Source organism: Schistocerca piceifrons, chromosome 1 (assembly GCF_021461385.2).
Source record: "Schistocerca piceifrons isolate TAMUIC-IGC-003096 chromosome 1, iqSchPice1.1, whole genome shotgun sequence".
NCBI lineage: Eukaryota > Metazoa > Arthropoda > Insecta > Orthoptera > Acrididae > Schistocerca > Schistocerca piceifrons.
In genome coordinates, this window is record NC_060138.1 from 321,605,406 (window position 1) to 321,677,494 (window position 72,089).

Sequence of the window (72,089 nt, forward strand, 5' to 3'; positions counted from 1 at the left end):
TTCACTACCACATCGGAAACAGTGGACCTAGGGATGTTTACGAGTGTGGAAATCTCGCGTACAGACGTATGGCACAAGTAACACCCAATAACATGACAATGTTCGAAGTCCGTGATTTCCGCGGAACGCTCCCAATTCTGCTTTCTTATGATGAGGGCTCTTATAGGTGGCGCCACAATGATCCTAATATGAAAAACGTATGTTTTTGGGGGTGTCCGGATGCTTTTGATCGCATATTGTAGGTGTCCACCGTAGTGTATAAACGTGAGAATCGTTTGAGTGTTTTGGATGCAGCTTTGGCTCCGAAGTAGCGGGAGAACATCAGTAAGGAACAAAAAAAGTAAAAAAGAAATACCGATATAGTTATAAGGGTAGTATGCGTGCGTTTTCTATACTCGCAGCGGCGCAGGGATCCATCTATACTTCTAAAGACCCCTACAAAATATCGGACAATTTGTCAGCTTTGTAATTTATTATGGCAGTGTTCGGATTTCTTTTCACTTGCCTCTCAAACACAAAACGTATCTGAGAGAAATTTTGGTTGACGATCAGTTCAACAAGATAGCAGACTTTGTCTGTGTTGATGTTTCTCCACGCATGTTTAGTGAGAAAGAGGTTTCTTTAGCAATGTGTCTCACTGTACCTCGAGTTTCCGTAGCTGTGGAAACTACGGTCAAGGGTCAAAACAACACAGTAGTTGCAATTATCGAAGTAGTAAATGTGTCGCGTCTTTCCCAATCACATATTACGAAGGAAGAGGTTAACAAGAAAATGAATATTCTACGCACCCCATACAAGCGAGACCGCAATAAAATAAAGATATCGAAGCTCTGTTTCTTCTATGGAGGATGTGTACACTACGTTCCCACGCTGTGATGTTTTAATGAAAATTGTTTAGATTTTCGTTGGTACTGTATATCTTATCTCACAAATCCAACCATTCACTGGATCAGCGTCTTGTTATCTGTCTTCTTTATACATAGTGCAAAAGTCAGTGCAAGAAACGCTTTGTCTGCATTGGTAGCCATTCCCAATAGTGTCACTGTACTTCACTAGAACGACAGCTGATCAACAATGAGGTTAAATTTGACGAACTTTACAGGTAGGTCTGTGCGTTTGTCGACAAAACCATGTCTAGGAAACAGCGTATTTGACAAACAAGTTTGATAGTTACCAGGGGCCTTAATTAAATTTCAAATGTTCGAGGAACTCGCCAAGTAGTTCCGAAGAATGGAAAGTCGTGTGTGTTGATGGCCAGTAATCTGAACAAATGTGGAACGAAGTTTTTGTGTGGTGTCATTATAACTAATGTAGCTAAAAGCTTGCATACGTATCACTCATCTGAAAGGGCGCACGTCACGGTGACAGGCAGGGTAATCCCGGAGGCGGCCGTGACCGCCGCGGAGGCGCCCCTGATACGGCAGAGGCGGATCTGCCCTCAGGGCGGTGACGGTTAGGGGGGGGGGGGGGGGGAGGGCTGACCCAGAAAGCTGCGGCCGCGGCCGCTCACCCGCGCCGCCACGGCACTCCTCCGGAGACAGCACAACGGCGCCGCGCACCGCTGACGTCTTCCACGGATGTGACTGAGCAGCTGCGCCACCCCGCCTCCTGTCACCGGTACTGTGCGCGCCGCTGCTCGGGAGTACAGTTACGACGTCAAAGAGCGCCGCATCTCCTTCCAGTTTGGAGCGACCGCCACAACTCGCCTGCTGTGTGGCCGTTAGCTGCGACTTACTCCACCATACAGAAGTAAGGTAATGACGGCTTTTTAGGAATATACGCGAAGAGCTTGCTAATTTTCAGAGTGAATTTTTCAGTCTGCAGAGGAATGTGAGCTAATATGAAACTTACTGGCAAGATCAAAATTATGTTGTCGTACTGCCAATATACTTGTGTTTTGGATAAATTGCAGCATCGGTGGTGAACATTGAAATATTTAATGTTACAGATCGATTCCGGTCACTGTGCGACCATCTTCAGTACTAAAATTACAATAGATTTCTAGCACTGAAGATGGACGCACAGTGACCGAAATCGATCTGTAAAATAAACGATTTTAAACTTTACGACCGATGCTGCCATTTATCCAATATATATTGTCAAAGTTATGTGGCGGACCAGGACTCCAACATGGGACATTTGCTTTTCGCGTGTGAGTGCTCTATGAACTGAGCTACCGAAGCACATCGCACAGCGGTGCTTCGACCAGTACCTTACCTCCTACTCTCTATATTTCTCAGAGGTTCTCTTGCGAAACTTGCAACATTAGCACGCCTGGAGGGAAGGATATTGTGAAGACAAGTTGCTAGTCCCGTTAATTTCGCAGGAGAACTTCTGTGACCTTCGGAAGGTAGGAAAGAGGTAGTGCCGGAAGTTAAGCTGTGAGGACGGACCATGGATCCATGGATCGAGGGTAGCTCAGTTGGTAGAGCACTTAACCAAGAAAGATAAAGGCCACTGGTTCTAATCCGGGTCCGGCACATGCTTTTAATCTGCCAGGACATATGACCTTGCTAATTGTCGACATGTGCTATTCCTCTTATCGGTATTGCTGGTATTTTCAGCGAGGCGAAAGGATAAAAGAACAGATTCGTTCTCTTTTATCTCTGTTTGAAGCGACGGAAACCTGTCTGCTACTTTTGGTTGATTTTTCATTAGTATTGCAGTATATTTTAAGACATAGTGAAGACAGGTTTGTATATTATTGCTCGATATGACTTTAACAGACTTTTTCTCGTCATTGTCGTTATTGTTGTGGACTTTAGTCTGAAGACTGGTTTTACTTAGCTCTCTTCGCTAGTATTTACTGTGCTAGCCTCTTCATCTCTACATAACTACTGAAACCTACATACATTTGAATCTTCTTACTGTATTCATACCTTGCTCTCCCTCCCCAATATACATTTCCCTCTCTATCTCCCTTAACCAAATCGATGATTCCTTGATGTCTCAAGATGTGTCCTGACATCAGATCCCTACTTTTAATCAACTTGTGGCACAAATTTCTTTTTTTCCTAGATCTTCTCATTAGTTATTCGAGCTAAGTACCTAATTTGTAACATTCTTCTGCAGGACCACATTTCATAACCTTTGTTCTTTTCGTGTCTGAACTGCTTATCGTCCAAATTTCATTTCAGTAAACGACCACAATCCACTTGAGAAAAGACTTCCTAACTCTTAAATCTGTAGTCGATATTACCAAATTTCTCTTTTTCGGAAGTGCTTTTCTTGCTATTGCCACTCGGTGTATTACACCCCCTCTACTTCGGCCGTCATCAGTTACTTTGTTGCTCAAATAGCAAAACTCATCAACTACTCGTTTGTATCTCATTCCCAAATCCAACACCTTCGACATAGTATAATTTAATTCTACTACATTCAATTTCTAATGTTTTATTTTTGTTGATGTACATCTTGTATCCTCTTTTCAGGACACAATCCGTTCCGTTCAGCTGCTCTTCTAAGCCCTTTACGCTCCGTCACAGAATTACAAAAAAATGGTTCAAATGGCTCTGAGCACTATGGGACTTAACTTCTGAGCTCATCAGTCCCCCCCCCCCCCCCACTCCCTCCCCTAGAACAGAATTACAATGTCATCGGAAAACCTCAGAGTTTTCATTTCTTCTCTCTGAACCTCTGCTCCCTCTCCACATTTCTCCCTAGTTTCCTTACTACATGCCCAGCATGAAGATTAAATAACATCGGACATAGGCCATAGCTCTGTCTCACTGCCTTCCGAAACATGGTTTCGCTTTCATGTCCTTCGACACTTATAAGGGCAGCTTGGTTACTGTTCAAGTTCCAAATAATCGGTTTTTCCCTTTATTATAACTTTTTCACCCTTAATTTTACCCTGCTAGCTTCAGAAGTTCATAGAAGTAACCGAGCACTGTCAAGAGCTTTCGCTATATTTACTATGGCTATAAACGTAGATGTGCCTTTTTAACCTCTCTCCTAAGGTAAGTCGTTACTTCAGTACTTCTTCATCGTTACTGTCGTCTAATTAGCTTGAAACGCAACGAAGAGACATATACTTCGCGCCATCAACATATTACACACTTTATGTGTGAGACGGTTGCTTTCCTGCACTCTGTGGTTTTGATGTAGTTAGTCCGTAGTGTTGCTCTACGTACACGTTGTTATGGATCGACACTTGAGGATGGTTTCTTGTTTGATCGAAACTGGTCGTACAGTTATTGTGCACATCATGACTATTCACAAATGTAATAAACACTGTAATAGATCACAATGCTATCGTTGATTTCAGACCTGGGCTCTTCTTCAGGTAGAGACATACATGTCTTGTGCACCTTACGTATTTTTTTCTCATGAAGAGAAACTGTGCATCTCCTAAAACAATACCACAGCTATTCGTTTTATCAGCTTGCGGCCTGTTCAGTGTGCGAAGTAATAATGAATGCATTCGGTTCCTTTTATGTTTCTTTTAAACTTTGGAAACCAATGTCTTGTTCTCCCTTGAGTTTTTAGTACCATTCCACGGTATTTTAAGACACTATGTACCATATTTTGCATTTTGTTGCTAGATGAGATTTAACTACACTTTACCTCGTCGTCGCTGTCATGTAATTACTGCGTGATTCTTAAAAAATAGAAATAAATTCTGCAGTACGTCACAATTCAGTCTAATGAATGGTTCATTTCAGATCTGAGCTGAACTTCAAACGGCGCACACATTTCTTTGCAAATTACGTACTTTACGTGGAGAGAAATCATGAGTTTCCTAAAACAATACAGAAATCCTTAATTTTTCTATGTTTCAAGGAATCCTTTGAGATCTCGGACAGTATTACGAAACTTAAACACTTTTTCAGTGTCAGTCACGTACATTATCTAATATTTATTGTCATGACGCGTTTCGGCATCATGCTATCATCGTCAGGTACCTGTTACAACTGACGTTTAAGCAACAGTAATTGTTGCAGCCGATGCATAAATAACAATAAGGCGCCTTATAATAGCGAAATGCTGCCGAAACGCACACTGTCAGGAAATATTGGAAAATAAACTTTACTAAGGCTGCGAAAATATTGTTTTTTGGGTACAAAAAGCATTCCAAACTCCACAATGACTTGCGGACAGTCTCAGAAGGTAATTCTGAAAAAGAAATGTATGTCGCTGTCTGAAAATCGGTGCTGCGAAACTAAATACCAGTAAATTCAGGGTGGCAATTATTGAACTATATGAAATAAAATTGTCATAATTTACGAATGATTTGAGTTAGGACGTTCAAACTGCACGGTTGGCCGCGGGGTTTGATGGGACTTAGTAAGCACATTCACATTAGCGACGAAGCCCAATTTCATTCGGAAGGGTTCGCCGAAAAGACAAATTGGCGCGATTGGGGGCTGACAATCCGCATTTCGCGATCGAGATGTCTCTTCACCCTCAACCGTGGTTGTGTGGTGTGCAATGCCCAGTCACGGAATAATCGATGCGATATTTCTTGTTGGCACGGTGCCTACTGACCGGTACGTGAAGGTCTTGAGAGATGATTTCATCCCCATTATCCAAAGTGACCCTGATTCGGACAATATGTGGTTCATGCGAGACGGAGCTCAACCCCATCGAAGCAGGAGAGTATTTGCTGTATGGGAGGAGCCCTTTGGTGATCACATTCTGGCTCTGAGGTACCCAGAGGCCGTTGGCATGGGTCTCGATTGGCCACTATATCCTCCGGGTCTGAATAATGCGAATTCTTTTTGTGGAGCTGTATTAAAGACGAGGTGTACACCAATAACCCCAAAGCCACTGATGAGATGAAAACACTCAAGTCATCGAAGGCATCGATGTTCCGACACTCCAGCGGGTCTCGTAGAATCTCGCTATTTGTCTGCGCCACATCATCGCCAATAATGGCAGGCATATCGAATATGTCATAACCTAAATCTGAATATCAGTAGTGATGTTTCCTTGTCGAATAAAGTATGTGCACGCCGTAGTTTGCAACTAATTTATATTTTTTCATGTAGTTCAATAATTGTCACCCTGTAAGTAGTTTATTTAACAAAATTCCTGTTGATTTCCGTTTAATTGTTGTCATTATAATTGCAAAGAGCTGTGGAGTTCTCCAGTCATCATGGATGTAAAGCTTAAAAGAATAAAAAGAATACATTCCTTTTTCATCTCACGAACATCCACCACTTCCAACATGCTGTTTTCCAAATGTTCAAATGTGTGTGAATTCCTAAGGGACCAAACTGCTGAGGTCATCAGTCGCTAGACTTACACACTACTTACACTAACTTAAACTAACTTATGCTAAGAACAGCACAGACACCCATGCCCAAGGGAAGACTCCGACGGACGGGGCTGCGCAGTCATTGCATTGCGCCTCAAACCGAGCGGCCAGTCCACGCGGCTACTTTTTTCCATTCGTATTTCTGTGGTGTTACCGAATTACTGAACAAAACATTTCAACCTTGAGTATAAATAAGTAGAGGACCAGTCGTCTTCAAAACGCCACAGATAGTGCTCTCAATAATTACGTCCTCAGCTACGTCTGATTTCCAGTGCCACAGTTCCGTGTGTACCGATATTAGTGTATCTAAGCCAACTTACAGCTGAATGCATGTTTGTGGTTGAAAAAATAAAACGAACATGATGGAGCAGCTCATATTGTGTCACTCGAAAGTTTGGCTCTAGGTATTCAGCTGAGGGCAGTTTATCTTTGTGCATCCTATACTTTGTAAATCATTGAATATACTCATGACATAGTCTCATCCTTTCTAGATATATATCCAGTAATCAGATGTAGTTTTTCCTAGATGTTCTAATACAACACCTTTTGGTGGACATTTAGTACCACTCTAGAAGAGTATTTCAAGATGGCGCATTGGGCGACACAGTAAGTGGTTCAAACAGTGGACTAGTTTTCTGATGTGGCTCATATTTATGTGAATTAATCGTAATGAGTATATAAGGATGATTTTCCTATTCTGGGTATATCCCACTCTCCTATGTATACGAATGAGCCGAAGCATTATAAACACCACCCATCACGAGATTAATGTTACCTTGTGACGTCGTCGGCACGTGACATGGTAAGAAAAGTATATAAGTAAAACAGACACAAAAGAGGGATCGTTAGAGAGACAATATGGGTCGCAAATGGGGAAAACGACTGACATAAGCGATTTTGACAAAGAGGTCCTTTGCATGGGAGCAAGCATCTAGATGATTGGCCGTATGCATGCTACTCGTTAGAAACTGTGGAAAGTACATGAATAATGATAACAAAACCAGCGGCTGTATTTGAATCTTCGTTTTTTATTCTTTTCAATACAAGTTACCATATGTTGTCATCTTCAGGTCCCAAGCATAATGAACCATCCACAACCTTTTTCATATGCAGTGAACGGAATCGTATGCAGTGGGCCACAATTAACTGGATTGCGTACCTTCCGTGGCAACAATAAGCCCACCATGGTCAGACGACACTTAGAGTTGTTATTGTTGCCACAGAATGTACACAATTCAGTTAATTTTGGGCTGCTGCATACGATTCCGTTCACTGCATATCAAAACGGTTGTGGATGGCACGTTACGCTTGGGACCTGAAGATGGCAACATTTGGTATCGAAACTGGTAACATATATTGAAAAGCATAAAAAACGAAGATTCAAAGACAACCGCTGATTTTGTTATCATTATTCAAGTAATTCGTATCCGGCTGCAGTCCCACTTACCTTGATGGATTACCAGGAACTATAAGGAAAGTGGTTGAAGAACGCTGAAACCGCGAATAAGAGGCAAAGTGTCGGACATCCACGCACAGTCACAGAACGTGGAACTCCCCCGAGCTGCATGTTCCTCGCTATGTAAAGTAGGATAGGCAGCGTTCTGGAGCAGAGTGGTGGAATATGGACGTAGAGTACAAAGCTAGTTCAGGCACGAGTGTTTCGGAGCACACCGTTGAGGGCATATGCTGAACGTGTGGTTCCACATTAGACGACACTTGTTTGTTCGCATGTTAATTACGTGTGGGTGAGCACCGAATTACCGAGATCGTTCCGTGAATAATTAGAAACGTGAGGTGTGAATGGATGAATCCAATCTTGTTGCGCCAGGTTGACGGTGCGGAAACACCGTTATCTAGGCGAACGGATATTTGAAACATGCAAGCCGGCGTGGGCAGTATTATGCTATTGTGTACTTTCATGTGGACTGCCACGGGATCGCAACTGGAAATCAAAATGCTATGATAGGTGCGGACTACGTGAACATTATTGTGGATCTTCTGCATACCTTCATGCCTGGTGCCTTCTCTGGCGTCACAAGGCCAGAATCGTACGACTGTTGTTTGAGGAGGGTGACAGTGACCTCGCTTTGATATCTTGGCAAGAAATTCGCTGATTTGAACTCGACGGAAACCATTTGGAAAACGACTGATCGCTAGCTCCATGTCCACGGACTACCAACCTATGATTCATTTTATGACACAAAGAACAATCTGCAAAAAAAAAAAAAAAAAAAAAAAAACCTTTATGTAGCTCAGTTACGGCAGAGGAACTGTAACACTTCCTGGGGGAACGCCAGATATTGCTTCTGCTTTACTCAATGACTTTCCGTCAGTTACTGCAAATTGTGGCCTGTCTGAGAGGAAATTACGAATCCCTCTGGCAACAGAACTCTTAAGTCGCTAGAAAAGAGAAGTTCTAACTTAACTGAATCCACCCTGACAAGCGAAAACATTTTTTTCCTCTTTTTTTAAAAAAAAGGAAGGAAAGAAAGAAAAGCCTTAACTGCAGATATATGAAGAGTATTCAGTGGTTTCTAAATCCGGATTTTATGTATCGAATTATTAAAATAACTTTTGATATAACATAAATTCAGTCAGTGGAATGCCATCTGTCCATGCATTCGTCGAATATGCTGGCAACGAAACAGAAGGTGATAAAATCATGAATTCAGCAGCTACTTTCGAACGTCGAACAGATACGAACTTATATAGTGAAGGGATAACTGAGGACGAAACCGAATCTGCTCTGGCCACTCGGAAGAAGAAAGGCGCTGGATGTGACGGAATATATGCTAGATTCTGCAGAGAATATGAGAAACAATTGACCGCACTTCTGGGAAGCTTATCGCAAGCTGCTGGTGCAAGGAAGTGCACCCTCAGTGACTGGACAATGTCGCAGGAGAAATTCGCAGAACTGTATCCTTACGTGACTGATACGTATACATTGTAGAACTATGGAACAAATTTTGGTGTCACAAATGATGTCTCTTGAGCGGACCGAAGAACTTCTCTGTAAGAAACAATAGCGTTTCAGGAAGCACTAGTGGTCCAAAATCCAACTTTCTCTGAACGTTCGTGATATCCGGAAGCTTGCAGATTACGAGGCTCAGGTACACTATGTGATCAAAAGTATCCGGACACCTGGCTGAAAATGACTTACAAGTCCGTGGCGCCCTCCATCGGTAATGCTGGAATCCAATATGCTGTTGGCCCATCCTTAGCCTTGATGACACATTCCACTCTCGTAGGCATACGTTCAGTCAGGTGCTGGAATGTTTCTTGGGGAATGGCAGCCCGTTCTTAAAAGAGTATTGCACTGAGGAGAGGTATCGATATCCATCGGTGAGGCCTGGCAAGAATTCGGCGTTCCAAAACAACCCACTGGATTGGAATGAGGACTCTGTGCAGGTCATTCCATTACAGGGATGTTATTGTCGTGTAATCACTCTGCCACAGGCCGTGTTATGAACAGGTGCTCCATCGTGTCGAAAGGTGCAATCGCCATCCCCGAATTGCTCTTCAACAGTGGGAAGGAATATGGTGCTTAAGTCATCAATGTAGGCCTGTGCTGTGATAGTGCCACGCAAAACAACAAAGGGTGCAAGCCCCTTCCATGATAAACACAATCACACCATAGCACTACAGCCTCCGAATTTAGCTTATGGCACTACACACGCAAGCAGATGACGTTCACCGGGTATTCGCCATACCCACGCCTTGCCATCGGATCGCCACATAGTGTACCGTGATTCGTCACTCCACATAATGTTTTTCCGCTGTTCAGTCGTTCAGTGCTAACGCTCCTTACATCAAGCGAGGGGTCGTTTGTCATTTACTGGCGTAATGTGTGGCTTATGAGAAGCTGCTCGACCATGAAATCCAAGTTTTCTCACTTCCCTCCTAACTATCATAGTACTTGCAGTGGACTCTGATGCAGTCTGGAATTCCTGTGTGATGGTTTGGATAGAAGTCTGCTTATTACAAATTACGACCCTCTTAAACTGTCGGCGGTCTCTGTCAGTCAACAGACGAATTGAACCTGTACGTTTTTGTGCTGTACGTGTCTCTTCTCGTATTCACTTCACTCTCACATTGGAAACAGTGGACCTAGGGAAGTTTAGGAGTTCGGCAATCTCGCGTACAGACGTAAGACACAAGTGACACCCAATCACCTGACTACGTTCGAAGTCTGTGAGTTTCGCGGAGCGCTCCATTCTGCTCTCTCACGATGTCTAATGACTACTGAGATCGCTGATATGAAGTACCTGGCAGTAGATGGCAGCACAATGCACCTAATATGAAAAACGTATGTTTTTGGGGGTGTCCGGATACTTTCGATCTCATAGTGTATATGCCATGTCTCCTCATTTACAGGTAGCCTTTGACAAATGGCTGTACCTATCTCTTTCCTAGCACCCATGTCGTCTTACAGGATCCGTCATTTCATGATATGACAACTCTGTTTTAGCTTCATGGCCAGATACGACTTCCGTCGCCACAGCCGTGAATTGTCCTAACGGAAAGAAGCCGATTGCGCGAACTTGCATATGAACTATATATGCTCTATTCTGTGTTATCGTATGGTATCTGTTTGTATATCGTGTTCTGCTGGACATCAAAACTGTGATAATAGGTATGCGGGTGCATGGTTTGTTTGTAGGTGGTTTGGTGCTATACAAACTTGCTTCCTTCAGCTGCAGTTACAGTTCTAACCCGATTGGGCATCGAGTCATGCTTATAGTGGATGACAGGTCAAAGTTTATCAATATCTGAGATTGCAGGGTGGTGGAGTGTCTGACTGTCGGAAACCTATGATCAGATGTTTTCAATTGGTGAGGGATCTAATGAACTCGCTGGCGAAGAAACAGTCGAATATCCTCCGTGTCGGGCTCGGTCAGGACAATACGGGCGACCTGTCTCGCCTTATCTTGTTGAAACATCAGTCATGGAGATTTAGAAGAAAGGGATTCGTAATTTCCTCTCAGACAGGCCACAGTTTTCATTAACCGACGGAAAGTCATCGAGTAAAGCAGAAGCAATATCTGGCGTTCTCCCTGGAAGTGTTATAGTTCCTCTGCCTCACCTGAGCTACATAAGGGATTCAAGAGGCAATCTGAGTAGCAGTCTTCGTTTTTTTGCAGATGGTGCTGTCACTTACCGTCTATAAAGTCCTCGTATGATTGAAACAAATTGCAAAACAATTAGATAAAATATCTGTACGATGAGAAAAGTGGTAACTGCCTCTAAATAATGAAAAGTGTGAAGTCGTCCTCATGAGCACCAAAAGGAATCTGTCAATCTCCGGTTACACGATCAGTCAAACAAATATAAAGGGTGTAAATTCAGATAAATAGTTAGGGGATTACAATTACGATTAATTTTAGTTGGAACGAACACGAGGATAATGTCGGGAAAACAGCAAACCAAAAACTACTATTTATTGGCAGAACACTGAGAAATGCAATACGTCACCTAAAGAGACTGTGTACACTTCGCTTGTGCCTCCTCTTCTGGAGTATTGCTGTGCGGTGTGGGAGCTACATTAGATAGGATCGACGGAGACCATCGATGAAGTTCAAAGAAGGGCAGCTCATTTTGTACTATCGCGAAATAGGGGAGAGAACTCTACGAATATGATACGCGAATTGAAGTGATAATCCTCAAAACAAAGGCGGTTTTCGTCGCGGCAGGCTCTTCTCATGAACTTTATGTCGCCAAGTTTTTCTTCAGAGTGTGAAAATATTTTGTTGCGCCCACCTATATAGGAAGGAATGATCTCCATAATAAAATAAGAGAGATCAGAGCTCTCGCGGGAAGATTTAAGTTTTCGTTTCTCCCGGGCGTTGTTCGAGAGTGGAACGATAGAGAAATAGCTCAAGGTGGTACAATGAACCTTCTGCGAGACACTAAATTGTGAATTGTGGAGTAATCGTGTGGATGTACACATAGATATAGATAGGGAATTAACCGTAACGCGTCAAGAACGCTGCTGTCCAAATTATCAGCTATGGGAACCAGAGATGTTTTCGTTACGTACCCAACGGCACCCAACATCAATGGCATCTTGCCAAGCGCTTGGCCCGCTTGACGGAGACAAATGCCATCTCGCAACGCTCATTCTGCTCGGCCGCTTCCACAAGTCCATGGGAATGCTGTATGCACAGCCACAACTCGTCTGGAAAGACGGCTTGGCGCCTCTCTGCTGTCCACTGCTGTCGTTGGGCGTATCATCGTCGGCGTTCCTCCCTCTGCGCTGCCTTAAGAGAAGCCGAGAGTCCGTGTAGCTCCAGACATAGTCTCAATGTCCTTGTGGATACTTTTTTGCTGTAAACAAGCCCCCATATCCCCAAAGTAAGTGATATGGCTGTACGGCCAGCATGGCCGATCAAGATGTATGTCTACCTCTCGTGCGCTAGTCGCGTGCGTCCGTTGAGGTTCTGCATGCTGTCCAGTACGGCCTTCTTGGTCCCATCGATTCTATACTCGAATGATCCCGAAAATTGCAAGCAACAATATCGAGGAGCGATAAACCGATATCTCGTATGTCTTGATCCTGCCGCAGTCGAATTCTGACATGTGTGGTAGACGTTCCTAAAACGACCTTCTCACACACATTCAAATATCGTATATAAACGAAAAATCCGCTGTATGCGTTAACCCAGTCTACTTCGTGTGCTTGGGCTGAAATACTGAAATAATCAACATTTGCATATCTAAGCATATGGTACGGTTCAAGTTAATTTGGTTGCAATTTTTTTTTCTTTGAGTCATCAGGCTTCTGACTGGTTTGATGCGACCCGCCACGAATTCCTCTCCTATGCCGGCCCTGAAAGTAGTACTTGCAATCTACGTCCTCGTTTTTCTGCAGGATATATTCCAGTCTCTGTCCTCGTATACAGTTTTTACGCTCTACAGCTCCCTCTAGTACGATGGAAGCTATTCCCTGAAGTCTTAACAGATACCCTATCATATTGTCTCTCCTTCTTGTCAGTTTCCCTTATATTCCGTTCCTCACCTATTCTGCGGATACCTCGTCATTCCCTACCTTACCAGTACACTTAAGTTTCAATATTATAATGTAGCACCAACTCTCAAATACTTCGATTCTCTCCTGCTCCGGTTTTCCCACAGTCCGTGTATCACTAACATGCAGTGATGTACTCCAAACGTACATTCTCAGGAATTTCTTCCTCAAATTGAGGTCTATGTTTGATACTAGTAGACTTCTTTTGGCCAGGAAAGCTTTTTTCGTCTGTGCTAGTCTGCTTTTAAGTCCTCTTTATTCCGTCTACCATAGATTATTTTGCTGCCTAGATAGCAGAATTCCTTAACTTCATTTGCTTCGCGATCACCAATCCTGATGTTAAGTCTCTCACTGGTCTCATTTCTACTACTTCCCATTACTATCGTCATTCTTCGATTTACTCCCAGTCCATATACTGTACTCATCAGGCTGTTAATTACATTCAGCGTGTCCAGTAAGTCTTCTTCGTTTTCACTACTGAGTATGGCAATCTCACCAGTGAGTCTTATCACTGATATCCTTTCACCTTGAGTTTTAGATCCTTTCACCTTGAGTTCTAGTTCTATTTTTGACACTTTCTTCTATTTCCGCCATTGCTGCTTCTGTGTATAGGCTGAACAGTGAGGCGAAAGAGCACATCCCTGTCTTACACCCTCTTTAATACGAGCACTTCGTTCTTGGTCTTTCACTACTATTTGTCTTTATTGCCCATTGGTCAGAGTAGGTTAGTGCTAAGGAAGGAAGATAAGAAAATTGGAGTTTAATGTCTCGTTGACATCGAGTAACGTCTTGAGGATGAGGAAGGGACCATCTGGGCATTTGCCTGGAGCGATTTAAGGAAACCGTGATAAACCTAGATCTGGTTGGCCGGACTCGGATTTGAACCATCGTCCTCCCGAATACGAGTACATTGTGCTACTCACTGTACAAACTCGCTCTGCGGGCTAGCGCGTACAGTATACTATTTAGTGGTGATAGAAATTTGTGAAGGTTTTTCCGTTCTGACACGAACGAAGTCTGACATTGTACCATTTTACAAACATAATCTGTTTTCCGTAATTAATGTCCACCGATAGCCCCCGGCCCTCAGGAGCGGATACATGAAGTGCTGTGTTAGTGTGGTTGCAAAATATTAATCTCCTATCTGTCCGTCTGATCCTTCAAATGTCCCCTTGGTCGATTTTTGAGTGAGGCAATTCTAACAATATTTTATCGATCTCCGAGACCGGATTCGTTCCGCATATGAGGCGTGCTGCACACCACTATTCGAAACAGTTAACAGCAACTGAAGGAAGCGTAATAAAACCTAAACATTACCTTTGTAATTACCTGAATGAAGACGATTAGGTAACGAAGCAGTTACCACGGAATAATGGCCAATTTTCTACTCCTCGAGTGTAGCCTGTCCCTACAGGTTGCAAGGAACTGCACTTTCCAACACTGATTCCGTGAGCGGCTGCACGCAAACAGTTTCTCTAAACATTTTTCTTCCCATTCCGTTGTTATGCTACTACACAGTTTCGGACGATAACGGACGCTCTACTTCGCACACTGCAGTGACGACTGCTCAAAGCGGATGTTTATGACGAACACAATAAAAATATCTCCTGTCAGACTTTCTCTGACAATTCTCGACGCACGCCGGTACAATAGTAACAGCAGGACTGTGTGAGCCGTAAACTGTAGTTTTCCATTCTCGAAGATCTTTGGCTGAAAAGCAGTACGTCAGCAGAATCATGCGGCTCATTCATTCATTTCTTTAGGTTTTCATTCCATCCGTGTGCTATTTGAAGCGGAGACTAGTATTGTTTCCATAGCGAAGCCTGATACCAGGACGTCTGTAGTTTCCTTTCGAAAAGAGATGCTTGCTTGAATACCGTATTGCCGAAGAGTAAGCAGTAGAAAAGGTACCTTCATACAAAATATCACATGTCGGAAAATATTGAAAGCTGGTTGAGCCAAGTCGCCATCTCAGTAGTGATTGTGGCCTACCTAAGTCAGGCAAGGGTGGGGACCAACCCCTTCATCTCTGAGTAGCATTTGCACTCAAAGTAATGAATTATTCGTTGTATATATTTTAATCTCTGTCTTCCTCTGCCTTTTTCGCTCTCTACAACTCTCTGTATAGTACCAAGGAAGTTGTTCCCTGACGTCTTAATGCATGTGCGATCACCCTGTTTGTTTTACTTGTCAGTTTACTATGTATGGTCATTTGCTCACTGATTCTGTTGAGACCCTACTCATTTCTTATCTTATCAGTCCACCTAATTTTCAACTCTCGCCTGTAGAATCACATCTCAAATGCTTCGATTTCCACAGTCCATGATTCACTACCACACGATATTCAGCTGCAAACGCACAATCTCAGAAAGTTGTACCTCAAATTAAGGTCGATGTTAAATACTAGTAAACGTCTTTTGCCCAGGAGCATTCTTTTTTTCCTGCGCTAGTGCTTTGTATGCGCTCCTTGCTCCGTCCGTCATGCGTTATTTTTCTTGAAAAGTAGCAGAACTCATTCCCTTCATCTATTTCATAGTCACAATTTTTCATATTAAGAGTGTCGCTAATCTCATTTCTGCTACTGCTCATTAATTTTGTCTTTTTTCGGTTAACTGTCAGTCCATATTACGTTTCCATTAGCCTGTTTTGTTTATTCAATAACTTCTTCAATTCTTCTTAACTTTCACCAAGAACAGAAACGTGGTCAGTGAATCTGATCATTGATGCCATTTCACCCTGAATTCTAATCCCACTTCTGAAACTTGCTTTATTTCCGTCATTGCTTCTTCAGTGTATAGATTGAACAGTAGGGGTGAATGATTGCATCACTGTCTTACCCCTTTCTAAATCCTAGCAATTCGTTCTTGGTCTTCCACTTTTTAAAATTTTATTTCTAATTTTTTACCGTATAGAGTTATTTAAATGACCATTGTCCCGACACTCAACTGTGTTGAATCAAAAAGCTCCCAAATACTTCTGCACCACTGTGTCCGATGTATCGAGTGTGAGAAAACCACAGATTCAAAAACTGAAGCATTACAGTGCAGGCCCAGCGATACGTTAGGTCCCCGGGAACCGTAGACAACAACGTGCTCGAAGTAAGTTCAAGACCAGACACTGGCTCTACCTTGCGACAGTAAAATGCTTTGCATGTTAACGGTGCACCAGAACTCTCTGACTGAATGCACTAGTCTCTCTGTTGGAGATATTTTCTTTGTTTCAATGAAGACCGAGTCAATTCAGATTTCTCCTTTAACGTATCGTTATGCAGTAGGCCCTACATCTCATAGGCAAGGGGAACAACAGATAGTTCCAGCCCTTCGATTGTGTTTTGTAGTTCCTATTCTTTGCTGGTCACATTTTCTTTTTCTCAAGTTACTGAATACGTCCACACCGACTCACCAAGAGTTCTGGCAGTATATTTCTCCCATACTCGCTGCAACACACATGGAACCAGAACTATTTCATCCACATCTCATTTATAATCCTTTCAATTCTTTCAAAGATTATGGAGCTGATTGCCACACTCATTAATGCAGCTTTACACACGTAGAACAAAATTTACATAAAGGTGAGCGGGTGATGTTCATTATTAGTGGATTCTGCTACCGACGAGATATTTCTGCTGTAAAGCAACAAGATAGATCCTAATATCGTCCGTTAGGGTGAATAGAAGACGGCTTGTTCTGTCCGTATTCTTTTTCAGTTTCCAATTGCTTGCAGTGAGAATGTTTTTCTGTACTACAAATTTGTAAATTCGTTCAAATGGATCAAATGGCTCTCAGCACTATGAGGCTTAACTGCTGAGGTCATCAGTCCCATAGGACTTAGAACTACTTAAACCTAACTAACCTAAGGACATCACACACATCCATGCCCGAGGCAGGATTTTAACCTGCGACCGTAGCGGTCGCGCGGCTCCAGACTGTAGCGCCTAGAACCACTCGGTCATTCCGGCTGGCTGTAAATTCGTTTCCACATGATCTTACCAATACATTTTGAGCGTTGATAACAATGATTTGGGTTAGTAATTCTTTACCATGTCATCTTCCATTGTATGAATAGTCCAAACTTCGCTTTTGAGGCAAGGTTCATTACAGAAGTGACTTAATATATAAGTGCTGTACAAATATATCGAAACACTACAAACAGAGCACTTCACCAGACATGGTGCCATTTACTTGAATGTCTGCATGAGCGTATGTTGATGACGATACCAGCCATTCGAAATTAACTCGAAATAAATTAGCTGAATACGAATAACTTCGCCTCAGTGATGTTAGGTAGAAACTTACCGTGAGATGGATCTGATCAGCAACAGTGGTCACATAATCCTTCGCAATAATGCGACCTTGCAGAGTAATCATATGGCTCCTGGAATTCCATGATATGGTTACCCAAATCATCACCGAACACCCGCCATGTTTCAGTACTGGGACGTAAACTCCTCCAGAAGTTGGAAACGGTGTAAAACAAGACTCGTCCGAGCAAACTGCATTCTTCCGCTGCGCCACAGTCCACGTTTTATAGCTTCGGCACGTTTTCATGTTACGGGCGTTTGCATCACTGACGAGCGGTTTTGTAGTTCCAGCTCGCCGGACAGTTCCCTGCTTCTGTAGCTCCCTTCGTGTTGTTTAGGTGCTGACTCGGTTCGCGAGTGACATCGCTTTCTGCAGTGACTTTTGCAGCTGTCATCCTCGTATTTTTTGTCACAGTCCTTTTCAATGACGGTCTGTCACGACCACTAAAAGCACACTCGTCCGCGCTGTGATTTAGCGGACGATGTTTTTCCGCATTTCTTGTGTAAGTGCCCCCTGAAACACCAAACAGTTCGGCTTCCCTGTTAACGGAAGCACCCAACACATGAGCGTCAACAATTTGCGCACGTTTGAATTCACTTACCTCCGACATAATACACTTAATACTATGCAGAACACAGTTCTGACGACTGACAGATGCAACGTATTGAGACCGTTACACAAGTGCTGTTAGTAGTGGAATACAACAGCTCAACTTGTAGGCTTGGCTATAACCTGCATTTGTGTTCAAGTATGCAGTTATCGTAGAGCTTCCATTTCTGTGTCCAACTCCTGTAAGTTCACGTGAAGCAACATGTCATTAATTTACTGAAGATTTCATAGTATACACTCGAACTTGACAACCGACGATATTAAAATCTTGCTGTGGGAATGTGGAATGTAGAAGAAATTGATCGATCCTGCTTTATAAAGTGTGCATCATTTAAGGAACTGTTCAATTCTAAATTATAATCCACTTACAGAAAGCGGATATTAAACGTCTTTGTAACCTTGGTGCCACTTGTAGCCTGCTAAAGAAAAGAAGTTAGGTCGCAGGTTCCAATCCTGCCTCGGGCGTGGATGTGTGTGGTGTCCTTAGGTTAGTTAGGTTTAAGTAGTTCTAAGTCTAGGGGACTGATGACTCAGATGTTAAGTCCCATAGTGCTTAGAGCCATTTGAACCATTTGACATGGAAGTAATTTTGTGTGAAAGTGTGACGTGGTAATTATTACTCATATTATTCAGAGTGATTCCTTGATGATGTTAAAAATTTTCAGGGATGATGAGGAAAGGTAAATGCATCAATCTGAGGTAAGGGACCCTAGGACAGAAACGACCGAATTGAAAGGTATAAGCGAAAAACTATTCAAGTTCGGGCTCAGTAACGCACAGTGCTCAAACTAAGGTCGCCAACATCCGAACCCTGAACATGGTGTACAGAATACCTGCCGAATACTCCCCAGTACCCTCAGAAAAATTCCCTTGTTGACGTACTAGCAATGGCTCACGTAACTTGGAGTGAGATGGACCAAAAGCTCCAAGTCTACTGTACGGTAATGGCGAATTCTATTTGTCTGTGCAAGTTTCATAAGCTACCCACTGGCAACAGTTGTTTAAAATGGTGTCTCGTTTTGAAAGATGCAATCGCCATTCCCGAATTGCTCTTCAACAGTGGGAAGCAAGAAGGTGCTTAAAACATCAATGTAGGCCTATGCAGTGATAGTCCCAACACAACACAATAAGGGGTAGCCTACTCCATGAAAAATACGACCACACCATAACACCACCGCCTCCGAATTTTACTGTTGACACTACACACTTTGGCAGATGACGTTCACCGGGCAGTTGCCATATGCATACCCTGCCATCGGATCGCCACATTGTGTACCGTGATTCGTCACTCTACACAACGTTTTTCCACTGTTCAATCGACTAATGTTTAGGCTCCTTACACCAAGCGAGGGGTCGTTTGGCCTTTACCGGCTTGATGTGTGGCTTATGAGCAGCCGCTCGACCATGATATCCAAGTTGTATCAGCTCCCGCCTAACTGTCATAGTACTTGCAGTGGATCCTGATGCAGTTTGGAATTCCTGTGTGATGGGCCTGATAGGTGTCTGCCTATTACACTTTACTACTGTCTTCAAATCTCGGCGGTCTGTGTCAGTCAACAGACGGGGTCGGCCTGTACGCTTTTGTGCTGTGCGTCTCCCTTCACGTTTACACTTCACTATCACATTGGAACCAGTGGACGTACGGATGTTTAGTGGTGTGGAAATCTCGCGTACAGACGTATGACACAAATGACACCCAAACACCTGACCACGTTCCAAGTCCATGAGTTCTGCGGAGCACTTCATTCTACTCTCTCACGAAGTCGAATGACTACTGAGGTCCCTGATACGGAGTACCTGGCAGTAGGTGGCAACACAATGCACCTTATATGAAATACGTATATTTTTGGAGGTGTCCTGATACTTTTGATCACATAGTGTGTGTCACATATTTTGATACTTGGCCGGCCGCGGTGACCGAGCGTTTCTAGGCGCTTCAGTCCGGAACCGTGCGACTGCTACGGTCGCAGGATCGAATCCTGCCTCGGGCATGGATGTGTGTGATGTCCTTAGGTTAGTTAGGTTCAAATAGTTTTAAGTTCTAGGGTACTGATGACCTCAGATGTTAAGTCCCATAGTGCTCAGAGCTATTTGAAACATATGATATTCGCAAAGTCAGTCACTGAAACCTATATGGTACTTACACTTGATCTGGAATCATGAAATCTGGCAAGAAGAAATTTTTCGTAGCACATGTAAAGGAAAAGCATCAGAATATTGTTTATTTGGAATTTTCTCAAACGAAAAAATGTTTCTTTTGTTGTTTGTTGTCCGACTCGAAAACTTGAAAGTGAAACATTCTCGACAGTGTTACAATCCCAAGGACCGATATCGTGCCAGTATCACTGTTGATAACATGCAAAAATCGTCGAGATCCTCCATTTCTGGATAGACGAACTGTCTGTTTACGTAATTGAGTTCGTACGGAATCCTCAGTGTGTCAGTCTTAATCGTACCTGGCTAATTATTCTTTTTTTTTCATCATTTTCCTCTGTTTACGCCGGCCAGTAGTTATAGATTTTACCATTTGGTAGTATTGGTGGAAGAGGCATTTGGTCTTAGAGGCATTTTACTGTAAAACTGGAGCAGTCCCCTCGCAGATTTCGCACAGGATGAATCCTCCGAACGGCACAAAGAACCGTTGTGTACCTCTTGAGTGGACACGAACACAGCCGCTAAGAGAAAGAGGGAGAGAGAGAGAGAGAGAGGGAGAGCACTGGGGCACAAAAGAAGCCAGTCACGTGTTGCGGAGCGCGGTCAGTGAGTCGCTCTGTCACGGCCAATGCCGCGGCGGCGGCCTCGCTACTCTAGTCGCACACTTCCGCGAACCTTTCGCGCCTCTCCAGACGGCGAGCATTCTGCTGCGGGCGCGCCGACCTCGAAACCGGTTGACGACCTCCTCGCTGACCTCCCTGCCTGCTGTGCTGCTACCGACACGGCACCTGTCTGTGCTCGACGTGTGCTGCAGCTGTTTACAACCCGCAATCCGCACACCATGTTCGCCTTTGTGAAGAATCGTCTCCTACCCTTAGGGTATCGCGCCACAGTCGGTAAAAATGGAACCCTTCCACAATCACTTTGTTGTCCGTCCGTCTGTCTGTCTGTCTGTCTTTCCAACTGTTAACGAGCTGACCTATCAGTTTGAAAATTACATCACACACTAAGGCCTATGGGACCTTGCCGGTGTAAAAAATCGAAGTTTCTATGTCAGTGCATTCATAACATGGGCTATTTATGTCACGTATTTTGATATTCGCAAACTCACTCAACAAAACTATACAGTATTTCCTGTTGATCTACAATCATGAAATTTGGCAAGTAATGAGGTTTACAGTACAAGCAACAGAAAAAATTCGAAAATTGTTAATTTGTCGTTACATCAAACGAAAAAAATATTTTTTGTCTTTTGTTATTCGACGTCACATTTGACATTAAAACATTCTCGAAAATCTTGGAATCTTTGGAACCGACATCTTGCTAGTATCAATGTCGATAAGAGCAAAAATAGCCGAGGTTCTAGATTTCCGGAATGGATGGACTGTCTGCATACAAAATTGTCTCCTTTTGTTATTCATTTCTACGATAGCAAATTTTAACCCATTTGAGTTGTGTATAGGCTGCATAAGGAACGACAGAACACCACTGCAGGGTAATAATTTAATTGTTCAAGCTGCTAGTGTCTATGGTGACTGGTTGGTGAGGTCACTTTAAGGTTACGTCAGCAATAACGATGTTGCTAATTGCTCTAAAGCAAAGAGACGCAGCGCTCGTACAAGTCTCTTGCCAATTTTGGCCTCACCTATCCATCGTAAAGTTTTCCATGAGAATGAAAAATTTTCTACCAGTGACGGTGCAAATTACAGTAATGGAAGGTCTGTTCGGAAGGCAACAGTAAGCAGAGAAGTGTAGTTAGGATAAAGATGGTGCAGCGCCAAGAAAAAAGTTCGTTTGAGAGTCGGAAGCCAGTTAATATACACATGGATTGTTTACTCACCAAGAAGCAAGAAGACGTTATGTTAAATTTATTTTCAAGGCGAGAATGCCGTCCGGAGACACGGGTGCAACTTCAGTTTAAATGCAAAGTGCGATCAGTTTCAATTGCGTACTAAGGAAGAGAATGCGGAAAGGACCACTGGAGGGTCACATTTGAGATTTGTCAGGAGGACACCACTTTGTGACAATAGCTCAACAATGTTTCCTGTGGAAAACGTTGGAAAGTGGGAACTTTAGGGGGAAAACCTGCCTTACTTAACATTTCTAACATCAACTTTTCCTACTGAGCCAGACAGTTTTCTTTACATACGAACTGCATACGAATTTACACAGAATTTGTAGAGTTGTGGTCTTCAGTCCTGAAACTGGTTTGATGCAGCTCTCCTTGCTACCCTATCCTGTGCAAGTTTCTTCATCTCCCAGTACCTATTGCAACCTACATCCTTCTGAATCTGCTTAGTGAATTCATCTCTTGGTCTCCCTCTACGATTTTTACCCTCCACGCTGCCCTCCAATGCTAAGTGCCCCTCGACTATTATAACTGCCATCTGGTTTCTGTACAAATTATAAATAGCCTTTCGCTCCCTGTATTTTACCCCTACCACCCTTAGAATTTGAAAGAGAGTATTCCAGTCAACATTGTCAAACGCTTTCTCTAAGTCTACAAATGCTAGAAACGTAGGTTTGCCTTTCCTTAATCTTTCTCCTAAGATAAGTCGTAAGGTCAGTATTGCCTCACGTGTTCCAATATTTCTAAGGAATCCAAACTGATCTACCCCGGGGTCGGCTTCTACCAGTTTTTCCATTCGTCTTACAGACGAATTCGCGTTAGTATTTTGCAGCTGTGACTTACTAAACTGATTGTTCGGTAATTTTCACATCTGTCAACACCTGCTTTCTTTGGGATTGGAATTATTATATTCTTCTTGAAGTCTGAGGGTACTTCGCCTCTCTCATACATCTTGCTCACCAGATGGTAGAGTTTTGTCAGGACTGGCTCTCCCAAGGCCGTCAGTAGTTCTACTGGAATGTTGTCTACTCCCGGGGCCTTGTTTCGGCTCAGGTCTTTCAGTGCTCTGTCAAACTCTTCACGCTGTATCGTATCTCCCATTTCATCTTCATCTACATTCTCTTCCATTTCTATAATATTGTCCTCAAGTACATCTGCTTTCCCTTCTTTGGTTAGGACTGGGTTTCCATCTGACCTCTTCATATTCATACAAGTGGTTCTCTTTTCTCCAAAGGTCTCTTTAATTTTCCTGTAGGCAGTATCTATCTTGCCCCTAGTGAGATAAGCCTCTACATCCTTACATTTGTCCTCTAGCCATCCCTGCTTAGCCATTATGCACTTCCTGTCGATCTCATTTTTGAGACGTTTGTATTCCTTTTTGCCTGCTTCATTTACTGCGTTTTTATGTTTCCTCCTTTCATCAATTAAATTCAATATTTCTTCTGTTACCAAAGAATTTCTACTAGCCCTCGTCTTTTTACCTACTTGATCCTCTGCTGCCTTCACTACTTCATCCCTCAGAGCTACGCATTCTTCTTCTACTGCACTTCTTTCCCCCACTGGTGTCAATTGTTCACTTATGCTCCTCCTTAAACTCTGCACGACCTCTGGTTTAGTCAGTTTATCCAGGTCCCATCTCCTTAAATTCCCACCTTTAACCAATAGATTGTGGTCAGAGTCCACATCTGCCCCTGGAAATGTCTTAAAATTTAAAACCTCGTTCCTAAATCTCTGTCTTACCATTACATAATCTATCTGATTCCTTTTAGTATCTCCGTGATTCTTCCATGTATACAACCTTCTTTTATGATTCTTGAACCAAGTGTTAGCTATGATTAAGTTATGCTCTGTGCAAAATTCTACCAGACGGCTTCCCCTTTCATTTCTTACCCCCAATGCATATTCACATACTATGTTTCCTTCTCTCCCTTTTCCTACACTCGAATTCCAGTCACCCATGAGTATTAAATTTTCGTCTCCCTTCACTATCTGAATAATTTCTTTTATCTCATCATACGTTTCACCAATTTCTTCATCATCTGCAGAGCTAGTTGGCATATAAACTTGTACTACTGTAGTAGGCGTGGGCTTCGTGTCTATCTTGGCCACAATAATGCGTTCACTATGCTGTTTGTAGTAGCTTACCCGCACTTCCATTTTTTTATTCATTATTAAACCTACTCCTGCATTACCCATATTTGATTTTGTATTTATAACCCTGTATTCACCTGACCAAAAGTCTTGTTCCTCCTGCCACCGAACTTCACTAATTCCCATTATATCTAACTTTAACCTATCCATTTCCCTTTTAAATTTTCTAACCCGCCTGCTCGATTAAGGGATCTGACATTTCACGCTCCGATCCGTAGAACGCCAGTTTTCTTTCTCCTGATAACAACGTCCTCTTGAGTAGTCCCCGCCCGGAGATCCGAATGGGGGACTATTTTACCTCCGGAATATTTTACCCAAGAGGACGCCATCATCATTTAACCATACAGTAAAGCTGCATGCCCTCGGGAAAAATTACGCCTGTAGTTTCCCCTTGCTTTCAGCCGTTCGCAGTACCAGCACAGCAAGGCCCTTTTTGTTATTGTTACAAGGCCAGATCAGTCAGTCATCCAGACTGTTGCCCTGCAACTACTGAAAAGGCTGCTGCCCCTCTTCAGGAACTACACGTTTGTCTGGCCTCTCAAGAGATACCCCTCCGTTGTGGTTGCACCTACGGTACGGCCATCTTTTATCGCTGAGGCACGCAAGCCTCCCCACCAGCGGCAAGGTCCATGGTTCATGGGGGGAAATTTCATATACACTTACATATGAAATAAAAATATATTTCATATACACTTACATATAAAATAAAAATATATTTAGACAGTTATCATTACTTAAGTCATGTATGATTAAAAAACGTATAGAGAAAATATTCGTATCAAATTTACCAATGTTGTGAGGCACACCACATGGGGAAGTGCAATATGTCCATACATACACGTTTATTGTAGTTACACTAAGTGATCAAAAGTATGCGGTCATCTGGCTGAAAATGACTCACAAGTTCGCGGCTCCCTCCATCGGTAATTCTGGGATTCAGTATAGTGTTGGCCCACCCTCTTCCACTCTCGCAGGCGTACATTCAATCTGGTGCTGGAATGTTTCTTGGGATATGGCAGCCCATTCCTCACGGATTGCTGCACTGAGAACACGTATCGTTGTCGGTCGGTGAGGCGTGGTACGGAGTCGGCGTTCCAAAACATCCCAAAGGTGTTCCACAGGATTCACGTCATATGAGCAGTCGCTCGACCTCCCGCCTGTCATAGTACTTGCAGTGGATCCTGATGCAGTTTGGAATTCCTGTGTGATGGTCCGGATAGATGTCTGTTTATTACACAGTGACTGGAAATGGTTAATAACTCGGAGACCATTTGCGGCCATTCTGGGAAATAATGTTACCAAACGACGGAATTGTTGTGGATGTCAGTGCGTCATTTCACGGAGCCACAAATGTTCGCGATTTGTTTAAAGAACATTCTTGGCGGTTCGAGCGAATGGTATGGCCACGAGATGACCCGACATGAATCCCATAGAGCATGTATGAGACAATCGAGAGGTCAATTTGTAACACTACCGCCCTACTCGGACGTAGGTTAGCTATATAAAGCCTGTACTGTAATAAGTTCACGGGCTTCACCTTATGAACAAGGATTTTAGTACAAAAGTTGACCGCGTGTACCTAATAGAAGCAAGATCGGACTTATACTCAGTCAATAACTACAGTGATGCATCAAGCAAATGTACAGTATAATTATTCTTTCGCATGGACAAGAAGTACACACAGTAGATGCTACCTATAACTAACAATTCGGTCGCCAGCCTACTTAGGCAATTAGTGAGTTTTTCCTTGTACAAGTGAGTGCATGTACAAGCATAGTAACACCTAGTAATGATGCGTTATATGGCAAAGTTTGGAACTCGAAAAATCCGCTGAACTAAAGTTTTCTCTTTTTGTACTAATTTGGACGAGCTATATCTACACAACACCACACAGTAATGATTACTACTAACTGCATTTTGTATGTTGAGCAGACTGACATCGGGCATAGATTACCCTATAATTAGCAGTGTTGAAAGCACATATACAATGTTACTATTAAAGATGGAAAAACACTAATACACTTAGGTATAATATAGAATTTAGCTTTACTGGTCAAATCTGAGCAGTACACATCAAGGTTTGAACGGATGGATAAGAGAAAGAGGGGGGGGGGGGCCCTGAAACTGTTATAGTGGTTATACTGAAACTGTTAAGTACTGAAGGCAAATTAACACACAAATTTTATCAATCTCTGGATAACTATTCTTTTGTCTTACTTCTGAATAATTTAACTGTCATTATTTCTGTCTCAAATTAATTAAATAACATCGCTAACTCAATTAAAAAAATATAACTCTTTTGTTCTTTTCCAACATTTGCAACAACACACAGAACTTTATATACCTTTATGGTATAGATTAATCTGCTGATAATTCTCATTAACTTTAACATTAAACTTTCAGTTTAGGATACTCGGATTGCACAATACGAGGTAAGGATCCTGTCTAGGTCAGTGATCAGGATAAGTCATGGCTAAAGCAATTTTGGTAAAAGTCACATTATTATTGAACCATTAGAAACAGTCTCGACACTGGTCCACACAGATACACTTCTAAAGATGAAATAAATGTTTGACCTGTGCAAGTCGGTGCGGCGGAAGGCGGGCAGCGAGATAGCGGGCAGCACGGCACACATGCAAGCACGGCTAAAGCTCACACAACATCGGCACTTTCCATCTTCTTAGCGTCGTAATTTTTCCAATTTTGTGCCTCAGAATATAGCCATGCCAAGTAGTCGTCGGAATCGGTCCATCCGAGGCTCAATGGAATCCACTTTTCCTGGGTAGCCTCCTCGATACAGTACGTGTACTTCCGACTGTTGCTCGCCTCCGACTGTGTTACTGAGCCCGTTGTGCCGAACCGCGCCAGTGTGCGTTTTCCCGCCTCGCCTGCCTCCACCTTTTCCCGCTCCCCTACAGGTAGGGTATTCACCACAGGTTTTCTACTACACATATCCTAATGCATTACCTACGTATGGACCAAGTGTATAACTTACAATTTTCACATTTTACAATAGTTTTAACATTAAATACACTTTCCTTTGATTACCACATTATTTGAAATCTGACATAAATAATAATATTCGTTTCAAAAGTTGCTCACAGTTTCTTTAACATGACACGAAAAGAATCGAAAAAGAAATTCAACACATTGCTATTATTAATTTATCTAAATTCATAAAGAAAAAAAATTATTATACGTATAATTGTCGTTACACATGCCCCTGTTTCCAGAAAATTTTCTTAAGTCCAAATTTTATGGGAACACTAAATCTTACAATTATACAGTGGTTCCGAATCTTTACTTAATTATCCAAAGAGATTTACGCTACATATTTCCTTTTGCTCACTGTATATAGGTTTACACTTTTTTAACACTTCAAGAATACTGACTTGTCATTTACTCAAGTGCCTTTCGCACAGTCCAACTTCCCATCACAATCTCACTAAAATAGCAATTTACTTATTTTCTCTAAATTTCTCAAAGAAATAATTTAAAATTCAGGAATACAAACATTTAACTACAAAAAACAATTTCATATTTTGTGTACACTATAAGAAAATTTATCGCTGCATGCTTTGAATAGCAGTCCATTTTCTTACTTACTAAACAAAACACACACACATATATTCAGAAAATTAACTACACATATTTGCTGCCTATTATGCGGATTTGGGCAGTCCTTTTCACTTCATATGGTGACATCTCCTGGATCACATTTACAATTTTCCATCGATTATTTATCTGCCCTCATTGGTATTTGGCAGTCCTTCATATTATGGTTCATACACTGCCCATTTTCATTTTGACAGTCCCATCTTTTATCTGACTGATAGCATTTATCCTTTCTTTTCAGTCCTTTTCTCCATACATTTTTACAGTTACAGTACAATTGGTAATCTGAAACTCACATAACTACATTAGCACACTTTCAAGGGTATACAGACATTTACAAAGATTAGATACATTTAGAATAAAATCGGGTTCAGCATAAGATACAGCACATTTACTCGTTCCTAGGTACATACAATTTTAGGTCCACAATATTTCTTACGCCTAAAGGTCTTTTGGATTTTGGGTAGATCAGGTAGTAAGCATTGTCGTGTGGAATATTCTGTATTACATATGGTCCATTATAAATATATTTAAATTTTGAAATTTCATGGTTTAGTTCACTAGACTTTTCGTGGGTTTTTAAAAGAATACAATCTCCAATTTTAAATTTTGAAACTTTTAAATTATTATTGTGTCTTTTAGATCTAGATTCAGCTTTTTGCTTTGCCCTTATTATCACCAATTCTTTCTTTTGATCCAATCCCAAACTTGTACAAGGTGGAAACTCTAGTTTTTCTTCAATTAAACTTTTACTACTTCTGCTTAACAAACTTTCTTCCGGTGGAAATCCTGTAGTTTCATGATGTAATGTGTCCATGACATTCTCAAAATCCGACATAAATCTGCCCCAGGCTCTAAATCATGCCCCTTCCTGTATTTTCCGCAACGCACCTTGGTCGACTTTGACATCGTTCCAAGATACGTTCCTAACCTGTGAACCTTTTATATCTGGCGGCTTTTTCGGTGTCTGGAGTTCAAAGTCTTTGCTTACTTGAACCCTTTGCAAAATAAACACTGAGTCGTCCGGTGGCTCTTTCTTTCTTTGTTCTGTCTCAACGTCTGGATTTTGCTTTGAAGCTTCTTCCTCATTAGGTACAATACCGCAATTAACTGCATTCCCTTTATTTTCACTGATTTTCTCATACCCTCTTTCAGTAAAAGTACTCGTATATTCATTTTCCTTTACACCTGAAAATTCATCTTCACTAGAATTACCACTACTCTCTTCCTCAACATCAGATTCACTTAAGTACGCTACTTTTGCACAATAGGGAGAGTTAGTACATTCATTTTCGTCTGTATTTACGTATCTATCATCATCTGAACTATCGTCGGAATCCGACCATTCCGGATCGCTTTCAGGTTCTAACATAAAAGCTTTTCTGAGACAGGCACTAAGTTCTTCCTCTGTATTGTCGTCAGGCTTAGATTTTAATTCAATCTCCTCTTTTGGCAAAACGGCCCCATCCTCTGCTTTATTCACATCCACTGTGACTTCATATTCGGTGTAATCCTCGTGGACTTTAATTACTTTCAGGTAATCATCTACCCCTTCTCCACGGTGCCTCTCGGTAGCAGCTTGTACTATTGGCGGACTGTTAGCAGAAGTTATTTCTTCATCAATGCGGAGGATTTCATCCTCCAAATCCTTCCTATCATTAACCTTCCTCCTATCGGCAGCACGCGTACTTTGCGCGGCGCTATTTATTCTCCCCTCTTCAAATTTGGGCCACGTCACTTTATGGACGTCCCTACTATCTCCCTTTCCACCAAATAATTTCTTCGCCTCATACTCCCTTTTAAAATCCTCCCACTCACATTGCTTTAGGCCCTTGTACAGATCGTCGATCTGCACACGCCAATCAGTTACTTCTGCTAATTCATCCTCGCCTTTTATCTCATTGCAAACACTGCTAACCGCACCTCTCTGTGTATTCACAGTCTCATTTATTGTTTCCTTTGCCACGGAATTATCACTCGTAAAATTTTCATTAACTCTGACTGCTACGTTCGTACCTACTGCTGCCGTATTGCTAGCGGCTTCTTTCCGAACAGATGTTCGGCCAGGCTGGGCCGTTGCCCTCTGATGCTCCACTCGCCTGTTAACATGTAGCGCTCTGTGCGGCAGCGATGATTCATTCTGGCTCGCACCTGACGCTTGTTTCGCCACAACACGTCGCGGCGTTCCATGCTCGTCCCTAGCCTGTCTCATTACATTACGGTCGGTCCGGTATCTTTTCTTGAATCGGGGCCGGTATGTATTGTCCGCTTCCGTTTGGCCCACAACGTTCGCGGAAATTAGTTTCCCGCGACGTTATTATTTTGCGCGGTATACCCTCTACCGCGACCTGGATTATTTCCTCTGCCTCTTCCTGTGCCTCTTCCTCTCTGTATTACATTGACGCGAAATCCATCGCCGTCGTTTCGTTCGTCATTGTGTCGGTTATTACGGTTACCAAAATTTTGATAATTGGCACGACTTTCGCGCCAATGGTCTTCATCTTCGACCCTTTCTAGAAATGCTTGGAAGCTACGATGATTGCTTCCTACGTACCTCTTGGAATCCTCTGGAAGCTTTTTATATAGCTCCCAGATAATTTCTGAATCTGATCTTCGACCTCTTAAATGTGTCAATTTCCGGTACCAATACTCACAGAAATCTTTCAAAGAATTTCTGCCCCGGTTATCATGCTGTTTGGCCATGATAAACTCGCGCCATAAATGGTCCTGCTTTTGTTCAGACCAATATTCTTCCGTAAATCTCTGTCTAAATTCCTCGAACGTCATTTGTTCGGTATTTAAATTTATCCCCCAGCGCTTAGCATCACCCGCTAAGGCGCTAATTACAACGTTTATCTTTTCCTGATCAGACAAGTGCTCAGGAAATACTCTCTCGCAATTTTTGATAAAATCTAACGGATGCCACCCGTTATGTTTCTTGGCTGGATCGAATCGTTCCTCGCCTTCTAACAGCTTCGTAATTGGTGTGCCATTACAGACAACACCAGGCCTATCTTTAATTTTGCTCTCCAGATCGAAAATTTTGCCCTGAATTTTCGTAGTATTTTGTTCACAATTGTGAACACATCCGGTTACTTTTTTACTTAAATCACTTTCAGTGTCTGAAACTACCTTTTTCAATTGCGATATCCCGTGTTGACATTCGTTTACGACCTCAGTTTTAAGACCGAAAACTTTTTCGTCTACCTTAGTTTCAACCAAAGGTTCTACTTTCTCTTGGATGTTGAGAATTTCAACATCAAATCTACTATTAATGTTTCCAATTTCCTCCTGCATAGTATCCATATTTTTGTTAATGGTATCAATTTCAAATTTCAGAGTATTTACCACAGAACTTAAATTACCCACTGTTTGTTCTACCTGTTCTATCTGTTTACTAATTTTAATTCCCTGTCCTTCCACCTGTGCTTTAATTTGATCCACCTGTGTTTTGAGTTGCTCGTTAACGTGTGTTTTGAGCTGTTCATTCTGTGTTTTGAGCTGCTCGTCAACGTGTGTTTTAAGCTGCTCATTTTGCGTTTTGAGCTGGTGTCCCTGTGTTTTGAGCTGCTGATCAACGTGTGTTTTGATCTGCTCACTCTGTCCTGAAATTTGTTTGGTTAATTGTTCAAATAGATCGTTTATGCTTAAAATTTTCACACTGTTTTGTTCTACGGAATCGGTGTGTTCCGATCCTACTTCAAAAGTTTCATTCGGTTCTTTCTTTATCTGTGGAGAATCAAACATGTCAGTGGATTCATTCACATACCCACTATCATCTACCAAGTCACCCTCTGCTTCCTGTTTTGTCCCTTGCTGTGTTCGAGGTGATCTCAACCTTTCAATCTGTTCATTGACGTGTTCGTGGTATTGTATGTACGCCAACTGTCTTTCGCTAACGCCATCTGTTATCTGGCCGCGTAAACTCCGGCTACTGCCAGCCGCATTCTCCATTTCGCTTGGCGCACCTACCCCGTCTACGTTTCTGTCCATACTAAATGCCAACTACACCACACTATTATACTTGGCTCACACTGCAGTTTCTTTTACTAAACTTTATTGCTATTCGTGCCACTGAACATCCACTGTTCAATCTTTTCGTTAATTTGTAACCGACAACAACTGGATGTCCTGTCACCGGGAAGCCACTTGTAACACTACCGCCCTACTCGGACGTAGGTTAGCTATATAAAGCCTGTACTGTAATAAGTTCACGGGCTTCACCTTATGAACAAGGATTTTAGTACAAAAGTTGACCGCGTGTACCTAATAGAAGCAAGATCGGACTTATACTCAGTCAATAACTACAGTGATGCATCAAGCAAATGTACAGTATAATTATTCTTTCGCATGGACAAGAAGTACACACAGTAGATGCTACCTATAACTAACAATTCGGTCGCCAGCCTACTTAGGCAATTAGTGAGTTTTTCCTTGTACAAGTGAGTGCATGTACAAGCATAGTAACACCTAGTAATGATGCGTTATATGGCAAAGTTTGGAACTCGAAAAATCCGCTGAACTAAAGTTTTCTCTTTTTGTACTAATTTGGACGAGCTATATCTACACAACACCACACAGTAATGATTACTACTAACTGCATTTTGTATGTTGAGCAGACTGACATCGGGCATAGATTACCCTATAATTAGCAGTGTTGAAAGCACATATACAATGTTACTATTAAAGATGGAAAAACACTAATACACTTAGGTATAATATAGAATTTAGCTTTACTGGTCAAATCTGAGCAGTACACATCAAGGTTTGAACGGATGGATAAGAGAAAGAGGGGGGGGGGGGGGGCCCTGAAACTGTTATAGTGGTTATACTGAAACTGTTAAGTACTGAAGGCAAATTAACACACAAATTTTATCAATCTCTGGATAACTATTCTTTTGTCTTACTTCTGAATAATTTAACTGTCATTATTTCTGTCTCAAATTAATTAAATAACATCGCTAACTCAATTAAAAAAATATAACTCTTTTGTTCTTTTCCAACATTTGCAACAACACACAGAACTTTATATACCTTTATGGTATAGATTAATCTGCTGATAATTCTCATTAACTTTAACATTAAACTTTCAGTTTAGGATACTCGGATTGCACAATACGAGGTAAGGATCCTGTCTAGGTCAGTGATCAGGATAAGTCATGGCTAAAGCAATTTTGGTAAAAGTCACATTATTATTGAACCATTAGAAACAGTCTCGACACTGGTCCACACAGATACACTTCTAAAGATGAAATAAATGTTTGACCTGTGCAAGTCGGTGCGGCGGAAGGCGGGCAGCGAGATAGCGGGCAGCACGGCACACATGCAAGCACGGCTAAAGCTCACACAACATCGGCACTTTCCATCTTCTTAGCGTCGTAATTTTTCCAATTTTGTGCCTCAGAATATAGCCATGCCAAGTAGTCGTCGGAATCGGTCCATCCGAGGCTCAATGGAATCCACTTTTCCTGGGTAGCCTCCTCGATACAGTACGTGTACTTCCGACTGTTGCTCGCCTCCGACTGTGTTACTGAGCCCGTTGTGCCGAACCGCGCCAGTGTGCGTTTTCCCGCCTCGCCTGCCTCCACCTTTTCCCGCTCCCCTACAGGTAGGGTATTCACCACAGGTTTTCTACTACACATATCCTAATGCATTACCTACGTATGGACCAAGTGTATAACTTACAATTTTCACATTTTACAATAGTTTTAACATTAAATACACTTTCCTTTGATTACCACATTATTTGAAATCTGACATAAATAATAATATTCGTTTCAAAAGTTGCTCACAGTTTCTTTAACATGACACGAAAAGAATCGAAAAAGAAATTCAACACATTGCTATTATTAATTTATCTAAATTCATAAAGAAAAAAAATTATTATACGTATAATTGTCGTTACAAATTCGCCGGCCGCGATGGCCAAGCGGTTAAAGGCGCTACAGTCTGGAACCGCGCGACCGCTACGGTCGCAGGTTCGAATCCTGCCTCGGGCATGGATATGTGTGATGTCCTTAGGTTAGTTAGGTTTAAGTAGTTCTAAGTTCTAGTGGACTGATGACCTTAGAAGTTAAGTCCCATAGTGTTCAGAGCCATTTTTTTTAGAGGTCAATTCGTGCACAAAATCCTGCTTCGGCAACACTTTCGCAATTATAGACGGGTGTAGAGGCAGCATAGATCATTATTTCTGCAGGGGACTTCCAAAGATTTTCTGAGTCCGCGCCGTATCGAGTAGCTGCATAACGCCGGTCAAAATGAGGTCTGACACTGTTTTCGGAGGTATCTCATGACTTTTGCCACCTCGGTGTATAGTTGAGAGATATTTGATTCTTCTTGTATTCGTTTCTTTGTTACTTTTGAGGAGAGTACAAAGCTTGCTGATTTAAGAAGAAGTCTTCAGATGTTAAGGAACAAGCGGGACCAGGTGTTCATCCTATGGTCTGGTTTGACGACAGGAGATCAGCCACAATGAGTCTAGGGGAGGGAAGTGGGTTCCTAGAGCACCACAGTTCGCGGAAGCGGTTGTAATTATCCCCTGCTCCAGCATTTGGCGACCAGTACACTTTTCTCCTTTGAAGGCTAGAAGCCGCTAAGCCACTGTATACCCCTAGGAGATACCTGTGCGTGATGAACTCACCTCCCTGTATACAGATTTAAGCACAGTCTGCCACGGCGCTGCTTGGGTTTCGTGAGAAAATTCGCTGCCTTTCCCTTCATATCTTGTTATCCTGTCAACTGAGTCCTTCCTGCCACTGTCATTAAGCGTGAAGGCCTCTACCAATGAGTGAAGCATGGTTAGCAGCCGATACCAACCTCTTGCATGTTGAGATACGTTCTGTAAGCCAAGTATCGGAAATTTCTGCAGGGTTCCAATGTAGTGACGAAGATAAAAAGCGAAATTCTCGCTGGTCGCTGCAGTAATGGTTGGATGTCCTCCCCTCCATGTGGAGTTTGTGAAGACGTCGTCGTCGACCGGAGTGGCCGAGCGGTTCTAGGCGCTACAGTCTGAAACCGCACGACCGCTACGGTCGCAGTTTCGAATCCTGCCTTGGGCATGGATGTGTGTGATGTCCTTAGGTTAGTTAGGTTTGAGTAGTTCCAAATTCTAGGGGACTGATGACCTCAGAAGTTAAGTCCCATAGTGCTCAGAGCCATTTGAACCTTTTTTTTTTTTTTTTTCTTTGTTGACGTCGGGACCTAGTTTTAGAGGAAGAGAAGTTTGGACACTTCTCGTGGGGTAGCCGTTTCTGGCACTGGCCGTCCTGCTGCAGAGAGAGAGGGACTTCTGGCCCTGGCGCCAATTGGGGCTCAGATTTGCCACGATTTGAATAAGTGTCGCATGTCGCATTAGTGCTGCCCTTTTTCTGAGCAGCTGACAATTTGCGGGATTTCCCGTGCAACTTGTGTTGCCTGATTAATTATTTTGTTTCATGGACCATGGTATTTTGCATTTGCGAAGGGCACAGATTAGAACTTTTGCGTTTCCCAAGCAGTCTTCCACGTAGATTAGGTACCTCCCTACAGTGTTAGCGGGACATTCATAATTAAATATGGTGTTAGCGGGACATTCATAATTAAATGGGCTTCTAAAGAGGTTTGTGCTTCAGTGTTTTAGGTGGCTGTTCGCCCGTTGTATTGGAGCAGTCTCTGGGTCAACGTTACGAAACTTTACGTTCATTTCATTGGAGAGTTAGTCTCAGTCTTATTAGCGTAGTATGAATCGAGATCTCAGAGTAAGTAAATAACTTATAAAATTCAGACTATAACTGATCCTGTCCCTTTAAAAACCAATGTAACCTCTGCATTCCTAACTTTTTCTCACTTTCACGGTGCTACGTTGTTAAGCAGCGGCCAACTCCTTTGTTTAAATATTAGATACGAGCGTATTTTGACAAGTGATTATGACTTATGATGTATGAGCATTGCACTGAGGTGGTTATACGAGGGTAAAACCAAAAGCAAGGTCTCGTATTTTTTTATAAGTACATAGACCTGTTTATTTCTACAATTGCTCACATCAGCTTGAACATTTAGCTATTTTTCGACATAATCACAATTTCTGTCGATACATTTTTGTGGACGCTGTGACAGTTTTTGTATGCCCATGTCATACCAGCTCGCCGCCATGTTGTTCAGAAATTTATGAACCTCGTCTTTCACCTCGTCGTCGGAGCTGAATCGATTTCCGGCCAAATGTTCTTTTAACCTAGGTAACAGGTGATAGTCACTGGGCGCCAAGTCAGGACTATAGGGTGGTTGGGTGACTGGGTGATTATGTTCCACTGAAGCTGTTGCAGGAGAGCAACGGTTTGCCGAGCGATGTGTGGGCAAGCATTGTCATGGAGAATGTGTACGCCCTTGCTCAACATACTTCTCTCCGGTTCTGAATTGCCCGTTTGAGTTTTTTCAGAGTCTCACAGTACAGCGTTAATTGTGATCCCAGTGGGCATATAGTCGATCAACAATACCCCTTTTCGATCCCAAAAAACAGTTGTTATGACTTTACCGGCAGACTGTTTGTATGAATTTCCGCGACTTTGGCGAAGAAGGATGCCGCCACTGGTGTGATTGTTGCTTGGTCTCAGGTGTACAGTGGTATGCCCAGGTTTCGTCACCCGTGACAACTGAGTCCAGAAAGTTGTCCTGTTCGGCTGCAAGCCGGTGAGGGAATACGCGGGAAGCATCAACTCGTTGCTGCATGTGGTCCTCAGTCAGCATGCGTGGCACCCATCTTGCGCACACCTTCCGGTAGTTCAATGTTTCCGTTAAAATTACGTGAGCGGTGCTTCGGGAAACCACGGGAACCAACGAACAGAAATCATCCAGGATGATCCTCCGATCTTCACGCGTGCTTTGCTCAACACTGTCTCCTCAGAAATTGGTCTCCCGCTCCTTTGTTCGTCGTGAATTTCGGTCCGACCAGCTGCAAACTCTCTACACCACTTACGAACATTTTTGATATCCATGCACGACTCACCATACACTTCCATCAATTGGCTATCTTTTTCAATCGGCGCAATGCCCTTTGCGTTCAAAAACCGAATAACTGCGCGCAGTTCGCATTTGGCGGTAACATCCAAAGGGAGCTCCATTCTCAACGGCTGCCAACCCAAGACTGAGCGCCTCAGCGCGGCGTGCGCATGTTTACTCACAGCACTCTTCATAACAGTGTGACCAACTGCCACACCAACAGAGTTCTGTACTTATAAAAAAATAGGAGACCTTACTTTTGGTATTACCCTCGTACATCTGCTAAAGCCACGTCGTAGAGAGAATAAAGCAAGACAGGAGTGCAGTTTCAGTTTATATCGACGCCAGTCCGGGAGAATCATAGCTTGTTCAGTTCAATGTTTTTCCTTTGTATCAAGAAACATAATTGCAGGACGTGATTGGAGCGTCACCCCTAAGCGGTACTACCAAAGGAGCCGGTGAACCTACAGGCTAATTCTTTCTCTGTTGGCAGATGAGAGGCTACGGAGCTGCTGGGGTGTTGGCACCTTTGCTGGTGTTGACGGTGATGCTGTCAGCCGTGCAGGGCCAGGTGCCAGCGCTGGGGGCCTGTCCAGACATGCAGACGGTGCCCGGCTTCGACATGGCCAGGGTGAGTAGGATCTTATAATCTTCTCTCATCTCACAGTAGCGCCGACAGTGGTATCTCGTGAAACAACTTGTTTCCTTTTGGAGAAACTTACCAACACACTTTTTTAATTCGTGTCAGAAGCGTCAGATTACAAATTGAAAGGAAAGAAGGAAGTACATGTGGTCCGCGAGACTGCACTGAGTGGGGCAGTTAAGGCAAGAACACAAGTGTTGTGCGTCTTGACCACACCACATCTGCGGATGTTAGACACCTACATGTATACTCCGCAAGCCCCTTAACACCGCAAGGCGGTGGACACATTGTACTAGTATGAAATTTTCACTCTACAGCGGAGTGTGCGCTGATATGAAACTTCCTGGCAGATTAAAACTGTGTGCCGGGCCGAGACTCTCCGCTGTAGAGTGAAAATTTCATTCTAGAAACATCCCCTAGGCTGTGGCTGAGCCATGTCTCCGCAGTATCCCTTCTTCCAGGAGTGCTAGTTCTGCAAGGTTCGCAGGAGAGCTTCTGTGAAATTTGGAAGGTAGGAGACGAGGTACTGGCGGAAATAAGGCTGTGAGGATGGGACGTGAGTCGTGCTTGGGTAGCTCAGTTGGTAGAGCATTGGCCCGCGAAAGGCAAAGGTCCCGAGTTCGTGTCTCGGCCCGGCACACAGTTTTAATCTGCCAGGAAGTTTCACATTGTACTAGTGTTGTCAGTTTTCTAGTCTATTCCTGTTCAATAATGGGTGAGAAAATATTATTTATACGACTCAGTTTGAACTCTGATCCCTCCTCTCTTATTTCCATGACCCCTACGTGAGAAAGACAGTTATGGCAGCGCGATGATTGCATCTACGGACTGGGTGTTCCCCTTTTGTGAGATCTGATTTGGATCTTCTGGTCCCTGCCTGCCGTCTTTTAAGGTATTTCATGACTCTTTTGTTGGTTCCATCCAGCGATGATCTTTTTCAGTCAAGTTCATCTTCATTTTAGGCTGAGTTTAGTGTTCACAGTCCTCAGCCGCTCAGAGAAAGCTACTCCTTGATTTCAGCTTTTTGGCAGCCTCTCAAATGCCTGATAGGGGCTGCTGTACATATGTGCAGGACTTCATTCTCTCTACGTAGGCAGTTGCCTCCAGTCGAATTGTCGGTGGGATAGTTTAATCAGTTGGTACATTTTATTTGCGTGAGAGAGTTTCAAGCAGTGGGTGACGAGTCTTTAGATCCGATGCAGTGTGTCGTAAACTCGTTTAGACTGGGCGGATTTGTACCCGACGAAGCAGGCGCATTCGCCAGCGGAATGGGAAACTTTCTGTGCTGTTATTATTACCAATTTCGGCTTAGCATCCCCGTTTGAACCTATAACTTTTCTAAGGTATTGGTTTAATGTCAAGAAACTCATACATTCTTCTCCATGTAACGTGGAGTTCTCAGGTTGCTTGTCTTTTGTGGAGATAAAAAGCGCAAATCTGAGTTTTTGTGGAATTACGCTTAAGTTGGTAATTTATTAATTAAGAAATATAGGTGAAATTTTTTGCGTCCGTTCAGAATAAGCTACAATTTTCGTAGACCATACCAGCACGAACTGACTGAAACTGAGATCTTCCCGTGCGTTGTCACACTTCAGTAGTCGCCTCTGTGAATGTGTACTTACTTTTCTAGACTCTCTCTGTATATGCGTGTATAAGCTACGTCTTCATTTTTTTTTTTTTTGTCAAATGTTTGGGCGGAACGACAACAAGTCTCCATGAAAACTATACGATGGATTTTTGTCCGAATTCAGAATTTTCACAATCAAACGAAGAGTGGAAAATGGACAAATAGGGTATGAAATTGACCAGCGTGAGGTCGTTTTGCAAAAAGATTTAATTGCTTGAAATTAACCAGTCCATAGCGTTCAGTTCGTAAGAAAGCAGCTGCAAGCAGTTTGTCCCGAGTGTCCGAGAGTGTATTTGTCGAATTCTCCGTTATGATTTAAAACAGATCGTTCAACAACTGAAGCAGAAATATTATCAGTTGCGATTAGAATTCTGACAGCAAATTATGACATACAGAAACGAGTACAATGGATTTCTGGACAAGCTGTGGATGTCAGATAAGGCCATTTTCATTTCACAGATTACGTGAATAACGGAACTACCGTTACTGAGCAGACAGCACCTCTAACGAAGTTTATGAACGGCCTTTTATACGACAGCAAGGTGACAGTATCGTGTGCAGTTTCGTCACACGGAGTCACCGGACCGTACTTTTCCGCATATGAAGAGCGATTCCCAGTGATTGTCACTTCGGATCGGTATGTCGAGATGTTGCAATCTTTTGTCATGCCTGCATTGAACAGTATTCCACAACTGTATGAGCCGGCCGATGTGGCCGAGCGGTTCTAGGCGCTTCAGTCTGGAACCGCGCGACCGCTACGGCTGCAGGTTCGAATCCTGCCTCGGGCATGGATGTGTGTGATGTCCTTAGGTTATTTAGGTTTAAGTAGTTCTAAGTTCTAGGGGACTGATGACCTCAGATGTTAAGTCCCATAGTGCTCAGAGCCACAACTGTATGAAACCTGGTTTGAATAGGGTGGTGCGACATCCCACACTATAAAGTAATCAATCACAGCTGTGCGAGTATTGGTCGGTAACCGTGGCACCTCAACATTCGGTGTCGTTCACTAGCCTCCCTGACCACCAGATTTGTAAGTTTGTGATTTGTTCTTGAGGGGCTACCTTAAGAGTCAGATATACACGAGACGGTCGCGAAGATAGGATAAATTAAAGGAGAGAATTCATGACGACATTCATGGTATACTAGCAGATATACTGCAACACTCAATGAGAAATCCCAAGAGCAGATTGGAAGAATGCATACGTACAGAAGGATGCTTGCTGTATGCAAGACATATCTTCTAATCATTGGTGATTTTGATTACTGTCTCTTAAAAGACAAATTTTAGTGGCTCAATTGCTGTCAACATATTTTTGCTGCATTTTTAACGTTTTTATTGGCTGTTTCAAAAGTTCCCTTTTTTGTGTCGCCCTGCACACGCACAGGGGAAAAAATAGGAAAACGCTGTGCATACTAGGGGAACAAAGAGCTGCGTGTATCTGTAAAATTCACGCCGCGTCGTACTAACAGTGTTTTTTTTATTTTGAGTTTATCAATCTGCCACTGTTTAAACAGTTAGCTGTTTTATTCTCCACTTCTGCCGCAACCTTAAACCACGGCCTCAGTTCCTTTGTGTTTGAACAGTATATTTGAACCTGGATAAATTATTTAATACCAACTAAAAACGCCGTCTCAAAGCATTTTTCAAGGTAAGGATGATATGTAGAAAAATGAACGACTGCAGTGTTTTACAACTGTCAGACACACTTTAACTGGCTCTGCAGAGAATAGTATTTTTTCTAGATTTCGTATAAGCATCTTAAGAGAAGTTTGTAAGTTTACATTCACTTGCTGTCGTTAACCTCAAGATTACTCCTCATCACTAACATTCGATTCTCTTCTATACCACATACACCGATGAACCGTAGCATTGTGAAAACTGCCCACGGCGAGTTTAGCCAGTTAGTGCTGAGAGAACGTGACGCGGTGAGGAGAGTATATAAACGGAACAGAGACGAGTGAGGTGTAATCCTAGCGATGATACCGACCACAAGAGAGGAAATACACTGGCATAAGCAAATTTCACAAAAGGCAGATTGTTGTGGCCAGTGCCTTGAAAGGAGCATCTCGGAAACAGCGAAGATGGCCGGCTGTGCGCGTGTTACTGTCGTCAGCGTCTGTGTAAAATGGTTGAAGGGTGATGAAATCACGAGGAGGCGGTAAGGTATTGGACGTCCACTCTTCAACGCAGAACGCGGAGGTCGGAGGCTTGCCCGCTCTGTAACAGAGGGGAGACATCGACCTGACGGCAGAGTACAATGATGGTTGAGGCACAATTGTTTCCAAGCACACTGTCAGCACTCATTGTCGAACATGGGTCTTCGCAGCTAGACGACCCCTACATGTTCGCACATAGTCTCGAGGGGTCTGTCAATTAGGATAAATGAGCAGGGGATCATCGAGACTGGACTGTGAACAACATTTCGTCTGACTGGCTGCCTCTTGTTTTGTATTGCACCAGATCGAATGTCAAGCTCGGATACACCGTGATCCAGGAGAACTTCTTTCGAAGCATGTACAGAGTCACGGACACAGCTGGCGTGGGCAATATTATGGTATCTCGGGTATTCACCTGTACTGCCATGTGACCTGTGGTAGTAATGTACGAGACTGTGACAGATGTGGACTACGTGGACATTTTTACGGGCCACTTGCATCCCCTCATGCCTGATGTCATCCCCAGTGACGACGGCATTCCAGCGGAATTACTCTTCGTGTCACAAGGCCAGAATCATGATAGAGTGGTTTGAGGGGCCTGATAGAGATGAGTCATTGATGTATTGACCATCAAATTCGCCTAATCTGAACCCGATGGCAAATATCGTGGACGATGTCAGACGTTGGCTCCACGCTCACAAGCTATTGGCCCGTGATTTAATTGAACAGCGCGACGCGTGCAAACTTGTCTACTGCCACTTACCTTCGGAAACCTGTCAAGTATTATTCAAGTCCTTGCCACGCTCAATCGATCTGTACTGCGCTTGAAAAGTGAGTCAAAACGCTATTAAGAAAATTGTCGTAATATTTAGGTTGAAGAGTGTTGTACCACTGCATCATAACATTAAAAATATTAAGAATTACGTAAATGAAAATGTAAGAAAAACATAAGAAAAATGTAAATGTTCGTTTGTTCAAAATCGTCTACCTCCGTAAGTTCTTGACCGATTGCTTTAAAATTTTGACACAACGCTAAATTCTAATATAGGCGTGCTTTTAGGTGCCTGTTTCTTTAATATATGCTATATAATATATATTAAATGTATATGTGGGTGTAAATTTTTGAAATTCTTTTGTAACAACGTTTCCCTAATGTTAAATTTATAAAAAAATTTTTATTTCACATACGTTAAAAATAGGTGTTTTAAAATATATGCGTATTCCAATGCAACGTTTGTCACAATTTTAAAGCATTCGGTAAAAAATTTTGGAGATTTGCGATTAGGAACATTTACAGTTTCTATATGAGTGTATTTGTTTCTTCAAAATCTCAATTTTTCAAAAGTTCTTCACGTACTGCTTTGAAATTTTTATACAACTTTGCATTCGATTTCTCACCTGATTTTCTTTGTATCTACTGGAACAGTTACAAAAATGTAAATGTTGGTTTGTGCAAATCGTTCGTCTCCGAAAGCTCTTGACCAATTGCTTTGTAATTTTGACACAGCATTGAATTCTAATACTGGCGTGTTTTAGGCACCTAATTGTTTAATGTATGCATATTTTTAATACATGTAATATATAAATATACATAAGTAATATGTAAATGGAAAACATTGTTACGAGAAATATAAAAAGGTACCTTCCAATTTTCTTCGAATTTTAACGAGTTATAAGTATACGCTCATATAACAGCTAAATGCTGTACAGCTACTCACATTAGCATGTACTGCTGAAAAGAATGCTTCAGGAACAGAATATCATTATATGAATTATTAGATTCTATTCTTTGAAATTTTTCTTCAGCGAGTGGGAGGGGGAGATGGACAGAGACAGGAGAGAGACGAAGATTTAGATGTATATCCAATAGCCATACACGTTAGAAACGTAGTTAGCAAACAGGAAAGTTGTATTCATGATTATTTGTCTGTGGTTAGAATACTAAACTGAATTTGTAAAGTCAGTAAATAACTCACAAAGTCAGAGAGAAGAGCAAGAAGAGGTGGAGAGATGGCGGCGGGAGTACGTCGACAGAGATAGGGTGGGACGTGATGAACTGTGTGAGGGGGAGAGAGGGGGAACTGGAGGAGACGGACAGAGAGAGAGAGATAGAGAGAGAGAGCGGAGGGGATGAGAAGATGGACGGGGAGATGGATGGGCAGAGATAGGGGAAGAAGGAGGAGGTATACAAAGAAAGAGGGAGGGGAAGAAGGACAGAGGGGAGAGAAAGAGACTACGACGAATATCCAGTTGCCATACATGCTAGAAATGCATGCTTTCTCTTTTCTTTCTTTTTCATTTAAGTAGACTGAGCCACAGCCGAGGGTAGCCGGGTACAGCTAGTCGACAATTATAATTATTTCCATATTGTAAATATTTAAAACTTCTGAACGAACAAAAAGTGTTTTGCATATAACTTCGTATTTTCTCTTTTGCACCTAGAAAGGACTCTATGACACTTGTTTCCGATGTGTTTTATATCAATTATTAGAACCCACATATAACAGTCAAAAAGGTACAAGTAGTCACATAAGCAAGTACTACTGAAAATAAAAGAATGTATCAGAAAAAGAATATCGGTGTATGAGTTATTACGTTCTATTTTTTGATATTGCTCTGTAAAGTTTACTCAACTGAGCTTACCTCCTTTTCTGACATGTGGTCCTCATATAACAAATTATTGCTTTGTAGCGTGTTCTTCGAACGTTACTAACAGGAGAACTGCGTCGTTTAAACCCCTGCTCTGTGTCCACAGTACATGGGCCGGTGGTACGAGGCGGAGCGCTACTTCGCGCTGTTCGAGTTTGGCGGCAAGTGCGTCAGCGCCAACTACACCGACTCCGGCGAGGGCCGCGTCGCCATCGTCAACAGGCAGACCAGCTCCATGTCAGTACCTGGCCAGCCCAACCTAAGCTAACCCAGTGTAGCTCACCCGGTTAGCCGTGCGGTCTAACGCATTATTTTCCGGGCGGGAAGGCGTGCCTGACTCCGGCACGAATCCGTACGGCGGATTAGTGTCGAGGTCTGGTGTGCCGGCCAGTCTGTGGATGGTTTTTAAGTTGGTTTTCCATCTGCCTCGCCGAATGCGGGCTGGTTCCCCTTATTCCGCCTCAGTTATACTATTCGGTGATTACTGCGCAAACACTGTCTCCACATACGCGTACACCATAATTACTCTACCATGCAAATATTTGGGGTTACACTAGTCTGGTGTGAGACGTTCCCGGGGGGGGGGGGTGAAGGAAGGGGGGGTGATGTCATGATGTCAACTAAGGGCCGAACCGAGCAGTAGCCCTGGGTTCGGTGTGGGGCGGCGGTGTGGTGAGTGGACTGCTGTAGCCTGTTGTGGGGTTGTGAACCACTGAGGGCTACGGCGGGGACGAAGCCTCTCCGTCGTTTCTAGGCCCCAATTCAACACAATACAATACAGCCCAGTATACTGCTCTGCTGCGGCCTTAATCTTTACAAAGATATTGACACACATCAAAAAAAGTTTTGCATCACCCCAGTTCCCAGAACCCTGTCATCTTCACAACAACAGCACCAGTACGTGCATTTCTCTGTCAAAGGTATCAGAACGGTTTTGGCTTATAACTTTCGACTCATTCGTTACCAGTACAGGGGCCTTAGACTGATACCCTCTTCTCTATCATTTCAGAATGTAACATCATTATGGTTCAAAAATGGCTCTGAGCACTATGAGACTTAATATCTGAGGTCATCAGTCCCCTAGAACTTAGAACTACTTAAACCTAACTAACCTAAGGACATCACACAACACCCAGCCATCACGAGGCAGAGAAAATCCCTGACCCCGCCGGGAATCGAACCCGGGAACCCGGGCGTGGGAAGCGAGAACGCTACCGCACGACCACGAGATGCGGGCTCATCCTTATGGAATCACCCTGTATATACACGCTTCACAACCCCCGGCGTTTATAGCTTTGACGCTGTGTAGCGTCTTTGGATGACGGTTATCGACATAAAATTTTATCAACTAAGTCCACTACACAGCCGGCCGAAGTGGCCGTGCGGTTAAAGGCGCTGCAGTCTGGAACCGCAAGACCGCTACGGTCGCAGGTTCGAATCCTGCCTCGGGCATGGGTGTTTGTGATGTCCTTAGGTTAGTTAGGTTTAACTAGTTCTAAGTTCTAGGGGACTAATGACCTCAGCAGTTGAGTCCCGTAGTGCTCAGAGCCATTTGAACCATTTCCACTACACAACCTCTAGAAGATTGTAACATGAATTGTGACACATCCCATATACATATGGTTTTATTCGACTGTATTTAATAGTGAACATATGATACGAAACAAGTTACCATTTAGCTCTCAAACCTGACGCTCCGTCGCGTCAGGTTCCCAGCGGTGAACGGGCATCTGCGTGGCCGCTCGTTGACAAAACCGCTGACACGTACAAGTTTGGTCAGCAAAATTTCAGCAGTTTCAACTGAATTAGATACCTCAAAAGCCGATTTCTGTCGTAAGTCCTTTCATCTAGACTAGAAACCGAAAAAGTTTTACTTCTTGAGCAGTTGAAATAGGAGATAGCTATATTATTTTGCGAGCTAGTACGATATGGTACTATAGCCGGGTTCAATAAGTTCAAAAATTTGCTTTTTCTCTTCATCTGGCATTTTTATAAAATTCATGTTTCCATGTAGTTAGAATATATTATTTTTGAGATTTAAGCAACGATATTTGCATTAACATGACTTTCAACTCCCTGCTCTACTTTTTCTTTTTTTTTTAAACAAAGAAAAGTGTAGCTGTTCATAATCTGACGTCTCTACTCTCTTTTGAACGATAAAAAATACCCAAATGTAATTGCAGTATTCTTAATTGGTCCATTTTTCGCAATAACTGCTTACTTATTGCAGCTACTTAAAGCATGAAGCACAGAACGAGAACAAAATATATTTCGCACTTGACATATTTCTTGTCGTTCATTGTCCCATCTTCTCGTTCTTGGCTCACTACTCGTAGGTTAATGACTTCTTCACACAAAATCAGCAAAGACGTGACCGGGTTTGGTTTATACCTACCTCATTTCAGTAACACCATAAAGCAGGAACGTATTTCCTCTTCCGAAAATTAATTTATTTTACATTTTCCTGTTTCCACAGTTTGACACGCATCTTAGCTAAAACTGCTAACTTCTAACTGTTAATCTCACAGTAAGCGCCGCTTTAAAACTACCGTGCGCCAAAATGTAACGCACTCTAAGAGAACAAGAACAGCAACATCACAATTTCAGTACAAAGATATGTTCACGTCTTGGATGTAATCGATATCCTTGACGAAAGAATTACAAATAATTAATCCTTGATGAAAGCGTAAATAACTGCAGTATTCTGTTCATTTTACCTTTTCGAACAATAAAGGAAAACAGTAATGATGATCAGAATACTAAACCCATGTACTCGACTACACAAATGGACAAAACTATGAAGTATTTGAGAAATACAAAAATAATTATGCTTCTCACAAAACGGTCGATCTTATGACAGCATTATGCTTCATCACTGTACATTTACATCAAAATGATAGAAACTACACAATTCGCAATTTCGATCTATTTGGATAGTGTTCTGAATTATAGTGTATCGGGTTCTCCTATTATTGACGAAAAAGGATGTCTATTGAACAGCTCCATTACAATAGCGATATGAATAAATCACGTTGAAATTGTTAGCGATTTAAACTGTGTTCAATATTTTAATCTCTTATGCCTTCATTTCGTTAAATCATAAATTATATAGGAGAATTTTATGCAGTTCAACAATAAACATTAAAAGCTTCTGTTCAGAAAACTGCTCTGCAATGCTTATCCTTACGGGCCAGTTGCTATAAAATATCCCTTGCTGTGAGACTTCGCAGAGTTTCAAGGTATGGGTATGTCGATTATAAACACGGCTCTGGTCTAGAGGCAGCCGTCACAGTGCCCCGCTCTCTGCGATAATTGAAAATTACTCTGTCTTCCGAAAATATGACGTAAACAATGTCAAAGTCACTTATGATATATATCTCTGTAGTGTCTTTAGGCATGTCAAATTATATTCTTAATTTTCATTAGCCCCGAAGTAATGTTAACAGTTCTGATACGGGTGAAAGTTTCCCGTCTGGGTACAGCTTCAAACTTATCAAATCATATTAAGAATATTACTGAACGCCTGAAACATATGTTGTAACTCAATACCAAAATATCGTACATGGCTCGGAAACGGACCTTTCTAGAATTGCGTATCGCATTGTGTTTGCTATATATGAGCTAAGGATTTTGTTATTTTGTCAATATTTTATTCATGAGAAGTATCTCCTACAAAAATCATGTAAAAAGTTCTGAAATTCACATGTGGTATACATCTCTGTAGTGTTTATACCCTACAAGCATGTAGAAATATATTATTAATTTGAAATAGCGCCAGAGTTAAACGACTCTTAGAATCGGCAGAATTTTCGCGTCCGGAAAAGTTTCCGAATTGAGGATTAGCAGGCACAACGATTTTCTTCAATGGAGGCGGAAACGCAACGGCAGCTGATAATACAAAAGTGGGTTGCCACTGGTATTTTGCTGGCGGAGGCAGCCCAGTCCTCTAGCTGTCAAATGCAGACTACTATAAATAAGACTGTAAAACGAGAGATAAGATGCTGGTGGTAGTGGTGGTGATTGGAGTGGTGATGATGATGATGATGATGATGATGATGACTGTGATCCATTGTGATGACAATGATGATAATGATGACTGTGATCCACTAATGCTAGAAGTGAGGGTGGCGGTGACAGTTCTACCACCTGTTTTCTACGGTTACTTTTATCCCTACGGTAGCTTTGGCAAGCAGTTCACTTGGATTTACAATACAAAGGAATCGCTCTTATCAGAATGTGGTTCAATTACATCCAGAATAGGTTTCGGTAACAGATCACTACGTAGTTTCGATTACAAGTCTCTTCACCAGTGTGCTACTACATTGCTGCCCATCCTATGTCATTATGATAAAAGCATCTCGTCGGCCTTTAGCAATGCAAAGAAACCAAATGCAATACACAGACTCTTGAGTTTGCAGCATTCTGTTCGATGTCGTGTACAACACTGTTTCTCCAGTGCATCGTTCACCATTAGTCATCAGTCGTTCGTTATTTGTCCATTGTTAAAATATTCATCAATTTCGTAAGCTAGAGTACCCTTCATATTACTTATCAGTTGAAGAATATGCACATACATCATTCAGGTTCAACACAGGAACTAATGAAAGGGGACAAGGCTCTGTACATTCCTGGTGCCTAGAGAAGTACGTCAATGGTAAAACTGAGATTTCGATTCGTCCTTCCTCCCTCCCTCTCCTCCCTGTTGCCCCCCTCCCCCTCCTCTCCAGCCCCCTCTCCGAAATCCTCACCCCGTTCTTTATCATGGTTTTATACCACTGGACTCTTTCAGTAACGAAGCTGTATTTGAGGAGCTCTTCGCCTCCATCCTAACAAGATGTTTACTTGTATAATTGGGAAACTGATCTTTCTTTGTACAAACAAGGAAGGAAGATCAATGGTGAATCTTAGGCTGACAGTGAAATCACCGGAGATGAAGTACAATGCTTGGACGCCCCTGGTGTAAAGCAATGTGACTTACGACACGTGCATTACTGTGGGCATGTGGACCCAGTCTGTTATAATAGTTCACAATTACAAGACATAAGATAATGACCCTTTATGCAGAATGTATCACTCCAACTGCGCCTGCTGCGTCAGCAACACCACCTACCTTTCCTGCTGAAAGGTCACGCAAAAAACACGGAATACAGTACAGTACCTGATACTAGTTTTCAAATTGCTAATGCTTATGGCAAGTGGTATGTTCCGCACTGAATGACTGTAGATAAACGCCATGAAATCGCCTAAATAGATGACTGACTGGTAAGGAAATGTAAATCCATATAACTGACTCCAAAAAATGATAAAATCATAATTGTACGTCTAATATTAACGCTGTGAAAATACGTGGCACACGGAGCTCCAACACTTAAGAAAATTCAAACAAGATAAATTCTATAAAAGTCGCAAAACATTGGCAAAATTCGCTGGTAGGTAATGCAGTGAAACTGACTGTCCTACTAATCAGATGTATTAATACCAAACAGATTCTGTACCGACCCTCGAAACATATTGTCGTCACAAAGACACAAAGACCGGTCTCACGAGTGAGGCACACATTCAGACCATGAAAATTTCAATACATTCGCAATGTTAATCAAGAAAATAATTACGCATGAACCAACCGTTACCTGTGAATGATTAACAAAGTCGTATAGCAAGTATGCTCTCCCTGCACAAAGAAATCCTACATCTTTCTACTACACCGTTCAATAGCTAGCAGCACGCAGCACCAGACTCCAAAAAATCTCTTCTCCAAGCATTCCAGGACAGAAAGGCGCTTAGTCACACTCGCATCCCAGCAGTCCCAGTGAGATCGGCTTATCCAGAACTCGAAGATCAGTTCCTGAATACCTTACAAGCTGACCCAAAGACAACTACGTTGTGTGCTATCGGTATAGTGCAAATGCAAAAGACAACTTTCAAGTTGCTAAGGAAAATGCATTTATTTGTCTTCTCGTTGTTTATTTGTTTCCTAATGACTGAGTTAATTATTTTTTTAAGGAGCAGCAAGGTCTCTGCGAATATTTAAAGTAATCTTAAGTTTTATAAACACAATGCTCAAAATTTAATTTTTTTCCTAGATTTATTACACTAGACCAAGTGTAAAGTTTTCAGATAGTCTAAGCATGAAAAACGCATCGTGTTTAGAAGCAAGGGGAGGACATTCAAAACATTAAACAGAGTTTCTTACTTGTGAACTTCATAAAACGTTCATTCGTAAATAGTTCGAAAAAGAAAGATGTTCTTGCATGTGTATGTACGGTTCATATTTTGGAATGAGAAATTTGCCTCCGTAGTACGTAAATGTGTTCATGGTAACACTGCATTTAGTAAGCCAGGAAGACTTTCTTTCCTCAAGACCAGTTCAAAACCTTACCACATTGTGCCATGCACGCAAAATGACCTTGTTAGAAAAGAGACACAAAATTGGTTTTCACTGTCCTATGCTAGCACACAGCGCAGGTACACGGAGTAACGTAGCTAGCCCACTTGCTGGACTTGATAGTAAACAAATAGAAACACAAGGAAAATGTCATTCTGTCGACCGTCTTCAATTCAAGCTTTGTCTGAATATAGTGTACATCAACAAAGAAAAGATAGAAACGTCTGTGGGAAAAGATAGAAACGTCTGTGGAGAATACAAGTTAGCATTTGTGTGAATGGTGCACTATGGTGCGTTTTTGAGTAGTTCTTGAGGAGAGCAAGTGGATCATCGAATAAAAGAGCTGTGCTGTTAAAAAAGCCGTACTAGTATTAATATATTCACAAAGAATAAAGGTACAAAAGAAGCTGTTATGCTAGTTAATGTCCCCCTGGTACCTAAATAACGTTTGTCTGGTATATTTTTGTCACTCTTCCGGAGGAAAAGTTATTTGGGATGGTCAAGATAAATGAGACAATGTGTATGTTACCATGTAATCACATAAGTACGTTATCATTTAAATCGGAAGAAACTAGTGACATGTATATTGTGTAAATGTCTCTTGCAGTCCTTGCTTAACGGGTAAAGTGAAAATACAGTTTCACACCTGTACGTTCAGCTAGCTGTAATTTTATCAAGTAGTACAATTCTGTATATGCTCTAAACCCTTGTGACGTTATAACTGATGCAGTACATTCAATAAAATCGCCAACGCAAATACTCAGGTATCACTGTAAATTTCTAAATGGAACAAATTTTCAGAACTGGTATACGATCAACGATTGAGGGTGAGGTTCGGATCCTGGGCCGCACGGATGACTCCAAGCTCAACGTCCGATTTCCATCCCTGCCAGGTACGTGGGACGTTGTATATGCGTTATTATCCTATGTGAAATAATCTGATTCTATTATTTATTACTGATTTGAAGATATTCTTTAAAATTGCCGTCGATCTAACACGCATAATGTAAATTTTTATCTGTCGTAACACCTTTTTTGTTATCAAGGATTTTGCTGCCCCCGAGTTATAACGCTATTAGAATTAATTTTATTTTAAAATTATTCAGTTGATCGGAGCTTAATTTTTGTTTAATAGATGTTATTATTGGAAGTGCTTTTTGTTCCATAGTGCTGAATTTGTAAGCGCCTTTCATTGCATGGTGGTTTCCGGTCACTCAATTGCATCTTCTACACTACGGTTGTCTAAAAACTTTTGCATCTTTATATGTCACAGCTTTGTTGAACTAATGCACAACAGGGGTGACATTATGCTAATTCCGAATTACTTCTTTCTCTGTTTTAAACCGACCACTATATTTAACACGTAGGCATTTTAGTTGTGTCGCAATTTATCGCACAGTACACACACTTAACAAACTATGTGCGTTCCCACGTATGGGAACATGCTAGACTTTGCTTAACTGAAAGCTCTATGCTTCAGTTAGCTGTCTTCCCCGAACTATTACATCTCTGAAAGAAAAACTGATAATGATTTCTTACTTCATTTTTGCGACACAACGTAGTTTATTACTAGAATGAAGTTGGAAGTTGATCGTTCACTTTCAATATTATTTCCATAGAAATAAGTAACAGCTCCAAATAAGGAAAAAAAAGTCATAGTTAAATTATTATCTGATATTTTTCTCTGTGCATGTGCCCTGGTTGGATTATTTAATAACAAATCGTCTCACTTCACTATTAGTTTATTGCTTCCGTTACGACTGTAGGTGCGATTCGATTGCCGGCCATTGCACAATAATATCCGTGACCAGTCCAGTGGGACTCCTTTAATGTAACTGAACGCCTTCATTTCCAGTGGCTCGTCTGTGGTCGCGTGACAGCAGAGACACCGTAGTGACAGCACCTTGACTACACTGCGCGTGCCCGCATGCAGGTGTTGTGCGTGTGTGTGTGTGTGTGTGTGTGCGTGTGAGCCGGCCGCGGTGGCCGAGCGGTTCTAGGCGCTTCTGTCCGGAACCGCGCTGCTGCTGCGGTCGCTAGTGGTAGCATGCATCTTGTAGATGCCTTCTGGAGCACTGTTCAGTTTGTTTTTACCTTCAGTGTAGTACTTAACATAAAGTTTTCTTCATTACAATGATGGAATCTTGTGTATCAAAAGATGTGTGAATGCAACTTCCACAGTAGTAAGAATATTAAATAATTTGCGTACATATTTTTGAAACGTTAAGACGTATGATCGTGCTCAGAGAGTTTGAGGCAATAGAATGTTAACAGCTAATTAACTACAAGAGTTTAATCATTAATTAACTTTTTGTACTGTTGATGTTATTCGGTACTTGTTCTAGATTAAGCAAAAGTCATAAAAGGTAAACACTTATTTTCTGTAAAAGCCGGACATTGTGGACATAAACAGATGTCATTTATAACAAAGCATTTTACAAGCGTTGTTAAGAAATCGTCAGAAAACTAATACTTCCTGCCAAACTATTTTTCCAGGGAGCACCTGATGATCACAACGAATCGCGTTCTCTAAATATCTTGAATGAATGATCTGATATCGGAAGCAATCCCGACAAGCCAAGATGTAATTTTTTCTTTCTTCTTCTATGGAAGCGGCAAACTAAAAGGTTCACATACAACAAAAACGGACTATCATCAAAGACCTGTAATTCTATGAACTGTAAAAAGGAAAGAAGGAAGATTAGGGTTTAACAATCCGTCGACATCAAAATCAATAGAGATGCAGCACAAATTCGGAATGTTTTAAGGATGAGGAAGGAAATCGGCCTTGCCCTTTTAAGGTGCCATCCCGGCATTTACCTGGAGCAATTTAGAAAAAAATGACGGAAAGCCTAAATCAGGATGAGCAGATGCTGAGTTAAAATTCCGTCCTTCCGAACGTGAATACAGAGAGCTTAACCACTACGCCATCTCGCTCGGTTCTTGTAAAAATAACAGTACAATGTTTCACCTGGCCATATGTAAAAATAATAAGCATTGCATTAATATTAGGAATTTCGGAGTAATTAGGCTAACTGCACTTTAGAAACTCGGCTATCTGCTCTGTGTCACATGACACCAATTGTGTCGCGCATGCGCCGCCGAGTGTGTAGAGACACGTGTTGCCTTTGTTGCAGTCACGTTTACGGCGCCGTACTGGATCCTCGACACAGACTACGACAGCTTCGCCGTCGTGTGGTCGTGCACCAACTTCGGGCTCTTCAGCATACGTAAGTATTTGTCATAGTCAACATGATACTGAGACGACCCCCAAGGGCTTCTACTATGTTATTAGTTCTAAACTTCGCCCGTCCCTCACGCTTTATTTCTGTCATCGAACCAAAAATTAAATATAAATTTTTCTCCTTCTTCTGTTAAGTGATTTCTAGAAATTTCACTGTTATGCTACACGAGACACTGCCCAGTGGACGCTGCTCTGAACTTCTGAAGTCTTTTTCACTAATATTATAAAATAATTTTCTGTTATTGGCAGCCTTCTACGATTGAGGTGTAAGTGATATGTCAAGCGAATGGGAAGCCCGCGGAAAAAGAGACACCAGTCTTTCCCAAAATAAGTCTTGAACATTCGTTATAATAAGTGGACAAAATTCCTCCAATTGGAATAGAGTCTACGGCTTTCTTTGTAGGAAGGCTACAATTATTCACTTTATGACATTCGTGTTGAAAGAAAAGGTAGTTCGGGCTGTATGGCGAAGCGTTTATCAAGTACGTATATTTTCTCGACTAACACTTCACTACTCCACAGATAAATTTCCCTACAGGTACAATATTCCCGATTAGAATTTCACTTGTTAAGTGTTAGAAAAGTTACGTCCACACTATAATGACATTACATTGACATCATAATTTTACTCTTATCATCTACATATCTTAGAATGTGTCCTATCAACCGATACCATCTTGTCTCCCCAATTCTATTCAGCACGTCTTCGTCAGTTCCGTTATGTATCCATCTAATCTTCAGCATAGTTCTACAGCACCACATTTCAAAAGACCTAAGCCGAAACAAGTCCCCGGGAGTAGACAACATTCCATTAGAACTACTGACGGCCTTGGGAGAGCCAGCCTTGACAAAACTCTACCAACTGGTGAGCAAGATGTATGAGACAGGCGAAATACCCTCAGACTTCAAGAAGAATATAATAATTCCAATCCCAAAGAAAGCAGGTGTTGACAGATGTGAAAATTACCGAACTATCAGTTTAATAAGCCACGGCTGCAAAATACTAACACGAATTCTTTACAGACGAATGGAAAAACTGGTAGAAGCCGACCTCGGCAGTTCTAAGAGTCGAGGGGTATGAAAGGGAGGCAGTGGTTGGGAAGGGAGTGAGACAGGTTTGTAGCCTGTCCCCGATGTTATTCAATCTGTATATTGAGCAAGCAGTAAAGGAAACAAAAGAAAAAAATCGGAGTAGGAATTAAAATCCATGGAGAAGAAATAAAAACTTTGAGGTTTGCCGATGACATTGTAATTCTGTCAGAGACAGCAAAGGACCTGGAAGAGCAGCTAAACGGAATGGACAGTCTCTTGAAAGGAGAATAAAACATGAACATCAACAAAAGCAAAATAAGGAAAATGGAATGTACTCGAATTAAATCGGGTGATGCTGATGGTAGTAGATTAGGAAATGAGACGCTTAAAGTAGTAAATGAGTTTTGCTATTTGGGGAGTGAAGTAACTGATGATGGTCGAAGTAGACTGGCAATGGCAAGGGCAGCGTTTCTGAAGAAGAGAAATTTTTTAACATCGAGTACAGATTTAAGTGTCAGGAAGTCTTTTCTGAAAGTATTTGTATGGAGTGTAGCCGTGTGTGGAAGTGAAACGCGGACGATAAATAGCTTAGACAAGAAGAGATAGAAGCTTTCGAAATGTGGTGCTACAGAAGAATGCTGAAGATTAGATAGGTACATCACATAACTAATGAGGAGGTATTGGCTAGAATTGGGGAGAAGATAAATTTGTGGCACATCTTGACTAGAAGAAGGGATCGGTTGGTAGGACATATTCTGAGGCATCAAGGGATTACCAATTTAGTATTGGAGGGCAGCATGGAGGGTAAAAATCGTAGATGGAGACCGAGAGATGAATACACTAAACATATTCAGAAGGATGTAGGTTGCAGCAGGTACTGGGAGATGAAGAAGCTTGCACAGGATAGAGTAGCATGGAGAGCTGCATCAAACCAGTCTCTGGACTGAAGACCACACAAACAAGAACTCCTCTGTTCGTGTCAAATGGTTTCTCATCCATGTCTCATTTCAATACATAGCTACACTCCAGAGAAAAATCTTCAACGAATACTTCCAAACAATTAAGTACCATTAGATGTTGACAAATTTCTCTTCTTTATAAATGCTTTTCTTGACATTGCCGGTCTACATTTTATGTCCAGTCTCTACTTCGGCCATCGCCAGTTACTTTGTTGCCCAAATAGCAAAACTCATCTACTATTTTAAATATATTATTCCCTAATCTAATTACGTCAGTATCACCTTATTTAATTCTACTTCGTTGCATTATCCTTATTCTGCTTTTGTTGATGTTCATCTTATATCCTCCTTTTAAGACACTGTCCATTCCGTTCAAATGCTCTTCCAAGTCCTTTGCTGTCTGTGACAGAATTAAAATGTCATCGGCATACCTCAAAATTTTTATTTCTTCTACCAGCACTTTAATTCCCACTTTTCTTCGGTTTCCTTTACTGCCTCCTCCGTGTACAGATTGAATAACATGGGAGAATGGCTTCGGCCCCGTCTCCCTTCCTTCTCAACCAGTGCTTCCCTTCCCTTTTCCTTTACTGCCTCCTCCGTGAACAGATTGAATAACATGGGAGATTGGCTTCGGCCCCGTCTCCCTTCCTTCTCAACCAGTGCTTCCCTTTTTCTCTGTACAAACTGTAGATAACCTTTCGCTACCTGTATTTTACCCCTGTTCGGATTCCCGGCTTGAATCCAACGGAACGCCCTTGGAGTGAGTTAAATCCTCGACTTCGCTGCAGATACCAGTGTCTGCCATCACTACCTTCTTTGATTTCTGCTTTTGAGGTAGCATGGGCTGCCAATCCTCCAAAGACCGTCAGAGACGCCCTCTTCAGATGTTTCCAGGAAACTTCACGCCCTCATAAAGCGAAAAGTGTACACACCTCATATTAGTGTCCACTAATAGGGGTCGGGCTACCTGGGAGTTAGTCGTTTACCGTTTGTGTAGCTAACGGCAAATCCCCTGTCGGCAGGTAACGCTTGGATCCTGACACGCGACCGCTTCCCGACGCTGGAGGTGATGGAGCGCGCCTACTCTGCCGTGGACCGCCACGGCGTCTCCAGGGCTTTCTTCATCCGGACCGACCAGAGGAACTGTCCCAGCGTCTACTGAGCTCGCGGCCGCTTCACGCCGTGCCAGCGTCCTGGATTCACTGCGTGAACTGTCCAATCTTATGACTCCCTTGAGGAAAATAGCCCATATGTATTCCGAAAGACTATAGGGAACGTCTGTCTACAAAGATACGCGTCGCTACGCTTTGGACTACATCTTTCAATCTGTGATCCTACTGTTTAGGTTCGAAGACCATGGTCTACTTGAAGAAATATTATAATTAGGTCTTTTTACTGAAGACCACGGTCTAGTTGGAGAAATGTTATAATCAGTTTTTTTCTCGGTTTATTTAAAGAGAATGGCGGTGCAATACATTTCGTACCGCAGCGCCTCGCCTTTCCGACTGTCAAGTCCATAAAAGTTTCAAATGACTGTAAACCGAATCTATAACGTATTTCGTGCACAAGTACATCGTCCAAAGGGTTTTAATTTTTTTAGTGATAGTGAATGTTTTGGAAGCATATGCTTCACTTCTGAAGAGGATCTACGTCTCTTAATTTCTTCCAATATTGTATGATTTTAAATATACTGTTCCACTAGAAAAGCATTTCCCACCATTCGTGGTAGCTGTTTACATGCTACAGCGGCTTTCTAAATGTGAGAAGTATCACGTCATCATAGCAGACAGATTAAACTTTCGTTAGCGTTGCTGCAACAGATCTATTTCAAATACACGTGCATAGTTATTTTTATTGTAAATATATTTATTGTAGTATTTATTGTAGGTGTTGTTGTTTTGAATGAAATGTATGAAATAAAATTATCTTTTTTATAAGAATTGATGCAATGCCATGTCAGGAATCGTTTGAACCCAATTTAACTATCTTCAAGCCAAATATTTATTTATTTAACCAGATCAGATTAGGACCATTAGGTGCCGTGAGCTTTCCTGAGAAAGACCTTGCGGCAGTAAAACAGAAGAAAAAGCAGTTATTGATCAGTGTGTGCTATCTGTGTTGTCTTACAGCTGTGAGACCTGGACACTTCATGAATATACAAGACGAACATTTAGAATTGCTTAGTGAGTCATGGGAAGACCTAAGCTGGGATTTACACGGAAGTATATAAAATAGGACATAAGACATGAGATAAATTACTGATGTCAAAGACATCTTGGAGAGATCAGACACTACAAAACGGCAATGGGCCTGCCATGTCACCAGAAGAATAATGATCGATGGACAAAAGCGTTATAGAAGTAGAATCCAAGAGACAGAGAGAGACCACGAGAAACACCGCCAGATCTATGGGATAAAGGTCTGCAGAAGATCGGAAATTTAACAACTTGAACTTTGCTCAAGACTGTTCCTCATTAAAAAAGAAATTGCATATCTACTTGAACTCTGTGGTTGGAGAGTCATCATTTAGTAACAGAAATGGTTATGATGTCTTGAGAGTGGACACTCTTACATTTTGTGCAATTTTCCTAAATTAATGTTGATATACACTGTTTCACTGCGTTAGGAACCGATGAAATATCTGGTTTGTTGAGGTAAATCTTTGGAAACAAGACATAGAAGATTCTGAATTGAGAAAAGGATATGATCATAAAATGGGGAAAGATGCAGAAATTTCAATACTGTGTCAGATGGAAAACCAGTCACTTAAATACCGTGGTTAGCAATGAAATGAAATGCTAATCGGATTGGATTAGATTAATACTTGTTCCATACGTCATGATACGACACATCGTAATGACATGAAACTGATCAGTTAACAAGAAGTTTCTTTACACATCATAATTCAACTCTATTTTAAAAGCTTGTGTGATTACTATTTCATATCTAAAAATTCGTCTATTGAGTCGAAGGAGTTGTCATTCAGAAATTTTTAATTTTTTCTGAAATGCTGGTTGGCCAACTGTAACAGTTTTGATGCAAGTGACCAAAGACTTTTGGGGGAGCATAATTTATAATTTACCCCATCCATGCCTTTTGAGTGCCATAGGTAGATTTAACACAGAATAGTGAAAATCAGCATATCTCCTAGTGTTGTAGCTATGCACACTGCTATTACTTTTTGAACTGGGATGGGGTATATATATATATATATATATATATATATATATATATATATATATATATATGTATTGTAAAGTTACTACGAATATCCCTAGTTTCTTTAATAAATGCCTGCAAGATGGCCTTGGGTGGGCTCCAGCTAGTATTATGATCACACACTTATGAATACTTTTGGCTTAATGAGAGATTACCCAAAACTTTGTTGCCAAACAAAAGCACTAAATGAAAACAATCATACTAAGCTAATTTACTGAAGTGTTTATCATCAAAATTTGCAATAACCATAATAGCATAAGCAGTTTAACTCAAACATTTCAGTAGATGATTAGTGGGTTTCTTCTAATTCAATTTCTCATCAACCTATACATCCAAAAAATTGCAATGTCCAAATAAGCTACACACTTTTATTAATGGTGTTATGCCATTTATCACATAGAACAGTATATATTGCGTTTCATTAAAATTTAATGAGAATTCATTTGCAGAGAACAACCTAATAATTACCTGAATAACATTATTTACACTTTTCTTGGCTAATTCTTGTTTGTTTGGTGTGATTACTATACACATATCATCAGAAAGAGAATACCTTTTTCATCCTCGTAAATACAGAGTGACAAGTCATTAATATATATTAAGAACAATAAAGGGCCCAATATTGAACCCTGTGGGCCCCCATTCTTGATACCTCCCCAGTTTGTGGAAGCTGATGATTTTTCTTAGTTATGTGAACCCTTTGTTTCAGCCTTCTGCACTCTTCCAGTTAAATATGAATTAAACCATTTGTGCACATTCCCACTCATTTCACAGTACCAGTACTTAAGCTTATCTAGAAGAATTCTATGATTTACATGGACAAAAGCATTTGAGAGATCACACAAAATATCAAAGGGTGATTTTCGTTATTCAGAGCATTTCATATTTGGTCAGTGAAAGCATATATAGCATTTTCTGTTGGAAAGCATTTCTGAAAACCAAACTGAAATTTTTTATTATCTTTGCCATACGTTTCTGGATGTTGTTAACATATGGCTCTGTATGACAACATCGTTTATTTCTGAGAGATACATGTGGGACCTGAAGACAGCATAGTGGAATGCCAAAATTAGTCGTTAAAACAAACTAAAATAACATCTCAATTACATGTGTGTTGGCGAATTTCATTGATAATTACTTGATCACCTTATGACCCCTGTCCATGATGGACCAACAGAGACCAAATTGAAATTTCGTTAGTGTTTTATTTTTACAAGTACATGAAGCTGTTCTTGAATGAGTCACATTTTCAAGAATTTTGGATAAAGTTATTTCACTCTATCGGGAAAAAAGCTATGCTTCAGTGATTGTTACACATGTGGCTGAGAATCCTACTTATCTGCTGGGAACACTCTTTAAGTACTCACTTGAAAATGTCATCAATTCCATGTGAGCTTTTACTTTTGAGTGAGTTAACTATTTTTCTAATTTCAGAAGGAGAGGTGAGTGGAATTTCGATTTTATCAAAAATCATTGGTATTTCATTATTATAGATATAGCTTTGCCTTTTCTAATAAACATCAGGATTCTATTTTCTACACAATATTTAAAAAAGTGCTTGTTAAAAATATTTTCATCTTCTGAATTTTTGTTAACAAACCTTTCGTTCAAACTGATGGTAATACAATCGTTGTGTGCTCTTGGTTACCTTCTTTCCCTTTCAACAATATTGCAAATTGTTTTAATTTTACTATCAGAGATACTAATCTCAGAAATAATACATATACTTCTAGATTTTTCCTTAATATCTTATCATAGTTATTTCAATATTTTACCGTTTCTGCATCATTAATCTTTCTTGGTATTAAATATATTTCCCTTCTCTGATTACAAGATATTTTTATCCCTTTAGCAAACCACGTTTCTTACAATTATATGTAACTGTTTTCTTGGGCAAACGGTTTTCAAATATATTCACAAACACATAATTAATTAAGTTATATTTTAAATCAGGTTCCTGGTACACCTCATCCCACTCTAACTGCTACAAGCTTTCCCTAATATTTGCATATATTAATCGTTAATTGAACACGCCACTTTGGAGGACTGTTTTGCTTTACTGTATAGAGCTATGTCATATACTGTAACTAGCCATGTATCATCTTAACAGGATAAATGTTTATTTGCTTAAATTTATCTTGGTCTACGAAAATATTATTGATCAGAGTTCTGCATTCCTGCATTGTTTGACTAGGAAAAGCAATTACTGATGTTAAATTCATAGAAATGAGTAATACTTCAAGGTCATTCTTACTATCAGAGTTTTTCAGAATCTCTACCGTGAAGTCCCCACATACACTAATTTTCTTGCCTCTGTCTGATAGGAAGCACAACAAAGAATCCAAGCTTTTGAGAAATAGCTGAAAATGGGCCATTGGGGACCTGTACACAGTTACAATCATAAAATACCGTTATTTAGTTTAAAGCTTACAGGCACATACTTCTGTATGTAGCACTAAACAGAACTATTTTAGTTTCCAAATTTTTCAACCAGTGATTAACTTTAACAGATATGGCAACGTTTTCTCCCCTATTGTTTCTGCTTACTTTGCTGAAAGCTTATAATCTTTTATATTTACCTTTTTCATATCTGTAACTACATGGCGTTAAGACAGATATAGTTCATCTGTTCAAGCTGCAGTTTATTAATCTTTCAAACAAACAAGAAGCTCATTAACTTTGTTTTTAAACCTCCTGATATTCTAATGGAAAGTACTAACATTATGTTTCACTTTACTTTTATAAGAACCTTGCACCATTTTAGCATCTTTAGTATCTGACTGTCTGATATTCTCATTAAGCTTATTTCCTCCAGTGTTGTGTCACTGGACGCTGATCTTGGTCTGAAAAAGATATATTCCTATGAGTTTCAGTGCTTCCCCTTAATTTACCATTCCATTTCCTACTGAGATGCAGGCCATACCAAGTGAAACCCCAGCTACCAATTTCATCAAAAGAAACGAAACCCACGTCTGACCCAGTAGCCACCCAAAGCAGCTAGTTTAACTCCATGTTGATCCTCTTTATAAGGGCTGTCCAATTGTGGCCGATCATACTGAATGAAAGAAGGCACCAACTCCACATTTGTATGGTTCCTCACAGAAGCTACTTTTTTATTTGTACCAGGTAACTCTCAATATATAGCCCTGACTTTTATCAATACTGTTTTCTGCTCCACCCTCTACCACAAGAAAATCCTGCCCTTGCACAAGAATCCTACATTCTCTAGGTTAAAACATCCACTGGACTTGAGAATTTTGGAATCTGATACCTGTCCACTAATTTTTTCTTACAAGATCTGACCCACGCCTCTCGCATGGCTACTTCCTAGAAACAAAACTTTCTTTTGCTTTTGAAACAGCTGGTTTCCTGATGAAAGTCTCTTGGGTATTAACTAAACCTACGACTATTTAAATTTGTTCCTTCCTTATCTGAGGCAGCAAGGCATATCTATTTTTGATGCCGGTCATTACACTATCAGATAATGTTGTTTTTCTGTGACCCCAGTTCTCTGCTATCACGTCCCACTTGCCCTTAGAATCCTCCCTCATTAATCTCATCAGTTCCTCCCTGCCATTACCCCACGCAGCATTAAGGACTACAATCGTCCCTTCCTGTTCAACTGTTTTCCTGCCACTTGACCATATTTTGCAATACCATGTAAGAGTATCATTTACTTTCACAGCCCCATTTCCACTGCTTTTCCCACAATGAAACCGTTACAACTTTCCTCCAGCAACTCAAACTCTTCGCACTGACGGTTGTTAACAAATGTATTTACGAAATGTATCTAAATATTAACTACAGATAATAGGAGACAATAAAGTCATATAGGACAGTAATATATTGTATGTGCTACTAATATAGCAACGTAATGCACTTGAAATTTCGTTAAAAACGTTAACCTTGTACACCCGAAGAAAAGGCCCAAAATCGCGTAAGCGCCTTACAGACTTCATTCGTTTTTAAAACAAATAAAAGATAGAACTTTAAACTTTAATTCCCCGAGTAGATGGGTCTCTACTACATCTAAGTACAACCAAAACAAACTAAATTCTGCACTTAATACTTACGTAAACGTCTTAAGTTTGTGCAAACCCGTCTGTAATATGGGAAAACCGACGCTTAAGAAACGTTATCTTTTCTCGAAAAATGCATTTGAAAAAGTGAAATATGCAATACGTAAGTTAGAATAGTCGCTAATTGAATTCTTTTCGGCGTAATGTTAACTTAATTAACAACTTTTACAAAATTGGTCATTTCTCTTTACGAGCTTAATATTCTAGCGTCTGCCTTCCAGGTCACAGCTCCCAAGGCCGTATAGTGTAGCAGGCCGCAGTTGAAGTACTGAGTGGTGCTGTGAACTCGACTGCGTAACAACAATCACCTCAGTCAGTCTTTCACCAATATACCGGCAATTATCACGTAAAACGTTGTTCTTTCGACTCAGTTTCGCATTTCAGCAGACAAAGGAGGTTTGCTTTGTATCTCTCTGGTGTCGTCATTTGAACTGTTTTTTGTTTCATATTTACAAAGAAAGGAAGAAAATTCTGTACAGTCAGATAATTTCAAAATAATCCATGAAATTAAGAAATATCTTAGACAGTGCAAAACATTTTTGCAGCTCATCGCTGCTGTCAATGAACTTGTATGCAAAAGAAATAATGAAGTAAGAAAATAAAAAATGTAAAACACGTGAAAATATAAGGGGTACATACCAAGTCTCAGATTCGCATTTGACTTAGGTCTTCTGGTAGAAAGCAAAGTAGAGTCCGACGAATAATATCCATCATACCTTGTAATGAGCACGAGTTAAAAAAAACTAAGCTAAGTCGAAAGTGTTGAGGAATGGTAGCATAGGAAACAGCAGCTTCGTTAACATCGTAACTGTCGAAGATACGTACGTGAAGAAATAAAAGAACCCTCTTGAACAGGAAACAAGTTTTCAAGGGATGTCCAAAGCAAGGTAAATATCAAAATTAGATTGGTGCTGGCGAATAAATCCTACTTCAAGAAAATGTCCTCAGTGGTTTAACATTTTGAAGTGTGTTACAGGAAGCAGAAATTACATAGAAGTGAAACGCAGACATAAGAAATCTGGGGTGGAAGAGTCTACGAGTATTTGAAACGTAGTACTACAGAAGGATTTTAAAAAAATTGTGCACAAAATTCGAGGTGAAACGGTATTAGTAACACTAGGCAAGGAATGTGTATGGCATCTCCTTCCGACAATAAAAGATGGGTCCATGGGAAGCTTTCTTCGCCATCCAGGAATTCGTATCTGTGAAAAATAGAAGACAAACTATGGAGGTAGATAAATAATAAGTATGTCAAACCGATGTTTGAGGATGTTGGGTGAGCTCAGCATTTTGAAATAACAAGTCTAATACGCCTCCAGCAAAAAGGGGACGGACTCAGAAAGTGCCGAGAACCTCATTTGTGCGGCCCATAGGTCCGCCTTCGGCAGACGCAAGCATGGTGTTCGTGGCTAACACATGACATGGGAACGGTGATCAGCCGTGTACCCGGCGTGGTAGGCGGACACAGAAATTCTACTCTTCCTAAAACCCAACAAATCTCCCACTGTAACTTCTCCCCACAGTCCCATTAGACTGACCTCAAGTCCAGTGTGAGCTCTCTCCTAACTTATGTCGATAGTCAGCTCTTGCACCTAGCTCACCTCCTATTCCAACAAAACATCAAACGCCGTCCCTCCTCCATCTTCTCCCTAGACATCGAAAAGCCTACTACAGTGTATGGAGACATGTTCTCCTCGTACGTACTTCAAATCAGTTACATCCACCTAACTGCGTCCTTTGTGACTAACCATCCTTCTTGTGTAACAATCAACAACCACTCATCATGCTGCCATTCAACTGCAGGCTGTAACGTCGCAGTCTGGCTAACTAGCGGTAGAGCTGTATATATTAACGTTATATAAAAAATCCATTTGGGATGCGCTGAAATCCCACCGAGTGCGTATTATTTGTCTCGATCAGGTCAAGCAATTACGTGCCCTCGGTGTATTTAAACACAGCTACACATAGGGATATATCAGTTCCTATTCCGGTATTAATCATAGCTTCAGTACGTACACAACACCAATATCTGCACTAAAGTTTTTCAGTTTACTTGAGCCTAATAGTTCGTAACAGAGCGGTAATTTGTTAATGCGGCAAAGAGTACTTATGCACGCCGTGTTCCTTGGACAATTAATGTCGTCGCACAGATAATTATTTACTGAGTACACAATACTGAATGGATTGAAAGAAGTTATTAACGCAGTAATAACACTGAATACTGGTTTACTGCATTATTTTCACATCCTAACATTGCCGTAAGAAGTAGCTTTTCCTATGTAGGTGGAATTAATGACGTATACTTTAGTGCAAGATATTATGCAAGTTCCAGAGTCCATTAACTGATTTCAAAGAAAGTTAATTCTTTTCTCAGAATTCGGTTTCAAAGTTTAGTCTCTATATCGGTCCATCATTAATAGTTTCTAACTTTGGACAATGTCCAGTTTTTTATTGAAAATATTCAATTTAAGACACTTTCGAATCTTTCACTATCTGGATTCTGCATGATATCCTATTTGAAGTTACTGATTTACTTCTTACAAGCTCAGTGCGTCGTAGTAGATCGCAAATCTTTAGCGTTCAAAAAACAATCTCGTCGCGCCCACGTATACGAGCACACGCTGAGGTAAGACTTGCTCCGGCAAACTCTCGTAACAACTCAGGGCTCTATGAGCACTAGTAACAACTTGCTTGGGTGAGAGAAACTTTGCTTTCTTAAAATGGGTGAAAAATTATCTAAAATCTGCCTTAAGCCAAGAAAAGTTAAAATCCTTAGCTCTTTTGTAAATTGAGTCAGAACTAATGAAGAAGATTTCATACTACAATACAACTGAAGTTTTTGCTAATAGAAAGTCGTACAAAAAGGTATTGTAGGACCTTGATAACTTAATTAATTGAATTTCATCGTCATCGTCAGCTTGGTTATTGCCACATAATTAAATATATTGTTTTTAAACTGTAAGAAAGCGCAAGAAAAGTTATTTAATTACGTTTACTGAGGGTAAATTATTGTGTATTAAGGCATACCTTACTCCGCCTTATTAGCAGTACACGATTGAGCTGTTATTCGCTCATTGGACAGTTCTTTGTCCAAACTTCACCAACTCGTTGGTTCGCAAAATAATCTAGGAACTGACACATCGATCCCCAGTTCACAATAATTATGGAAGAAAGGTGGCGTAATGAGGATGACAGTGCACAAATAGCAAAGTTGCAATTTGAATTAGGTAAGAATTGTAATTAATACGACTGTGAAGTAGAGTGTCAAATTCAAGAGGTCAGTAGGGGCAGCGAAAAAGTAGCCTACTGGCGGCAAATGTGTAAATCCTCCTTTCAATTGAACGATCCTTCTAAATTTAAATCGAGAACTTCACCTCCAGCAGTAACCATAGTTACCTTTCCATCAATTTTGCAATAATTAAGGCAATAATTATGACAAAAACTACCTGAGCATTTTGCATCAAAGATCTTTACTTACCAATTCATAACCATCAATTCCATCTAAATATAACACCAAATATCTTTCATTGACAGTCGAGGAGAGTCGAGTAAAATCACTAAAGCTTCTAACCGCCCAAATATGGGTATTGAATTCCACGAAATATCACCCAGGCATATAAAATCGTCATCTACCCCAACTTCACCCTTCCTAGTGCAGGATAGACATCTGTTTCATCAAGTTTAATCCCTCCAGATCATGGAACGACACTTATTCTGCCTTGGTTTCCATATCCGACTCCCTTGTCCTACTTGCATCCAGTATCAGTGCATAAAGTTCCCACATCGTCTCGTCACCTAGAACACCCTAGACTCACATCATCATGTTGACGTAAACACAACCACCTGTTTTAATCTCTTAAATTGTTTTATATGAAATTTTAAAACTGCGTAATCAAAGAGCAGCGATTTGGTTGTTGCCAGACTGCCCCTAAATAAATACATGCCACATCACAGCATCGACTGCCTTCGATCACATCGCTTGCGGTTGGTAGCAATTGGTCGGGTAAACCACAGATTTTATACCATGTACACTCTAAGAAAAAAGAAAACTATCACACCCAAAAGTATCCGGATTGTGTGAATTGCATTTCACCTGCTTTGGATGCATCCCACATAACATAGCTGTCTTGCAGGTCCTCTAAGCTCTTCGCAGTACAGTCGTCGAATGTAAAAAATGCATACCACAAGAGATCACTAGAGAACTCCGTTCTTTAATGGAATCAGTCCAGATGTAAATCAACACCACACTATCTCAGTTACTAGGAAACACGACATTAGAGATGAGATAGTCCTTATCACTTCTAAACTCAATTTTATTATGGTAAGTGACATTTCAAAATCAGTACCACATTCATTACAATTTAAGTAAACTAACGCCATCACGTAAGTCATTCCAGGGGTCTATAGGCAAAATTAAATATTTTTATTGACAAGTGATATTGAGACAATATCCGTAATTTTAAAGTTATGTCACAATTTGAGGTATTTTGGCTCTTTAAAACGTTTTCCTGTCAAACGTCGTTCCTGATGCCAGTCGTTGGTTGTAAACGGGATGTTGAATTAACTAGTTAAAAGTAACACGATTAACAGCGGCAAGCGCTCTCTGGAAACCTCGAAATTAATATCGTGTCACAATTATTCTTTGTACTCATAATTCACAATTGTTGGTGCTCATTTATTAACTCTAAGCGATGCGACGACCTTTTTTGTTTTGTATCTGGAGTGAAACCAAGTATATGTAGCTACTGGAACAAACCAAAGCCTTCGTGCCTGACAAAGACCCGATCACATCATCGTCCGCCATTCGTGATTAGGCATAAGCAGTCGTAAAATATCGAAATTTTCACCAATGTAAGTTAGCAAACCTGAACTTGAAAATTTTTATGCCCTGCCTGGAACCCTGTCAACACCCTAATCTCACTATTAATTACCCACGAAAAATGTTTAATATAGTTTCAGATAACGACGTTTGAACCTGTTAAAAACGAATTGTCGTGGTGTAAGGTTTTGTGATGCGGACTCGAACCCAGCACGAGATCGGATTGTTAACTAAGTAGAATCAGATATTAGACGCAGAATTTTTTCACGAGCAGCCAGATGTTTGATTCTGAAATGAGGATACAGTTTTTTTGCGTGACCAGGAATCGAACCCGGCCCTTACTGCCGTTGGTTTCTGTTAACGCGTTGTTTGCTCACCATCAGTGATATGTGTGCTTGTTTGACACGAAACAACGCCACCCTATCGGTGCTGTTGACAACACATGGAGAATCATTAAGAATGAAGATTATTTAACACTAGAAATTCAGTGTTCATACGCTACCTGAAATGAAACCATGAACATTCGAACCCACATATGTGCCTTTCGTGGAGATCTAAAGCAGTTAGCTGCCTTGGGGAAAAAAACGAAATGATCGAACTATATCGTTCTGTATGGGCCAGATACCGCGAAAGAGGAGATCAATGTTCGAATCCTTGTCGAGCACCAAATTTTTCAAAGTCTCCAGGTCAGATAAAGTAAGAACCCTGTGACCTTATTTGAGCATTGACTCATTAAATAAAATAAAGTTCCTTGTGTAAGGAAGCTCACTGGTGACAGAGTTTTAGAGTTTTTGTCTGTCGCAACTTTCCGCTTTGCTATGGCTCAACCTAATTCGGCTCTGCCCCTGGTGGTAGCGAAGGGATATGATATTTATAGTGTGGATTCTGAATTAGGGTGTAACCTGACGTTCTTCATCTGGCATTGTTAGAGATAAAGGAGTCTGTCCTTGGAATCGAACACATACCTCACAATTAAGAAAGCAGGACCAGTCTACCAGGTCACGGAAGCCTACATGTGCTATTTTTATGATTGTGTCATAATGTACAACGCGCTTTTCTTGCAAATTAGACACGGTGAAAAAAATTCGGTTCTCCATTTACTGGTTAATTATCAGCAGGCTTCTGAAACGGAAATCATGCTAGTCTCACGTTAGCGGGATGTAAAGACACTTTCAGCCATCATAGTCTCGATTCGAAGCCATTTTGATGCTTTCGGTACTTCAAGAAATTTCTTAGTTCGAGAAATACCATTGCAGAGTGCGAAGTTATCAAATATTTCGATTATTAGTGCCATTATCGCTATTAACTTCTTTTTCTGTTGTTGCTATGTGCTTGTCTGAAGGAAGCATTTAATGCTTCCTGGTCATTTTTAGAAGCGGTTGCCCAAAAACAGGTAACTATTTAATTCGTTACAAATGGCTTCGACTTCTACGGCAGTGGGATGGTAACGAGTAACTATTTAGTTCCTTCAATGTCTAGGAAATACTTTTCAAGTTAATATCTACATCTACATTTATACTCCGCAGGCCACCCAACGGTGTGTGGCGGAGGGCACTTTACGTGCCACTGTCATTTCCTCCCTTTCCTGCTCCAGTCGCGTCTGGTTCGCGGGAAGAACGACTGCCGGGAAGCCTCCGTGCACGTTCGAATCTCTCTAATTTTACATTCGTGATCTCCTCGGGAGGTATAAGTAGGGGAAGCAATATATTCGATACCTCATCGAGAAACGCACCCTCTCGAAACTTGGACAGCAAGCTACACCGCCATGCAGAGCGCCTCTCTTGTAAAGTCTGCCACTCGAGTTTGCTAAACATCTCCGTAACGCTATCACGCTTACCAAATAACCCTGTGACGAAACGCGCTGTTCTTCTTTGGATCTTCTCTATCTCCTCTGTCAATCCACCTGGTACGGATCCCACGCTGATGAGCAATACTCAAGTATAGGTCGAACGAGTGTTTTGTAAGCCACCACCTTTGTTGACGGACTACATTTTCTAAGGACTCTCCCAATGAATCTCAACCTGGCACCCGCCTTTCCAACAATTAATTTCATATGATCATTCCACTTCAAATCGTTCTGTTCGGATACTCCTAGATATTTCCCAGAAGTAACTGCTACCAGTGTTTGTTCTGATATTATATAATCATATAATAAAGGACCCTTTTTTCTATGTATGAACAATACATTACATTTGTCTATGTTAAGGGTCAGTTTCCACTCCCTGCACCTAGTGCCTATCCGCTGCAGATCTTCCTGCATTTCGCTGCAATTTTCTAAAGCTGCAACTTCTCTGTATACTACAGCATCATCCACTAAAAGCCGTATGGAATTTCCGACATTATCTACTAGGGCATTTATATATATATTGTTAAAAGCAATGGTCCCATAACACTCCCCTGTGGCACGCCAGAGATTAGTTTAACGTCTGTAGACGTCTCTCCATTGAGAATAACATGCTGTGTTCTGTTTGCTAAAAACTCTTCAATCCAGCCACACATCTGGTCTGATATTCCGTAGGCTCTTACTTTGTGCCGGCCGGTGTGGCCGTGCGGTTCTAAGCGCTTCAGTTTGGAACCGCGTGACCGCTACGGTCGCATGTTCGAATCCTGTCTCGGGCATGGATGTGTGTGATGTCCTTAGGTTAGTTAGGTTTAAGTAGTTCTAAGTTCTAGGGGACTGATCACCTCAGTAGTTAAGTCCCATAGTGCTCAGAGCCATTTGAACCATCTTACTTTGTTTATCAGACATATCGGATGTCTCCGGTAATTGGTAGATCACATTAAAACCGAATTACCTGATTGAGACGCTACTTCAGAGCAAAAATAGCTTTCCATTACTTCAATTACTGGCGTTTAGCAACAACGATTGTAAACGGCTAAAACTGGTGGTAAACGCCACTTTCATAGCCAGAGGATGTTAACGCCTTCCGTTAAATGTCGCTATCATTCTCTTCAGATGAGTTGGTCGCGTAGTAGAACAAGGAAGAAAATACTGCAGAAGATCAGCTGTTTACCGTTGCAGTAAAATCATTCTGCGTGGTACAAGTTGGCAGTTTCGGGGAATTAGTCTAACTGTAACATCCACTTCAACAATGTAGGAATATATTTCAACGTTGCTAGACCCACGTCCGACTCGGAGGCCGTACACGTAATTGCCAACAAGAGATTCTAACTCTGTGGAGCACCAGTTTCAGTAAACTTATGTAGGAAAGACTGTTTACTAATGCCATTTTTCACCGGAAAAAAGTAGTTGACTTACTACACTCTACAACTACGTCGCAACAGTAATTTCATGAGAAAGCAATGATTACGAATTGCAGAATAAAATAGTGCCGCGGCTTGAAGTTCTGTATATTGCTGCCCTAAACTGGCTCTGCGTCATTTCAAGCTGCCGGCCGCTGTGATCGAGCGGTTCTAAGCGCTTCAGTCTGGAACCGCGCTGCTGCTACGGTCACAGGTTCGAATCCTGCCTCGGGCATGGATGTGTGTGCTGTCCTTAGGTTGGTTAGGTTTAAGTAGTTCTAAGTTCTAGGGGACTGATGACCTCAGATGTTAAGTCCCATAGTGCTCAGAGCCATTTGAACCATTTTTTTCATTTCAGGCCGCAGGTACTGCAACGTCATACTGACACCAACAGTGTGGTCGTACTGCTAACGTCACTGTTCGTTTCACTTCATTTTATAATCACTGAAATAAAAGTCACATGACCTCACAAAACGAGAGGTTTATTTCGCCCCTCCTTTCCTTCTGAGAGATTAATTTCCGGTCAGTAAACTTTCTCCCTTCTAAGCAACGAAACGCGCCAAATTGCAGCCAGTATGTCGTGTCCCGAGAGGCAGTGAGAAGGACGCGTTGTAAGTAGAAAGGCTTACCTCGATCGACGTAATCGATGGGCAGATTTCGCGTAGGCAGCTTGCTGAACTCGGCCCTGTAAAGAATGTACAAGCTAAAGAGGGTGTTCAGGGGCACAGAACTCGGTGTGCAACGAAACGAAACTCAGGTCTAATCAAGCTCAGACTAATAAAGTTAATTGGAAGTTCACTTCTGGTCCTACTGACTTGAGCCTCTTCTGTTCGATGCACAATATTACGATATACGGCTTCACGTAACTATCAGCTGCCTTCTATTTGGCGGACCTGAGACCATCTCGACCTCGACGAGACTCTACCTGTTCTAAGTCCTCGGCGTGGAGGCGCCCGGCACAGGGGTAGCGTCCCAGACGACTAGCAAGTGTGCTCCCTCTTTTGCTTGGGGCGAGTCCCCTTTTTATAACGCTAGTCGAGTTTCTAGAACATTCCTTCTGACGCGCATCACCAACGAGGAGTGTCCATTACCATGTAT

At 41.5% G+C, this 72,089-nt stretch overlaps 1 protein-coding gene across 1 annotated transcript; it reads left to right on the forward strand.

Annotated features, from left to right (window-relative positions):
• The first annotated feature begins 1,680 nt into the window (after positions 1-1,680).
• On the forward strand, positions 1,681-57,045 carry LOC124712776 (apolipoprotein D-like). Its single transcript, XM_047242897.1, has 6 exons — positions 1,681-1,754; positions 37,429-37,566; positions 44,118-44,248; positions 51,198-51,289; positions 53,534-53,626; positions 56,654-57,045. Exons 2-6 carry the CDS (start codon positions 37,429-37,431, stop codon positions 56,791-56,793), a joined length of 594 nt encoding a protein of 197 aa, XP_047098853.1. The 5' UTR covers positions 1,681-1,754; the 3' UTR covers positions 56,794-57,045.
• The last annotated feature ends 15,044 nt before the right edge of the window (positions 57,046-72,089 follow it).

What these genes read in the sequence shown, in the direction of transcription:
- LOC124712776 (XM_047242897.1), top strand. Translation starts at nt 37,429, where the DNA reads ATGAGAGGCTACGGAGCTGCTGGGGTGTTGGCACCTTTGCTGGTGTTG. An exon ending in CCGGCTTCGACATGGCCAGG is followed by an intron (nt 37,567 to 44,117) that starts GTGAGTAGGATC and finishes CTGTGTCCACAG; the next exon opens with TACATGGGCCGGTGGTACGA. An exon ending in CCGATTTCCATCCCTGCCAG is followed by an intron (nt 51,290 to 53,533) that starts GTACGTGGGACG and finishes CCTTTGTTGCAG; the next exon opens with TCACGTTTACGGCGCCGTAC.